The 72,089-nt window shown below is 37.8% G+C and overlaps 4 protein-coding genes across 4 annotated transcripts; 1 reads left to right on the top strand and 3 right to left on the bottom strand.

Moving 5' to 3' along the window:
* The first annotated feature begins 30,649 nt into the window (after positions 1–30,649).
* On the top strand, positions 30,650–31,597 carry LOC122200408 (olfactory receptor 2D2). The gene has a single exon (XM_042905983.1). It carries the CDS (start codon positions 30,650–30,652, stop codon positions 31,595–31,597), a length of 948 nt encoding a protein of 315 aa, XP_042761917.1.
* A 2,362-nt stretch (positions 31,598–33,959) lies between these two features.
* On the bottom strand, positions 33,960–34,907 carry LOC122200239 (olfactory receptor 10A4). The gene has a single exon (XM_042905717.1). The coding sequence runs from the start codon at positions 34,905–34,907 to the stop codon at positions 33,960–33,962; it is 948 nt and encodes a 315-aa protein (XP_042761651.1).
* Positions 34,908–46,191: 11,284 nt separating this feature from the next.
* Positions 46,192–47,154, bottom strand: LOC122201413 (olfactory receptor 10A2-like). The gene has a single exon (XM_042907275.1). It carries the CDS (start codon positions 47,143–47,145, stop codon positions 46,192–46,194), a length of 954 nt encoding a protein of 317 aa, XP_042763209.1. The 5' UTR covers positions 47,146–47,154.
* Positions 47,155–69,106: 21,952 nt separating this feature from the next.
* Positions 69,107–70,069, bottom strand: LOC122201414 (olfactory receptor 10A5). Its single transcript, XM_042907276.1, has one exon. It carries the CDS (start codon positions 70,058–70,060, stop codon positions 69,107–69,109), a length of 954 nt encoding a protein of 317 aa, XP_042763210.1. The 5' UTR covers positions 70,061–70,069.
* Positions 70,070–72,089: the final 2,020 nt, after the last annotated feature.

Raw genomic sequence — 72,089 nt, 5'->3', positions numbered from 1 at the left:
GCCATAAGTGAGAATATAAAAAGCAGGAAGCACAAAAGCAGTAAAAATAAGTATGTCTGTAAAAATCAGTCAAGGGATTCACAAAATAAAAGGTTGTAAACTATGACATCATATACCCAAAACGTGGTGGAGAGAGGACTAAAGAATGAATTCAAACTTAAGCAAACATCAAGTTAATATAAACTGCTCTATGCAGAAGATGTTATATACAAACCAAATTGTAACCACAAAGCAAAAAATAAAGAGAAAGGAATCTGAGTACATCACTAAAGAGAGCAAACAAACCATGAAAGAGAACAAGAGAAGAAATATCAGAGAAAAACTACAAAAACAACCACAAAACAAGTAACAAAGTGACGATAAATACATATCTATTAATAATTACTTTTAATGTAAATGGACTAAATGCTCCAATCAAAAGACATAGGATGACAGAGTAGATAAAAATCCAAGACCCATCTCTATGTTGCCTACAAAAGACTCATTTCAGACCTAAAGACACAGGCAGATTGAAAGTGAATAGATACAGGGTGCCTGGGTGGCTCAGTTGGTTAAGCATCAGCTTAACCTTCAGCTCAGGTCATGATCTCACAGTTGGTGATTTCAAGCCCCGTGTTGGGCTCTGTGCTGACAGCTCAGAGCCTGGAGCCTGGAGCCTGCTAAGAATTTTGTGTCTCCCTCTCTCTCTGCCCCTCCCCTGCTCATGCTCTGTTTCTCTCTCTTTCAAAATGTTTTATTTAAAACATATTGTTTTTTAAGTTTATTTCTTTATTTTGAGAGAGAGAGAGAGAAAGAGAGCAAGTAGTGGAGGGGCAGAGAGAGAGAGAGAGAGAGGGAGAGAGAATCTCAAGAAGGCTCTGACTGTCAGCATAGGCCTGACATGGGGCTCGATTCCAAGACCCTGGGATCATGACTGGAGACAAAATCAAGAGTCAGACACTTAACTGAAAGAGCCACCAAGGTGCCCCAAAAATAAATAAAACATTTTAAAAAAAATTAAAAATAAAAAAGAAAGTGAATAGATGGAAAATCATTTATCATGCAAATTAAAGTACAAAGAAAGACAGAGTAGCAGTATTTGTATCAGACAAAATAGACTTGAAAACAAAGACTTTAACTACAGACCAAGAAAGATAGATCATTGGATAGATGATCCAAACCTAAAATCAACAAGGTAACAGTGGCTTTCAATGTCACAGTGGACCAGATGGATCTAAAAGATATATTCAGAACATTCTATCCTAAAACAGAAGAATACACATCATTTTAAAGTGCATATGAAACATTCTCCAGGATAGGTCACTCACCTATTAGGCTACAAAATAAGTCAATAAATTCAAAAACACTGAAGTCATACTATACATCTTTCCAACCACAATACTTTGAAACTAGAAATAAAATAAAATATTTAGAAAGAGCACAAATACATGGAGGATAAACAGCACATTACTAAACAATGAATGGGTCAACCAAGAAATCAAAGAGGAAATATAAAAAATACATGGAGACAAAAGAAAATGAAAACACAAATGTCGGAAATCTTTGAGATGCAGTAAAAGCTTTTCTAAGAGGGAAGTTTATAGCAATACAGGTCTACCTCAAAAAGCAAGAAAAATATCAAATAAACAACATAATCTTACACCTAAAGGAGCTAGCAAATGAACAATAAATGAGCTTAAAGCCAGCAGAAGAGGTGAAATAATAAAGATTAGAGCAGAAATAAATGACATAGAAACAACAACAACAAGAAAAAAACACCAATAGAACAGATCAATGAAACCAGGAGCTGGTTCTTTGAAAAAATTAATAAAATTGACAAGTATCTAGAAAGACTTATCAAAAAGAAAAAAACAAAGGACTCAAATAAATAAAATAACAAATGAGAGAGGAGAAATAACAAATGACACCACAGAAATACAAACAATTATAAGAGAATGTTATGAAAAATTATATGCCAACAAGTTAGACAACCTAGAAGAAACAGAAAAATTCCTAGAAACATATAACCTCCCAAAACTAAATCAGGAAGAAATAGAAAATTTGAAAAGATTATCAGCAATGAAATTGAATCAATAATCAGAATACTCCCAACCCCATCAACTGATGAATGGATAAAGAAATTGTGGTTTATATACACAATGGAGTACTATGTGGCAATGAGAAAGAATGAAATATGGCCCTCTGTAGCAACATGGATGGAATTGGAGAGTGTTATGCTAAGTGAAATAAGCCATACAGAGAAAGACAGATACCATATGTTTTCACTCTCATATGGATCCTGAGAAACTTAACAGAAACCCATGGGGGAGAGGAAGGAAAAAAAAGAAAAAAAAGAGGTCAGAGTGGGAGAGAGAGCCAAAGCATAAGAGACTGTTAAAAACTAAGAACAAACTGAGGGTTGATGGGGGGGTGGGAGGGAGGGGAGGGTGGGTAATGGGCATTGAAGAGGGCATCTTTTGGGATGAGCACTGGGTGTTGTATGGAAACTAATTTGACAATAAATTTCATATAATAAAAAATAAAAAAATAAAAAATAAATAAAAAAATAAAAACAGCAAAAAAAAAAAAAAAATACTCCCAACAAACAAAAGTCCAGGACCAGACGCTTTCACAGATGAATTCTACACAAATATTTAAAGAAGAGTTAATGCCCATTCTTCTCAAACTATTCTGAAAACTAAAGGAGGAAGGAAAGCTTCCAAATTCATTCTATGAAGGCAACATTACCCTGATACCAAAACCAGATAAAGACACTACAAAGAAAGCAAACTATATAGGGCCAATACATCTGATGCACATAGATGCACAAATCCTCAAAATACTAGAAATTGTATCCAACAATACATTTAAAAAATCTTTCACTACAATCAAATGACATTTATTCCTGGGATGCAAGGATGGTTCAGTATTCACAACTCAACCAACGTGACACATCACATCAACAAGAGAAAGAATAAAAACCATATGACCATTTCAGTAGATGCAGAAAAAGTATTCGACAAAGTACAACATCCATTCATGATAAAATCCCTCAACAAAGTAGGTTTAGAGGGACTCTACCTCAAAATAATAAGGGCCATGTATGAAAAACTCATAGCAAAGATGGCGACATAGGAGGATGCTGGGCTCACCGCGCGTCCTGCTGATCACTTAGATTCCACCTACACCTGCCTAAATAACCCAGAAAACCGCCAGAGGATTAGCAGAACGGAGTCTCCAGAGCCAAGCGCAGACGAGAGGCCCACAGAAGAGGGTAGGAAGGGCGAGGCAGTGCACGCTCCATGGACTGGTGGGAGGGAGCCGGGGCGGAGGGGCAGCCTGCCAGCCAAGCAGAGGCCCCGAGTCTGGCTGGCAAAAGCGGAGGGGCCGGACGGACTGTGTTCCGACAGCAAGCAAGACTTAGCGTCTGGGAGGTCATAAGTTAACAGCTCTGCTCGGAAAGCGGGAAGGCTGGAGGACAAAGGGAGGGAGAGCTGTTGAGCCCCCGGACGACAGAGCTCAGTTTGGTGGGGAACAAAGGCGCTCACCAGCGCCATCTCCCTCGCCCATCCCCCAGCCAAAATCCCAAAGGGAACCGGTTCCTGCCAGGGAGCCTGCTCGCTCCTCCGCGCAAACACCCAACTCTGTGCTTCTGCGGAGCCAAACCTCCCACAGCGGATCTGACTCCCTCCCGCTGCCACAGGGCCCCTCCTGAAGTGGATCACCTAAGGAGAAGCGAGCTAAGCCTGCCCCTCCTGCCCACATGCACCTTGCCTACCCACCCCAGCTAATACGCCAGATCCCCAGCAACACAAGCCTGGCAGTGTGCAAGTAGCCCAGACGGGCCACACCACCCCACAGTGAATCCCGCCCCTAGGAGAGGGTAAGAGAAGGCACACACCAGTCTGACTGTGGCCCCAGCGGTGGGCTGGGGGCACACATCAGGTCTGACTGCAGCCCCGCCCACCAACTCCAGTTATACACCACAGCACAGGGGAAGTCCCTGTGGGGACCCTGCAGGTCCCCACCACTCCAGGGACTATCCAAAATGACCAAACGGAAGAATTCCCCTCAGAAGAATCTCCAGGAAATAACAACAGCTAATGAACTGATCAAAAAGGATTTGAATAATATAACAGAAAGTGAATTTAGAATAATAGTCATAAAATTAATCGCTGGGCTTGAAAACAATATAGAGGACATCAGAGAATCTCTTGCTACAGAGATCAAGGGACTAAGGAACAGTCACGAGGAGTTGAAAAATGCTTTAAACGAAATGCAAAACAAAATGGAAACGATGACGGCTCGGATTGAAGAGGCAGAGGAGAGAATAGGTGAACCAGAAGATAAAGTTATGGAAAAAGAGGAAGCTGAGAAAAAGAGAGATAAAAAAAATCCAGGAGTATGAGGGGAGAATTAGAGAACTAAGTGATACACTAAAAAGAAATAATATATGCATAATTGGTGTCCCAGAGGAGGAAGAGAGAGGGAAAGGTGCTGAAGGGCTACTTGAAGAAGTAATAGCTGAGAACTTCCCTGAACTGGGGAAGGAAAAAGGCATTGAAATTCAAGAGGCACAGAGAACTCCCTTCAGACGTAACTTGAATCGATCTTCTGCACGACATATCATAGTGAAACTGGCAAAATACAAGGATAAAGAGAAAATTCTGAAAGCAGCAAGGGATAAACGTGCCCTCACATATAAAGGGAGACCTATAAGACTTGTGACTGATCTCTCTTTTGAAACTTGGCAGGCCAGAAGGATTGGCACGATATCTTCAGTGTGCTAAACAGAAAAAATATGCAGCCGAGGATCCTTTATCCAGCAAGTCTGTCATTTAGAATAGAAGGAGAGATAAAGGTCTTCCCAAACAAACAAAAACTGAAGGAATTTGTCACCACGAAACCAGCCCTACAAGAGATCCTAAGGGGGATCCTGTGAGACAAAGTACCAGAGACATCACTACAAGCATAAAACATACAGACATCACAATGACTCTAAACCCGTATCTTTCTATAATAACACTGACTGTAAATGGATTAAATGCACCAACCAAAAGACATAGGGTATCAGAATGGATAAAAAAACAAGACCCATGTATTTGTTGTCTACAAGAGACTCATCTTAGATCTGAGGACACCTTTAGATTGAGAGTGAGGGGATGGAGAACTATTTATCATGCTCCTGGAAGCCAAAAGAAAGCTGGAGTAGCCATACTTATATCAGACAAACTAGACTTTAAATTAAAGGCTGTAACAAGAGATGAAGAAGGGCATCATATAATAATTACAGGGTCTATCCATCAGGAAGAGCTAACAGTTATAAATGTCTATGCGCCGAATACCGGAGCCCCAAAAATATATAAAACAATTACTCATAAACATAAGCAACCTTATTGATAAGAATGTGGTCATTGCAGGGGACTTTAACACTCCACTTACAGAAATGGATAGATCATCTAGACACACGGTCAATAAAGAAACAAGGGCCCTGAATGATACATTGGATCAGATGGACTTGACAGATATATTTAGAACTCTGCATCCCAAAGCAACAGAATATACTTTCTTCTCGAGTGCACATGGAACATTCTCCAAGATAGATCATATACTGGGTCACAAAACAGCCCTTCATAAGTTTACAAGAATTGAAATTATACCATGCATACTTTCAGACCACAATGCTATGAAGCTTGAAATCAACCACAGGAAAAAGTCTGGAAAACCTCCAAAAGCATGGAGGTTAAAGAACACCCTACTAAAGAATGAGTGGGTCAACCAGGCAATTAGAGAAGAAATTAAAAAATATATGGAAACAGGGGCGCCTGGGTGGCGCAGTCGGTTAAGCGTCCGACTTCAGCCAGGTCACGATCTCGCGGTCTGTGAGTTCGAGCCCCGCGTCAGGCTCTGGGCTGATGGCTCGGAGCCTGGAGCCTGTTTCAGATTCTGTGTCTCCCTCTCTCTCTGCCCCTCCCCCGTTCATGCTCTGTCTCTCTCTGTCCCAAAAATAAATAAAAAACGTTGAAAAAAAAAATTAAAAAAAAAAATATATGGAAACAAACGAAAATGAAAATACAACAATCCAGACGCTTTGGGATGCAGCGAAGGCAGTCCTGAGAGGAAAATACATCGCAATCCAGGCCTATCTCAAGAAACAAGAAAAATCCCAAATACAAAATCTAACAGCACACCTAAAGGAAATAGAAGCAGAACAGCAAAGGCAGCCTAAACCCAGCAGCAGAAGAGAAATAATAAAGATCAGAGCAGAAATAAACAATATAGAACCTAAAAAAACGGTAGAGCAGATCAACGAAACCAAGAGTTGGTTTTTTGAAAAAATAAACAAAATTGACAAACCTCTAGCCAGGCTTCTCAAAAAGAAAAGGGAGATGACCCAAATAGATACAATCATGAATGAAAATGGAATGATTACAACCAATCCCTCAGAGATACAAACAATTATCAGGGAATACTATGAAAAACTATATGCCAACAAGTTGGACAACCTGGAAGAAATGGACAAATTCCTAAACACCCACACGCTTCCAAAACTCAATCAGGAGGAAATAGAAAGCTTGAACAGACCCATAACCAGCGAAGAAATTGAATCGGTTATCAAAAATCTCCCAACAAATAAGAGTCCAGGGCCAGATGGCTTCCCAGGGGAGTTCTACCAGATGTTTAAAGCAGAGATAATACCTATCCTTCTCAAGCTATTCCAAGAAATAGAAAGGGAAGGAAAACTTCCAGACTCATTCTATGAAGCCAGTATTACTTTGATTCCTAAACCAGACAGAGACCCAGTAAAAAAAGAGAACTACAGGCCAATATCCCTGATGAATATGGATGCAAAAATTCTCAATAAGATACTAGCAAATCGAATTCAACAGCATATAAAAAGAATTATTCACCATGATCAAGTGGGATTCCTTCCTGGGATGCAGGGCTGGTTCAACATTCACAAATCAATCAACATGATACATCACATTAATAAAAGAAAAGATAAGAACCATATGATCCTGTCAATCGATGCAGAAAAGGCCTTTGACAAAATCCAGCACCCTTTCTTAATAAAAACCCTTGAGAAAGTCGGGATAGAAGGAACATACTTAAAGATCATAAAAGCCATTTATGAAAAGCCCACAGCTAACATCATCCTCAATGGGGAAAAACTGAGAGCTTTTTCCCTGAGATCAGGAACACGACAGGGATGCCCACTCTCACCGCTGTTGTTTAACATAGTGCTGGAAGTTCTAGCATCAGCAATCAGACAACAAAAGGAAATCAAAGGCATCAAAATTGGCAAAGATGAAGTCAAGCTTTTGCTTTTTGCAGATGACATGATATTATACATGGAAAATCCGATAGACTCCACCAAAAGTCTGCTAGAACTGATACATGAATTCAGCAAAGTTGCAGGATACAAAATCAATGTACAGAAATCAGTTGCATTCTTATACACTAACAATGAAGCAACAGAAAGACAAATAAAGAAACTGATCCCATTCACAATTGCACCAAGAAGCATAAAATACCTAGGAATAAATCTAACCAAAGATGTAAAAGATCTGTATGCTGAAAACTATAGAAAGCTTATGCAGGTAATTGAAGAAGATATAAAGAAATGGAAAGACATTCCCTGCTCATAGATTGGAAGAATAAATATTGTCAAAATGTCAATACTACCCAAAGCTATCTACACATTCAATGCAATCCCAATCAAAATTGCACCAGCATTCTTCTTGAAACTAGAACAAGCAATCCTAAAATTCATATGGAACCACAAAAGGCCCCGAATAACCAAAGTAATTTTGAAGAAGAAGACCAAAGCAGGAGGCATCACAATCCCAGACTTTAGCCTCTACTACAAAGCTGTCATCATCAAGACAGCATGGTATTGGCACAAAAACAGACACATAGACCAATGGAATAGAATAGAAACCCCAGAACTAGACCCACAAACGTATGGCCAACTCATCTTTGACAAAGCAGGAAAGAACATCCAATGGAAAAAAGACAGTCTCTTTAACAAATGGTGCTGGGAGAACTGGGCAGCAACATGCAGAAGGTTGAAACTAGACCACTTTCTCACATCATTCACAAAAATAAACTCAAAATGGATAAAGGACCTGAATGTGAGACAGGAAACCATCAAAACCCTAGAGGAGAAAGCAGGAAAAGACCTCTCTGACCTCAGCCGTAGCAATCTCTTACTCGACACATCCCCAAAGGCAAGGGAATTAAAAGCAAAAGTGAATTACTGGGACCTTATGAAGATAAAAAGCTCCTGCACAGCAAAGGAAACAACCAACAAAACTAAAAGGCAACCAACGGAATGGGAAAAGATATTTGCAAATGACACATCGGACAAAGGGCTAGTAGCCAAAATCTATAAAGAGCTCACCAAACTGCACACCCGAAAAACAAATAACCCAGTGAAGAAATGGGCAGAAAACATGAATAGACACTTCTCTAAAGAAGACATCCGGATGGCCAACAGGCACATGAAAAGATGCTCAACGTTGCTCCTTATCAGGGAAATACAAATCAAAACCACACTCAGATATCACCTCACGCCAGTCAGAGTGGCCAAAATGAACAAATCAGGAGACTATAGGTGCTGGAGAGGATGTGGAGAAACGGGAACCCTCTTGCACTGTTGGTGGGAATGCAAATTGGTGCAGCCGCTCTGGAAAACAGTATGCAGGTTCCTCAAAAAATTAAAAATAGACCTACCCTATGACCCAGCAATAGCACTGCTAGGAATTTGTCCAAGGGATACAGGAGTACTGATGCATAGGGGCAATTATACCCCAATGTTTATAGCAGCACTCTCAACAATAGCCAAATTATGGAAAGAGCCTAAATGTCCATCAACTGATGAATGGATAAAGAAATTGTGGTTTATATACACAATGGAATACTACGTGGCAATGAGAAAGAATGAAATATGGCCTTTTGTAGCAACGTGGATGGAACTGGAGAGTGTGATGCTAAGTGAAATGAGCCATACAGAGAAAGACAGATATCATATGGTTTCACTCTTATGTGGATCCTGAGAAACTTAACAGAAACCCATGGGGGAGGGGAAGGAAAAAAAAAAAAAAGAGGTTAGAGTGGGAGAGAGCCAAAGCATAAGAGACTATTAAAAACTGAGAACAAACTGAGGGTTGATGGGGGTGGGAAGGAGGGGAGGGTGGGTGATGGGTATTGAGGAGGGCACCTTTTGGGATGAGCACTGGGTGTTGTATGGAAACCAGTTTGACAATAAACTTCATATATTGAAAAAAAAAATAAAAATAAATAAATAAATAAATAAATAAATAAATAAATAAATAAATAAAAAAGAAAAACTCATAGCTAAGATCGTACTCAATGGAGAAAAACTGACTTTCCCCCCAAGATCTCTTGACAAGGATGTCCACTCTCACCACTTTTATTCAACATAGTATTGAAAGTCTTAGACACAGTAATCAGACAATGTAAAGAAATAAAAGGCATCCGAATTGGTAAGGAAATAAAACTTTCACTAATTGCAGATGACATAATACTAAGTATAGAAAACCTTAAACACTCCACCAAAAAAATATTAGAACTGATGAATGAATTCAGTGATGTCAAAGGATACAAAATCAATATACAGAAATCTTTTGCATTTCTATACACTAATAATTGAAGCAGCACAAAGAGAAATTAAGAAAACAATCCCATTTACAATCGGAACAAAAAGAATAACATATCTAGGAATAAACTTAACTATGCAGGTAAAAGACATGTACTCTGAAAACTATAAAATACTGATGTAAGAAATTGAAGACTACACAAATGGAAAGATATTCTATCCTTATGGATTGGAAGAACAAATATTGTTGAAATATCCATATTACCCAAAGCAATCTACAGGTTTAATGCAATCCCTATCAAAATACCAACAGCATTTTTCACAGAAGTAGAATAAATAATCCTGAAATTCACTGGAACCACAAAATAACCCAAATAGCCAAAGCAATCCTGAGAAAACTGTAGATACCACAATCCTAGATTTCTAGATATATCGCAAAGCTGTAGTAATCAAAACAATACGGTACTGGCACAACAATAGACACATAAATGTATGGAAAAGAACAGAAAGCCCAGAAACAAACCCATGATTATATGGTAGATTAATCCTCAACAAAGGAGGCAAAATATGAATGAGAAACACACATTCCTTTCTCAAATGGTGTTGGGAAAATTGAACAACTATATCCAAAAGAATGAAACCAGAACACTTTCTCATGCCATACACAAAACTAAACTCAAAATGGGTTAAGGACCTAAATGTGATACCTGAAAACCATAAAAATCTTAGAAAAGAGCACAGGCAGTAAGTTTTCTGACAGTGGTCATAGCAACATCTTTCTAGATATGTCTTCTGAGGCAAGGGAAACAAAAGCAAAAATAAACTGTTGGGACTACTTCAGAATAAAAATCTTCTGCACAGCAAAGGAAACAATCAACAAAACTAAAGGGCAACCTACTGAATGGGAGAAGATATTTACAAATGACATATCCAATAAAGGATTAGTATCCAAACATATAAAGAATTTATGCAACTCAACACTGTAAAACCAAATAATACAATAAAAATGAACAGAAAACATAAACAGTCATTTTTCCAAAGAAGACATCCAGATGGCGAACAGACACAATAAAAGATTCTCAACATCACTCATCATTAGGAAAATACAAATCAAAACCATGATGAGATACCACTTCACACCTGCCGGAATAGCTAAAATAAAAAACACAAGAAACAAATGTTGGCAAGGATGTGGGGAAAAAGAAACCCTTGCACACCGTTGGTGGGAATGCAAACTGGTGTAACCATTGTGGAAAATAGTATGTAAGTTTTTCAAAAAATTAAAAATAGAACTACCAGGGGCACCTGGGTGGCTCAGTCAGCTAAGTGCCCAATTTGGCTCAGGTCATGATCTCACAGCTCCTGAGTTTGAGCCCTACATTGGACTCTCTGCTGTCAGTGTGGAGCCCACTTTGATTACTGTCTCCCTCTGTCTCTGCCCCTCTCCCGCTCATACTTTCTCTCTGTCTCAAAAATAAGGAAAAATATTTTAAAAATTAAAAAGAAAGAATTACCATATGATCCAGTAATTCCACTACCAGGTATTTACCCAAAGAATACAAAAAGACTAACTTGGAAAGATATATGCACCACTAAGTTTATTGCGCAACATTATTTACAATAGCCAAATCTTGGAAGCATCCTAAATGCCCATCAATAGATGAATGGATAAATAAGAAGTGGAATATATATACTCAAACATTAATCATCCATGAAAAAGAATGAACACTTGCCATTTGCAACAACCCAGATGGGCCTAAAGAGTATAATACTAAGTGAAATAAATCAGAGAAAGACAAATACCATGTAATGTTACTCATCAGTGGAATTTAAGAAACAAAATAAAGGGACAAAGAAAAAAAGAAACCGAAAAATAGACTCGTAACTACAGAGAACAAACTGATGGTTACCAGAGGGTAGGTGTGTAGGGGGATGGGTGACATAGGTGAAGGGATTAACAGTACACTTACTGGATCACTATATTGTATACCTGAAGCCAAATCACATTGTATGTTAACTATACTGGAATTAAAATTAAAAATAAATAAATGCGTATAAGGTACCACAGTATTCCAAAAGAATAAAGCATCATGAACAAGTGACTTTTTTCCATGAATGCTCAGATAGACCAAAAATATTTCTTCATGCTAACAGATAAAAATGAGAATAAAAAAATCTCAGTACATGGTACAAAAGACGTTTGATAAAGTTCATCTTTCATTTCAAATGAGTATTTTTAGTAAAATAGGAACTTAGGTATACTTCATTTTAGAAGGAATTCAAGTATACTTCTTTTAATGATAATACGTATTATTTGAAATCAAAAGCTAGCACCATGCTCAACAAGGAAATATTAGAAACTTTCACATTAATTTCTGGGTTTGGAAAAGGTGTCTGTTTGCAATAGTTATTGCAAATAACTATTATGCAATAGTTATTGTATAACTATTAGTTACTGCAATAGAAATTAGAAATAGAAACTAGAATTAAGATGTATAATTATTGGGGGCACCTGGGTGGCTCAGTCGGTTAAGCCTCCGACTTCAGCTCAGGTCATGATCTCACAGTTTGTGAGTTCAAGGCCCACATTGGCTCTGTGCTGGAGCCTGTTTCAGATTCTGTGTCTCTGCCCCTCCCCCCGCTCATGCTCTGTCTCTCTCTCCTTCAAAAATAAATAAACATTTAAAAAAAATTTTTAAGATGTATAATTATTTGAAAGGAAATAGTAAATCTATCATCATTTGTAAATGAATTTTATTTTCTGTCTAAAATCTTAATAAAATCTACTGAAAACTGATTAGAAACATAAGAAATCTGCAAACTAGTTATATATATATATATATATATATACATATACATATACATATATATATATACACACATATATACATATATATATGTGTGTATATATATATATATATACATGTGTGTGTGTATATATATGCTTTTCTTATATATTAATATATATGTGTGTGTATATATGCTTTTCTTATATATTAGTGAGAATTAGAAAATTAATTAAATGTAGATACAATTCATAACAGCAATGTCTCCCAAACATTCAACTGTAAATTTAACAGAAGATGATCAAAACCAATACAAGGGGAAAATTCTTTATACTCTAGTGAGGAACACAGACATCAACATGAATAAATGGAAAAATACACCTAATTCCTAGGTGGGAAATTTAAATATTATAAGGGTATCATTTCTTCCTAAATCATTGATCCGCATATATTGATATTCCTAATAAATCTTTCTGTGAGAGTTTGTCAAAAATAAATATTTCTGAGCTTTGGAGATTTTCAGTAAGTTTGTGGTTGAACAAAGAAATCTGCCTTTTTAACAAGTATTTTTGGTGCTTTTGATATGATTATTCTATGGACCATATTTTGAGAAACCCTGCCTAGAAATAGTCTAAAAATCACATGCAATTATAATCAAAATCCATAAGCAATTTCTGATGGAATATTTCACAAGATAATTCTGAAGTTTATCCAGAAGAATGCATGTGAAAATATTTGGGGAAAACATCTGAAAAGATGAAAATGAAAAGAGCTGTGGTGTTGGGGAGAGTAGGAGATTTAATCTGATATTAAGACATACTATTAAATTTTATTATATATATTGTATTAGTTCAGAAATCAACATCTCAATGAATAAAGGGGACAATTAACAATCAAATTCAAGAATATAAGGGAAAAGGTGTGCCTAGGTGGTTCAGTCGGTTAAGCATCCAACTCTTGATTTTGGCTCAGGTCATGATCTCAAGGGTCATGAGATTGAGCCCCACATCTGTGCTGTCACTGCAGAGCCTGCTTGGGATTCTCTGTCTCCCTTGTCTCTCTGCCCCTCTTCCCCCTCAAAAAAAAAAAAAATACAAAAAAAGGAATATAAGAGAATGAATGATAAAAGATAAATTAATACAGAAAGGCATATTATTTAAAAATAGTGTTAAGCTATCTGGCTATCTGTTTGGACAAAACATTTTCACATCAATTCTTATTCTCCCTCAAATCCAGGTGGATTAAAATTCTCAACGTAAAACAGAACAAAACAAAAAGACACCATAACATTACTAGAACCAAATGTAGGTGAATACTTTCTGTCATCTTTCTTTGAGAAAGGACCCTCTAAGAGTGCCGTGAAAACCACAGCCATTGTTATATTTTATTATAAAACAATTTTAAAATAATTGGTTAACTAAAGAACATATATGTTTAAAATATAAGCAACAAATAGGAAACTATGACATCCGAGAGCTTTAAAGAATCAAGAATAAGATGAATTCCAATGAAAATAATGCAAATGGGATGTTAAATAGGCAATTCACAGAAAAAATGCAAATGCCCAAAAACTGACTTAGAGAAATATAAAAAAAAATAATAGTTATTGTTTCTCTCACATTAGATTAGCAAAGGTGGAATAGATTGAATAAAATAAATAAACTGTATTTTTGAGATTGGGGCAAACAGATATGAAAAATGTAGGCATGTACATTTATAAAATCTCTCTGGAAAGCAATATGAAAATATTAAAAATTTACAAAATGGACTTGATTTTTTTTCTGAACAATGTTATTTTTAGGACTTTATATTTTGGAAATAATTACAGGTATGCATAAAACTTTGTTTCAAAGAATATTCACATATAGGATTGCTTCCAGAATAAAACAACTTGCAGTCGAACAATAGGTGGTGTGTTAAATAAATCATTGTTTTCTGGGGCACCTGGGTGTCTCAGTCAGTTAAACATCCAACTCATGATTTCCACTCAGGTCATGATCCCATGGTTTTGTGAGTTCGAGCCTCGCATCAGACTCTGTGCTGACCACATGGAGCCTGCTTGGGATTCTCCCTCTCTCCTGTCCTTCCCCCAACTTGTTCTCTCTGTCTCTCTCAAAATAAATAAATAAACTTTAAAAAGTATTGTTTTCCTATATAATACAATACTGTAGAGAGAAATGGGTAACAGTAAAGATGTGTGAATCATACAGACAGGTTAAATACTTGTTCCCCAATTTTTAGCTCTGTGGCCTTGACCAATTGATTTAGTTCCTTTATGCCTCAGTTTCCTAATGTGAAATGGATATAACACCACAAATTCATAGTATGGATGTAAAGATTAACTTGAGAGCTTAATGGAAAGTAGTTTACACAATGTCTGACAACTACATTTTAAAAAATGACTTCTATGATGATGATGCCTTAACCTTAAGCCATTAAAAGGTAAGTAGATCTTTATTTTCCATAGAAAGATGTTGCTCACACTGTTGAGTTAAAAAAGTGGGCTGTGAAATAACATAGATGGGTATGATTCATACATATGGAGTGTGTGTGTGTGTGTGTGTGTGTGTGTGTGTGTTGTGTATCTTTCTATCTCTCTAGAGATAATTCTATTAAATAATACCCTTACCTCATTGATAAACTCTTAACACACAACAAAAACTTAGCATCCAGGTAGAGACTGTAGAGTATATTTAAAGAATGATGATCTCTCTATCCTTAAAGGCAGGATTTGTACATTTATGTACATATGTGTATATGTGTATTGGAGAAGGTATAGTTCTACCTCCAAATAGGAGAGTAATAAATGAATAAAAAAAAAAGAGGTAAATAAGATGAAATGTAGTGTTGTTTATATTCCAAAGAAGGCCAGGGATAAATATTCTTTTACATTCTAAATATTTCAAATAACTTTGTAAACTTTACTAATTAATTAAACAATAATGTCTCATTATCTAATTTGGAGAAAAAATGAAGAAGAAAAGCTCAGAGTACGAAAATACAATAAAGAGAATAGAAGTTAGAAGAAATCAGGGAATGAAAGCTGAACATAGAGGACAGGAATCTAGAGATGTGGAGGAAAAGCAAAAGAAGGAAGAAATACAAGAAGAGATCTCTAATTCTGGCTGTGTCCCCAAGTCAAAGGGACAGGCAATGCATCTTTTATCCTCTGAGACCCTAATAACATTGTAACTAATACGGCCTTTCCAGATACCTTCTCTTAGTGACTGTATCTCACACATACACAGTTGTGTACATGGCATTACTCCTTGTCATATATACACACCACATGCTACATGTACTTGCTCACTCTCAGCTTCACAATATCTTACATAAACACACAGACATCCACACACTGCAGATATAGTCACTGAAGTATTTAATATTCTTATTTATGTACTCTCATGGCCACCAAATCTTTGACAGTAACAAAAGATGTCACAGAGTAGGTACTGAGCCAACTGGATACTGACCAAGGCTGGATCTTTTGGGAACCCACCATGCATGACTTGTATGTGAAGGATACCGCAGTATGGAGTGTATGTGTGATGGCACCAGCAGTGGGAGCTAGTATCCTCTTCAGGACTAGAAGAAGCACAACACTGATTGTAATTGGCCCCACTCTCCACCTTCTTGCCCTAACTCACCAGCAGGTTGGAGGCAGCACTTGCTGGCATTCCTAGAACAGTGTGCCATATGCTCCTGATTCCTTCACATCTCCTAGACCCACAGAACACTTTAGAGCAAGGAGCTCTTGATGAGATACCTCAAAGCAAGATTCTTGTTTTCCTTCCAGACCCTTGCCTATTCAGTGGGGGATGGTGGAACAAAAGCAAGCTGAGAGAAACAATGAAGACTGACAAATGAAGACCAACAAATGAACAATGAAGGCTGACAAAGGAGGGAAAGAGAGAATCAGGCAGTTACTTTTCAACAGCAAGAGGCACAGCCTCTGTGATATCTTTGGAAAGAGCCCCATCCCTGAAGAAGAAAGTCTGGAAAAAGATTTGGAAGCTGGGATTCTGGAGAACAGTGAGAATAGAATTGTTGTCTCTGGGAGTCTAGCAAGGAAGAACATTGATGTGTAAGACAGTAAATGACAAAATTTACCTTTCTCATCACCATGCCGACCTCCCAATCCCCAGTTGGTACTGAATCTTCCTACAGACTGAGGCCCATCAGCAGCTTTCCCACTCTCACCTTAGGGCAGAAAGGAGGCAGCAACTGGGCTGCAGGGTCATGGGTGAAGGAATCACGGGTCAAATGTGGGAGGGAATGATTTCTGTAGCCTGAAGGTCCAGTCTTGAAGGACAGCACCAGTTGTGGGTTCGCTCCTTAGCAGTGCCTCCCAAAACCTGCACTAGAATCATCCTAAGAGTGTGACTCCACCCCAAGCCTTTCTGCCTTACTTAATTCAAGCCACAAACTCCAATTCTCCTAGGTCCTAGTTCTGAACAGAGCATTTTTTCTTCAAGGAAATATTTAAAGGTGAGGTCCTGAGAGTATGTAAACAAGGCATTCCCTGGAGCTTTAAAAGCCCTCAAATTTATTACCTTTCCATCCTCTGAGACATTGTAGGGCACTTGGTGTTTTATTTGAAGTCACAGACTAAAGTCTCCAACTCATACTAACACCCCTCTTTCAAACCTTATACCACTATCATTCCAAATGCCATCAGCAGATACATCCTCAGGGGCTCACAAGTTATCAACCTTGTGTTTTCATTTATATGGTCATTAAATAGAAATGAAAACGAGCAGATACTGGATTGTCTGGATGCCAACTTTCTGAGTACTACAACTTGATTGTGGGGATTGCACTTTGATTTTGGTTATGGTTGTTTTGATGCCATATGATCACCGTAAGTGGTGGAGTTGAATTTGGTTAGCATGGTCTTCATATCAATGTGATAATAGGAGTTCTGAGTCAGCTGTTATATCGAAGTTGTTAAATTTACTGGACATCAAGTCAAAGCTTTTCTTTTGTTGCAATAATTCACAAAGGACAATCTTATAGAATGAGACTTTTAAACTATTAAATTCAGACTTTGGTTTGGCCACATAAAAATTGAACTATTTCTATAATTCTCTCAAGCCAATGAAAACCTTTGTTAAAAGGTAAACTTTAGATCCAAATGATGCATTCATATTATCTGAGGGTCAAAAGATGTAAGAGAAGAAGGTAGAAGAATCAAATGGTAGTACGGCCATGTAGGATTAAAGGAAATGCCCTGAAGCTGTTAATTCTCCCAATCATATTTCAAGTGGCAATTTAGTTTCAGCAAAACATCATTTATGACATTAAGGAAATGCTAGTAATTTGAATTTTGTTGTTTTATTGGCTTTGTGGCTTGACTTACACATTATTTATAGTTTAGTTTTGATTTCACAGCACATAGAAATCTAACTCATTGAAAACAAATGCATTATGTTCCATGGTATAAATATGCCATAATTTATTTAATCATATCCATATTAATGGACATATGGATTATTTACAATCTTTAGACATTAAAATAGCACCACAGTGAACCTCTGTGAACATATATCTTTGTGTCCTTGTCAAATATATTTGAAGGATAATTTCCTGAGGTTTATCTGCAGGATCTTTAAAATGTCAATAGATATTATCAATTGCCCTATAAAAAGTTGTATTAATTTACACTCATCAAACTTATATGAAAGTTCCTAGTTATACCTTTACTAATTAATTTGGTATTGTGAAACTCTTCAATTTTGTTAATCCATTAGGTTAAAAAATGGTGTTTCATTGCTAATTTATTATATGATACTTTATACTTGAAAATGAATATAATTTATTATGTTTATTGATCATTTTCATTCCCTTTTTTCTGTGAAGTGACTATTTCCTTTGCTAGTTTTCTTTTATTGGGCTATTCAACTTTTACCGCTGCGTAAAACCCTTGAATATTATGAAAAATTGGCTATTTGATTTTGTCTTAAAAATAAGTCTTTTTCTACTTTGCCTTTTCTGTTTTGTAGATTTTTGTATCACATGTTTATAATCTAATCTAGGCAAATCAATCAGTCTTCTCTCTTATGACTTGATTTTTGTGTTGATATTTGAAAGGTCTCTGTTGTTAAAAGGTTATGTTTTTTAAAAATCATCCCTTTTTTCTTCTAAGATTTTCATAATTTTGCTTACATACACGGCTTCATTAAATATTTATATATCTAGAATTTATTTTGACATGAAGAATGCTGTAGAGATCCTGCTTTTTTCCTCACAATGGTCACCTAGCACCATTTATGGGAAAATTCTCATCAATTCTAAGTGTCTTTTATATGAGATACTAAACTCTTGCTAATTTTTTTTTTTTTTACACTTGGTAGTCTGTTCCTTTACTGACTTTGTATTTCTGTACAAGTACCATGCAATCTTAATTTCTCCTGTTTTTTGTTTGCTTGTTCTCCAGTGTGGAGAACTGAGTTAATTCTATTTTTCAGTATATGACATGTTGTATGGTTAGTGATTTAAAAGGCCCTCTCTCATTTATTTATGCATTCACTTTATTGTTTGCTTAATATACACCCATACCTCACTCCCATTGACCTCGGAAGTACTCTAACGTAAGCAGTGCTTTTATTATGTCCTCAAAAATCATTTTTTACTTGTGCATATATTTTTAATTTATGTAAATGATATTGTTACATGCTTCTTTGTTTACCTTTTTCACTTGGCTCTGAGTCTTTAAGATCATTCGCAATGCCATATGTTCATCTAGACTTGCTCCCTACTGCTGTGCAATATCCTTGGTGCACATCTCTTGCATTTTCATTCATTTCCTTTCCTAGTGAAAGATGCCCAAATTACACAACACCTTATCAACACAAATAACAGAACCACAAATATTACAGGAGTATACCATATGACTATATCATTCTCTAAGAGTTTTTGGCTCCATATTTAGCAACAATTGTTACATCATAGAATACGTACAGGCATAGGTGACCAAGTAATACTAGATTCCTTCCCAGAATGGCTGAACCTTTCTACATTTCCCAAATGTAAATGAGTATTCCTTTATCTTCTACTTTTTGCCAACACTTTAAAGTATCTGACTTTCTAATTTCTGCATGCCTAATAGGGGTAAATAGATACCCCTTTGTTGCTTTAATTTGTATACTTTTCAATACTAATGAAGTTGAATATTGCTTTATATTCTTGTAGCCCTTTGAAGTTAATTTTTGTGAATTCCCTTTTTATATCTATTTTTTTTCCATTGGGGGTTTCTTCCTTTTCTTCTTGATTTTTAGAATTTATCATGAATTCCTGATATTAAGTTCTTATGTCTTATTTGTTTTACATAATGCAAATATCTCACCCATTTTCTCATTTATCTTTTAACTTTGTTCATAATGTTCTTCGTTGAAGACAAATCCCAGATTTTGAGGAAATCAAATTCATGAAATTTCTCATTATGGTCTGTGCTTTGGAGGTTCCTCACTCTAGGTCATAAAGATGTTCTTTTATATTTTCTTCTACAATGTCATTGCTCTATTTTAACTTTTAGATATTTAGTCCATTTATTTTCTTTTATTTTTTAAAGGGGAAGATAATAACTTATTATCTATCTATGTATCTATCTATCTATCTATTTATTTATTTATCTTTGAGAGAGAGAGAGCATGTGAGAGTTGTCAAGGGTCAGAGGGAGAGGGAGAGGTAGAGAGAACACTAAGCAAGTTCTAGACCCTGCGCAGAGCCCTTAACAAGAAGCTCAATCCCATGACCTTGAGGTCATGACATGAGCAGAAGAGTCAAATGCCTAACTGGCTAAGCCACCCAGGTGCCCCCGTATTTAATCCATTAAGAATCTACATTGTTCTGTCATGTTAGGTAGAAATCCAGTTTTATTTTTCTCTAGGTAGTAAACTAGTATTTACTAATACTATGTAGTATTTAGTGGTAAACTAGTATTTACCAATACTCTTTACTAAACTATTTGTCCTCTTCCTAATGATTTTTGGAATTAACTTTGCTTTGTACATTAAATTTTCACATAGGTCTATCTATGAGCTCTCAATTCTTTTCCACTTATTATCCTCCCACCGCTATTTTTTTTCACCAGTGTGACCTGGCTTTTATTTTTGTGGCTTTGCAATGTTGCCAATAGAAAAGGAAGAGATTCTATTTCTAACTGTGGTTTTAATTTGCAATTCTCAAATGCCTTGTGATGTGCAACATCTTTTCATGTTCTTGTCAGCCATTTATTTGTATATCTTCTTTGGAGATATACCTTTCAAGTCTCTGTCCATTTTTAAATTGGTTATTTATCTTTCTTGTTATTGAGTTGCATGAGTTCTTTACATTTTCTAGATACTAGACCCTCCTCAGATATATGATTTGCAAATGTTTTCTCTCATTCTGTGACACATCATTTCACTTTCATGGTGGGAGTAAGTTAAACAACACAAACATGGTTTCAGTTGTCTTTTTCTTGGTTAAGCACTCAATCAGTTGCTGTAAACTTCTGTTTTCCAGAATCCAGATAAAGTTTGTTCTGATGGCATTTGTCATATTTTCTTGTATAACTTTGGAGGGAGGGCCCCTTGGATTCCCTGCTTTACTATTTTCCCTCTTTAAAATAATTTTTGATAAAGTTTTGGCTATCTTAATAATCTTTATAAAGAAAAATTAGGGATTTTATTAATCTTCTCATATTCAGATTTTGTTTTCTATTTCATTGATTTCTTCTTTTATTATTTACCTGTTTGTGCCTTTGGATTTGCCCTGCTATTTCACACCTCTGTCCTCAGAAGTTTGAATTAAATACTTAATTTCATTTTTTCTCTTCTCTCTTCCCCTCTCTCTAAATGAGGTATTACTTACATACAAAATATGCACCAATCTTCAGTATACTCAAGAAAATTTTATGTATGTATATATCTGTGTAACTATTATATAGATCAGAATGTAGAACACTCACAGCCATCAAAAGGCTCCCAGTCAACTCCAAATCAATACTCTCTTAAAGGTAGCTGTTATTTAGAGATCTAAAAATATAAATTAGTTTTGCTTGTTCTTGAGCTTCAAAGAGATGGAATCCTATAGAATATATTTCTTATGTGTCTGACTTCTTTTACTAAACATCTTTCTGTCTATGTGGTTGCATATAGTAGTAGTTCATTTTTGAAAAAATATTCATAGTATCCCAGTGCATGACTGTATCACAATTTATCCTTTCTATTGTCCGTGGAAATATATATTATTTCCACTTCTTTTTTTAAAAATTTTTTTTAAGTTTATTTATTTTTGGGACAGAGAGAGACAGAGCATGAATGGGGGAGGGTCAGAGAGAGAAGGAGACACAGAATCTGAAACAGGCTCCAGGCTCCGAGCTGTCAGCACAGAGCCTGACGTGGGGCTCGAACTCACGGACCGCGAGATCATGACCTGAGCCGAAGTCGGACGCTCAACCGATTGAGCCACCCAGGCGCCCCTATTTCCACTTCTAAGTATTATGAATAGGGCTGTTATAAAAATCCTTGTACATACTTGGGGTGGATATAAATACTCATCCCTATAAGGTATATATACCACAGAGGAGTGAAACTACTGGATTATAGAAGGAAGACATATTTTCAAGGATAGTTTTCAAGGATATTTCCAAATGGACTTTTTGAATTGATTGTACCAATTTATGATCTCATCAACAATGTAAATTGCTCCACATCCTCAAACATTTTAATCCATTTTTTTCTTCCTTTTTTTAAATTTTTTTTTAATGTTTATTTATTTTTGAGACAGAGAGAGACAGAGCATGAATGGGGGAGGGTCAGAGAGAGAGGGAGACACAGAATCTGAAGCAGGCTCCAGGCTCTGAGCTGTCAGCACAGAGCCTGACGTGGGGCTCGAACTCACGGACTGTGAGATCATGACCTGAGCCGAAGTCAGATGCTTAACCGACTGAGCCACCCAGGCGCCCCTTTTTTAATCCATTTTTATGAAGCTTAGTGGTATTTCACTGTGGTTTTAATTTATATATTCTGGTGGCTAATTATGTTGTGTGCCTTTTCATATGCTTATTAGCTACTGGAGTTTTCTGACTTTTCTTATTTGTGGGAGTTCCTTATATATTCTGGACATTAAGTCTAAAATTTAGCATCAGGTTATTAAAATAAAATAGTTAAAATGTTAATCATTGAAGAATTCATTATTATCTGGGACACATCATATTCACATTCTACAAATGAAGTTCCTCAAAATCATACATACATTATGTAATAGAACAGGGTTGCAACCTACAGCCTAGAAACCAAATACTTAATTGCAACAATAAAACACTTCCCAAAAGAGAATACAAGTAAGAAGAACTGGTTGGTAATGGGGCTCATAAAGAGAGATGTGAGTGCTAACTGCATGTTATTTTCTGTTCTCCTTATAACCATTTGGGAACCTCTGAGAGGAAACATAACTCAAGATCCACTGTAATGATCCAGAATTCTCCCGAGCCCTTCAGTCACTCCAGAGACTGCTCATAGTATCCTTCTGTTGACCTCCTTTAAATGGAACTATGCACAGTATGCCTGGTAGACAGAACACATTTTCCATGTGGGGATTTCCCTTTCTGCCTTGTCCTTGATCTTGACTTGGAGATTTTACTGAGCTCTTTGACTCAGATGACTTATGACAAGATGCCCACTGTCTTGTAGTCTCCACTCTGCCCCTCCTGCAGCCAACACACCTGCAGCAGTTTCCCCCTCAACAGTGAGATGTTTTTACTGACTTTGACATGCTAATTTGATCTTTTTTCCTCCACCTGATGAGAAAATGTTGGTAAGATTATTGAAGGGATGGAAAGAGAAGGTGCAAGTTGAAAAAAGTAATAACCTAGTATATTTTGGGAGTGGGTTGGTTTCAATCTCTTCATAAATTTGATTTTTAAAATTCAACTAATTTTGTCCAATCAGATTCTTAGGGCTAAGTCTTCTGTAATAAATCTAGCCAAGGTTTTTCCCACAGTGGATCTACCTTATCAAACCACAACCACAATGTCAAATTCCCTGTGAAGAAGAATCATGGTCCTCATCCAGGGGAGACATAACCCGAACTTCCATGGAGTCAGTATTGATCCTTTGAGTGGGAATTCTTATGCCTCTGTTGAGCTGGGCTTGGAAGACTATAAATGGATATGGAGGGTAGGGAATAAGTGATTTTGAGCACAAAAGATCTTGGAAACAAAACTGAAACTTAGTATTTTTTCTTGGTTCCTATGGATTCGCTCAGAATCTTCTTCCTAAAAATAATTTCAGATTAGACAACACATGGCTCTGTGACCCTACCATATTGTTTGATTCATAATATATGTCACTTTTAGAGAAATGAACTTAAAAGTTGATGTCAAATCTAGGGAAAAGGCAGAATAAAGGAGAGGAAGTTTGACAATATAAATATGATTTTCTTTCAGAAGCTTTCTGACCCTGGGGGCAGATTCACAGTCACCTGGGGGAACATTTTCTCCTCCACATTTGCATTAGAGCATAATATGCTTTTAAAAACAAATCAAGAGAGGTCAGGGGTGTAGGCTTCTACTATGGTGCCAGGATCAGTGAAAGCTCCTATCTGACAGATCACAAGTCACACTCATCTCTGACTCACACTGACCTCTCTGTCTCCTGGTATTTTGGCTCAGGTCAAATTAGCTCAAAAGACATGTATTGTACACTTACTCTGTACCAGCATTTATCCTATTTTCTGTGAATAAAGATGAGTCAGATGTGGTCCCTGCCCTTGAATATCTTACCACCACAGAGAAAGAAAGTAATTTCAATGTAACGTTATTAGCTATGATGGAAGTAAATATATGATGGTGAAGGTACACTTATATATTTAGTTTGTGAATGTGTTTAGTTGTATATGCCTATACCTATATGTGTTCAGAGTGAGTGGGAGTGGGGAATGGGAAAAATGTGTGGATCAGAAAGGAAAGTATTCCCGGATAATATTTTTCTTGAATGTAATCTGTAAAAACATGTAGGTATAAGCCAGATGAAGCTATAGAAATCAGCAATATTCTGTAGCTGCCCTTTCATTAAGTCAACCACTGATTACAGGCATCACTTAAAGCTTTGTGACAGATGTTTAGTTTTATGCTATTTTCATCAAAACTGAGAATATTTGCTTACCATTTAATTTTCCCTGAGATTTAGAGACATGCATTAATTTCTTCCCTGGGAAGTGTGTGAACTGTGGTAGAGAGAGAAGCAAAGTCCAAAGGTCCTGGGGGAGACTCTAAGAACTAATCAGGTTAATACCTTCCACTAGATGGAGGTAATTCTGAAGTTACGTATCTTAAAATAGTGTGTGGTCTCAAAATGTATTTTTTTTTAAGTTTATTTACTCATTTTTGAGAGGCAGAGAGAGAGGGAGAGAGAGAGAAGCCCAAGCGGGTTCCACATTGTCAGCGCAGAGCCCAACATGGGGCTCGAACTCACAAACCATGAAATCATGACCTGAGCGGAAATCAAGAATAAGATGCTTAACTGACTGGGTCACCCAGGTGCCCCTCAAAATGTATTTTTATGTCAGCTATTTTGGCAATGGACTACATTTTTCTTTAGAAACAATTCTATATTAGTTTGATTTAAGTAATTGTTAGATAATGCAGACTCACTTGGCCCAGTACATTCATTCAGTAAACTATTATTTTCTGTGAATCTACGATGTCCCTGAGACCATATTGTCACTGAGGATAAAACATGACTATAGTTTGATTCCTCCTATCTGAGATTCTTCGGCCTTAGGAGCTTGGTTTGTTTGTTTGTTTTCCCCAGTATCAAACATGTGTTTGGCCAATAACGTTTGATCAACAAATAAGCTGACTGAACATTCAAAGTGTGATGAATGTTCAAGGAAAGTGATGCTAACTTGAGTAGTGGGCACACATTTGAATAAGGGGATGATGCCCTACAAAAATCAGTGGGGTATAAAAACACAGTGTGTCCTACTTATGTGGTGAGAAAAGTGGCTGGAAATGTGGCCTATGGTCAGATAAGGGAACCATAAATGTGATTGTTTATATTAAGGATTTATTTATTCATTTATTCTTTCAGTGATGAATTGGAACCTTTCATCACTGACTCACAGACCTATCCAGATACCTAAGACTCCATTATCAAATTACATAGAATGTAATACTATCTTTTTGAGAAAACTGGGAATTTCTTTAGCCTAGGAGTTCTTAACTTAAACTTCAGAGTGTTCTTCAATTTAGATGTGAATGCTACTTCTTTATTTCTATTTTACTCTAACAGAAATTCAAATTTTCTTTCTTGTTTGAAGGTTGGTAATTAAGCCAAACTATCAGTAGCAATATCTATGACTTTATCACCAACAGAAATTAGAGTTGTTAAAGATACCTCAAAATATCCTTTAAGTTCATTATTTTGAAATTAAGGTGGTTATTAGACCTGTCACAACATTTTGAATTTTAATGTGTTAATAGGGAAGCACATGTGTTATTGTATATTTGCTTTCTAAAACGATTTTAATAACTGTACTTTAGTGTACTTTAATGTCAGCATAATCAAGGTCCATCCATGTTGTTGCATATGGTATCATTTCCTTGTTTTTTATGACTGAATAATATTCCATTGTATATATATCACAACTTCTTTAGCTATTTATACATTACTGGACACTTAGGTTGTTTCCATGTCTTGGCTATTGTTTTTGTTTTTTTTGTTTGTTTTGTTTGTTTTCAAGTAGGCTCCATGCCCAGCACAGAGCCCAAGACTGGGCCCAGTCAGGGGCTTGAACTCATGACCCTGAGATCAAGACCTGAGCTGAGACTGAGTCGGACACTTAACAGACTGAGCCACTCAGGCATCCCCATGTCTTGGCTATTGTAAATAATGCTACTATGAACATGGGGGTACAGATATCTTTTCAAGTTAGTGTTTTTATTTCCTTTAGATATATTCCCAGAAGGGAATTGCTGGATCATATGGTAGTTCTATTTTATTTTTTGAGGGTCCTTTATACTGTTTTCCAGAGTGGCTGTACCAATTTACAATCTTACCAACAGTGGATAAGGGTACCCTTTTCTCCACATCCATGCCACCATTTGTTATCTCTTGTCTGCTTTTGATGGCCTTTTTAACAGGCATGTGGTGATATGTGTCCCTGTGGTTTTAATTTGCATTTACCTAATGACTAATGGTTGTATGAGTTCTTTATATATTCTGTATATAAACCCCTTGTCAGATATACAGTTTGCAAATATTTGTTCCCATTTCATAGGTTGGTTTTCACTTTGTAGGTGGTTTCTTTTGCTGTGCAGAAGCTTTTTAGTTAGATGTAGTCCCACTTGTTCATTCTTTTTTTGTTGATTATGCTTTAGGTGTCATATCCAAAAATTCATTACTAAGACCTATGTCAAAGAGCTTTATTCTTGTGTTTTCTTCTAGGGGTTTCATGATTTCAGGACTTACATTTAAGTCTGATCCATTTGGAGTTAATTTTTATGAGTGGTATAAGATATGAGTCTATTACATATGAATATCAATTATCTCACTGCCATTTACTGCAAACACTGTCTTTCCTTCAATGAGCATTCTTTATTCCCTTGTCAAATATTAGTTGTCCATATACATTTGGGTTTAATTCTGGGTTCTCAATTCTGTCCCATTGGTTTATTTGTCTGTATTTATACCAGTACCATACTGGAATTGATGACTATAGCTTTTGATGACTATAGCTTTATCATATAGCTTTTTAGCTTGAAATCAGGAAGTGTGATGCCTTTTGCTTTGTTCTTCTTTCTCAGGATTACTTTGGCTATTTTGGGTCTTTTGTGGTTCCATATAAATTTTAGGAGTGTTTTATATACTTCTGTAAAAAATGCCATTGGGACTCTCCATAAGGATTGAATCTATAGATAGCTTTTTGTAGTATTGACATTTTAATAGTATTAATGCTTCCAATCATGAACATGGGATAGCCATTTATTTGTGTTTTTGATGTCTTTCATCAATGTCTTGTAGTTTTCATAATAGAGAATTTTCACCTACTTAGTTCAATTTATTCCTAAGTATCTTATTGTTCCTGATGCTATTGTAAGTGGGATTGATTTATTTGTTTTCTGGAAAATTTGTTAATTGTGTATAGAAATGCTACTGATCTTGTATATTAATTTTGTATCCTGCAACTTTACCTAAATTCACTGATTAGATCTAACTTTATTTTTAATCGAGTCTTTAAGATTTTCTATATGTAAAATCATATCATCTGCAAATATAGACAGTTTTACTTCTTCCTTTCCAATTGTGATACCTTTTATTTTTTTTGCCTGATTTCTCTGGCTAGGATTTCTAGTACTATGTTGAATAGGAGTGGGCACCTTTGTTTTGTTCCTACAAGAAAAGTTTTCAATCTTTCACCTGAGTATGATCATCTGAGTATGATGTTAACTGTGAACTTGGTCATACATGGCCTTTATTATATCGAGATATGTTCCTTCCATGCATAACACGTTAAGAATTTTTATAACAGTGTCTCTTCCATATGGTTGTTCCTGAGTTATATCCTTTCATAATAAAATGGTGATCTAAGAAATAAAAAAAAAAGTTTTTTTTAATCACAAATGGATGTTGAATTTTGTCAAATGCTTTTTTCTGTATATATTGAGATGATCATATGATTCTTTTCTTTCATTCTATTAACATAATGGGAAATGTTCCACTGTCTGAGAATAGTTGGGTATGACTGCTTTCTCAGTTCCCTACCCAAGTGAGGGTGTAGGCTGGGCTCTGTGGTTGCCTGGATTCTCTGGTCAGGCTTACTAGATGATCAGGTCTGGGTATTATATTCAGTAATAGTATATGAAATAACTTCCCTGCACTGGCAGGGCAGTAGGACAGAACCCACTGTAAAACTCATTGTTTAAGGACCCCAATCAATCCAGAGTGTGCACTGAATTCCCTGGTCAAGTGAGGTCATCAGTTTTGCCCTGCAGATGAAAGAAGGCATAGCTGTGCTCTGCTGAAGTGCCACTGCATGTAGGGCTGTTGTATGGGCTATGCAGCTTTCAGTGTGCTCTGGTTAGCTTCTTTGGTTGGACAAGCTGAAAGCTATATTCAGTGATAAATGGGGTCACAGATTAGATTTCTTGCCTGAGCACAGTGAGAGAGCAGCTCTAAAGATGATTAAGTCTTTTGTTTGTTGTCTTTACATACCCTAAGTTTCCGGATGGAACAGAGCCACCAGCCTCTGCTCTACAAACTCCCAGTTCTGCCCACCTGCCTCTTAGCTTGAGTGCCCCTGGACTGGACTGCTTCTAGGAGTTGTCACCAGCCCTTTCAGTCAGATGGTGCCAGAAGAGACTCTTGACAGTGGGTGGGCTATGTTCTAGCTCTCCAGTCTGGGTGGGAGGGGAATGGCCCACTCAGGCTACTCTTAATTTCTCAGACAGTCTCTTTAGTTGGGAAGGGCTGGAATTTACCTTCAGCCCAAGCTATGAATTAATGCCGCTGCCTATATGTAGCACAAGAATGTTCCACTGGTATTGGCTTTGCTCTGGATGCAATCAGTTGTGCCTGCCCTCTTCTCAGCTTGAGTGCTGCTGGACTGTGCCACTTTCAGGAGTTGTCATCAGCCCTTCTGGTCAGGTGGAGCCAGAGTCTCTCTTCACAGCAGGTAGGGTTGTGATTGAGCTCCCTTTCTGGGCATGAGCAAACTAGGCTCTAGGGCCATCAAAACTCCTTTGAGGATCTGAAACAAGCAGATCTGCACCCCACCTTGTTCTCTGGTCAGAGTGTTCCCCTTATGTGGTTCTACAGATGAGCAAAACTGCTGGTTGGGATTAGTCTTTGGGGAGTGTAGGTATGAATTTGATCTGCCAAGATCTGTGTGCTGATTGTTGTGAGTCCCTCCTTCCTTCTCTATCACAATCAGATTCCCAATAGTTGAGCCCCACCGATTCCTCTGTAGTCCCTGTGGTGTGAGATCAGAGTAGGGTCTCCCTTATAAAGCAACCCACAATGTTGGGGTGGTGCAGACAGTCTCCCCTGGGTTTCCTACTAGAGGAATAGGAGGCTCAGGGGAGACCTCTTCACATGGTGCTGTGCTGGCCTGGGGGAAGGACAATGCAGTCAACAGGAAGCTGCTTCTCTTACCTTTCTAATGCCATCTTTCTTGGTCTCTGTGGTGCAAGGGTTGCTTCAGCCTCACCACTGTGTTCTAGGTTTCTCTCAGTGGTGTCTTATTCTTGAATAGTTGTTGGTTGTTCTTATTGTGAGGGGAACAAAGTCAGGAACAATCTATGTTGTCGTCTTAATGACATGAGAATCTGGTAGGCTTTTTAAACAACTCTACCAAACCATATGATCAGATTATTTTTATGTACTTTAATTAATAATAATTGATCAAATAAATCCCTATGCTATGTCTTAAAAAGGGCACAAAAATGAAAAAGGTATAGTTTTCAAAGGACTTTTTAATCTCTGGGAGGAATACACAGATAATGCAAGGCAATGAGAGAAGGTGGATTAGTGCTATTTAGTCTGAACACAGAAAACTAGCCAACCTGGTGGCTTCAAATGGAAATGTTGTGATGGTTTGTCTGCTATTTTGGAAGTTTACTGATGTTTAAGATCTATATTTGGGAGTTCCAGCCAAAGCTTGGGATGGGATTGCCAAAGAGATTATGGCACACCACCCAGTTACTCCCTGGTTTCCTGAGTTTCAAAAACAGCTTATTTTCTCCAAGAAAAATGTCATTTCTGCAAGGCACTTTGGCTCTTTTTGATTTCTTATACCTTAGTGACTGTCTTGTCAGGGAAGAGACAACAGGAAAAGTTGTACACCCAAAGAATTAAAAAAAACAACAACAATCTATACCATCATAAGACGGGAGAGGTGTGTCAATAGCCACATAAGACTCAAGGGCTTTAGTTGATAATGAAGTGAAATTAAATGCCGTCACTTTATATATTAATTGAATCTTTTTTTATTATTAGAATTTTGATATTCAGAATAAAGAAGATGATTATTTTGATCTACTCTACATTTGCAGATGACACTAAAAATGAATGCACCATCTTGGAAGCATTAAGTTTTGCAACACTGAAAATGTTCCAACTAAAACAGCGTGATTATCTATATAAAGGGGATGCTTGGAATGGCTGGTAGTGATTGAGGGCAATTCTGTAGCCCTTCAAATCTGAATTATATAGTTTTATAATAGTTATAAAACTACATGCTGAAAAAAGAGACTTCTTACTGAAAAAAGAGACAAACCATGAGAGAAACAAATCAGACACAGGTGACAGAATTCCTCCTTCTGGGACTTTCTGATGACCCACACACCCAGAAGTTGCTATTCATTTTATTCCTGGGTGTCTACCTCATCACTGTGCTTGTAAATCTACTTCTCATGTACCTTGTTCAGGTTGACTCCCAGCTTCACACACCCATGTATTTTTTCCTCTGCAACTTATCTCTGGCTGACTTCTGTTTTTCTACCAACATCGTTCCCCAGGCCCTAGCCCACCTGCTATCCCAGAAGAAGATCATTTCATTCACACGTTGTGCAGCTCAGCTTCTATTCTTCCTCATTTTTGGGTGCACCCAGTGTGCCTTTCTGGCAGTGATGTCCTATGATCGGTACGTGGCCATCTGCAACCCTTTGCATTACCCTAGCATCATGACTTGGAGGGTGTGTGTCCAGCTGGCTGCAGGATCATGGACCAGCGGCATTCTGGTGTCTGTGGTAGATACCGCTTTTACACTAAGTTTACCCTACCAAGGCAGCAATAGTATTGCTCATTTCTTTTGTGAGGCCCCTGCACTGTTGATCCTGGCATCCACAGACACTCATACTTCAGAGATGGTCATTTTCCTCATGGGTGTTGTGATTCTCCTCATACCTGTTTCCCTAATTCTGGTATCCTATAGTCACATCATAGTGACTGTGGTCAGGATGAAGTCAGCTGTGGGGAGGCTCAAGGCATTCTCTACCTGTGGCTCCCACCTCATGGTGGTCATCCTTTTTTATGGGTCAGGAATTGTCACTTACATGGCTCCAAAGTCTTCCAAAGAACAGGAAAAACTGGTGTCTGTGTTTTATGCAGTGGTGACACCTATGCTTAATCCCCTCATCTATAGCTTGAGAAACAAGGACGTGAAGGGAGCTCTGAGAAAAGTAGCCACAAGGAATTTCTCATGCAGGCTTGAAATCTTCCACTGACAGTGAGACCCTCTTGGCTCCCTACTTATAAGACTTGCTGAGTAGTTCCCTTAGCAAAACTGGAATATTGTAAGATCCTGGGGGCTTGTTGTGGACCCACCCTCCATCCTTCATCTAGCACTTCCTTTATAGAAGAGGAAGGACAATAATTCATGGAGCAATACAATGAGGGTCTGCTCCCTTCTTGTTTTTTTTTTTGTTTTTGTTTTTGTTTTTGTTTTTTTGTTTTTTTGGCATCTAAGAGTTAGGAAACCCTGCAAGAAACAGTCACATTTTATAAACTCTGGAACCTGTAAAAATCTGTCTTTTTTTAAATCATGTTTTATATTAGCAGCAATCTATCCCAGATCCTACTCCATCTCTTTTATCTTTTGAATCTCTCTGCATCATCAAATAATCAATAAATTAACAAACGTTAAGTGTTTAATTAAGTACTTAATCACTTACTATGAGCTAGGTGCTAAGTATATATGTGCCTGCACATGAGTCTGTATGTGTGTTTGAAGTGGGTAGTGAAGAGCATGGGTACAATGAAGCAGAATATATGAGTTCTGCTGTCCTTTTCACACTCTGCTCACACCCTTAATAAGGGACATGAATATTTTATCTATAAGATAAAGGTAAAGACAGAGTTTTGGAAGCTAACAGGAGATAGTGACATCCCAGGGCTAGAAAGAGTAAGAAAGAAGCTGGTACCAACCCTGGGCCTGAAGGACAATTAGAACTTGGAAAGGGTAGCTGTCTGAAAGCCACCAGACAGGAGCTGTGGGCTTAGATGTATGGAAGTGAGAAAGCCACAAGAATAAATATTTTGAGTTCATTCTCTATCTTCCAATTTCCTGTTACTGTATTAAAAAAATCCAGGATAACCCCTCCATCTGAAGATACTTACTTTAATTCTGTCTACAAAGTCCTTTTTCCTATGTGAGGTAACATATTTATAAGTCCTAGGGATTAGGACATGGACATCTTTGGGGGACCATTGTTCTGCCTACTATACAAGGACAAATAAAATAAATGTAAAGGAGCAGTTAAAGTTTGGCTAAAATTGGAGATTATAAATGTATAGTGGTGTCAATCTACTTAGCTGTGTGATTGCTATTATCCAAACAGAACCCCATGATCTATATTTTCACTTGTAAATTCTTGTAGTAATAATTTAGAATGTGCTGCCTTTCTAGATCCCTTGCTACAAGAGACCCCTTGATACCTGTTACCTCCACAGCACACAGAGTTAGAGTTATTTATAGAGTTTGTGGAGAGGATATGTCTATGCACTGAATACTATTTTACTCTGTTAATTTCACTAATTAACACAAAGCTGTGGTACACACATCCCAAGGCTGCTATTTTCCTGGAATCCAGAGTTGGACTATGTTCACTGGACAAAACCATAAAGACAGGCTGCTATACTGGTTGAGTGATACGCAAGCTTAAAAAGCACAGTTGATTTCACCCAATCACAAGATTACATACAAAATTTAGTAAACAAAGAATCTTTGGGTTATTCTCAGAAGTTTCATAGAATTATGTCCATTTATACTCAACTTGGGATTCCTTTACACACTTTTTGTCAAGCAATTCTCATATCCAAGTTGAATAATTTGAGATTGAGGCAGTGTCCATGTGGAGCAGTCTTTCTCCAGATACTGTACAGACCAATTATTGTAGTAGAGGAAGAAGTCCTAATTTGCTATTCCTCTGAACACGGGTACTTTCTAAGCCAGTAGAATTTTTTAAGTATTGCTTTGTTATTTCTCTTTCCCACTAGAACATAAATTCCATAAGATAAGAAATTTGTCTATTTTATTCAGCAATCTGTATTCAGAGCCTAAACAGAGTCTGACACATGCTGAATGATGAGTAAAAATGCATTGAAATTTTGAGTTCAAACTCAAAGTTTGCTGAAAAAAGTAAGTGAAAGAATGAAACAAAACTCTATTATTTATTATCATCACTATCATAAATTTACCTTATAAGCAAAAAAGATCCTTGAGAGTTGCAGGTAGAGTTTTTGGACAAATAGAAAAATGTAAAGCTGAAGATTATAAAAAGACATGGGTGAAGAAGTTCAAGGAAAGTTAAAACAAATAATGAATGGCAAATTGTAGCGATGTTATCAACCTCCGGATAGGCTCCTAATCTGTGTAAACTGGCGGCATCCTCAGATGCATTGGTACCACAATCCCACAGAATCCAAAGAATCATGATCTTTCATTGAGAAACGGATCCTAGTAGAGTCCAAAATTCTAGTGGGTAGAGCATTGCTCTTAGACTGAGGAGAGACCAGAACCCATTTGAGGAATTATTTTCTCTCTCCTTTGTCCTTGCCTTCCACCCCTTCAGTTTCCATGTCAGTCAATCATAGTTTCTGAGGGCCCAGGGTCCTGAGGATGACTCGCCTCAGTGCAGACTTCACTTCACTGTTCCTTAGGCTGTAGATGATGGGGTTCAACAGGGGAGTCACTACTGTGTAGGAGAGCGACAACAGCTTCTTGCTCTCAGGAGAGGTGCTGGACCGGGGTCGGAAGTATGTGAGGATGGCAGTGCTGTAGAAGAGGGACACAACCAGAAGGTGGGAGGAACAGGTGGAGAAGGCCTTGCGTTTCCCCTCAGCTGAGGGCATCCTGAAGATAGTGGAAAGAATGCGGACATAGGATCCCAGGATCAGCAAGAAAGGAAAGAGGATGAATAAGACAGTGGCTGTCAGAGCCTCCAGTTCAAACAGAGAGGTATCAGCACAGACCAGTGCAATGACAGGGGGGCTGTCACAAAAGAAGTGGTTCACTCTGTTGGGGCCACAAAAAGGGAAGCTGAAAATCCATGTGGTTTGCACGGTGGCCACTGGAAACCCTGAGAACCAAGAGGCAGCTGCTAGCTGGGCACAGGCCTTACGGCTCATAATGATTGGGTAGCGCAAAGGGTCACAGATGGCCACATAGCGGTCATATGCCATTGTGGCCAGGAGGCAACACTCAGCAGCCCCAAAGAAGAAAAAGAAATACATCTGAGAGGCACAGCCAAGGAAAGATATGGTTGTGTCTTGGATGATCAGAGTCCCCAGCATCTTGGGCACAATGACCAAGTTGAAGCCTATCTCCAGGAAGGACAAGTTCCTGAGGAAGAAGTACATAGGATTTTGTAGAGCAGAGTCAGCTGTAGTGACCAGGATGATGAGAATATTGCCCATTAGAGTAACCAGGTAAACAGTCAAAAAAAGGAGAAATAGGAGAGCTTGTAGCTCAGAGGATAAGGTTGAAAAACTCACAAGGACAAACTCACTGACAATTGTCCAGTTTCCCCACATCATTCTTCTGTCCAGGATTTCATTGACATTCATGCTCCAGGAAGGTAGAAGTCTCCATATGTTATTTAGACTTCTATTATACCCTTAGAAAGCCTCCCATGGCCCCATTCTCTACCTTTCTTGTTATAGTTGTTGCAAATCAAAAGGTGTACTTTCCAAAATGTAAAAAAATAAGCCTGTCTATGGGATTCATAATTTTTGGAAGAATACTAACCTTTTTTCAGATTGAACTGAGGCACACCATATACCTATATATCTCCTGACTTTGCTCTATAGAGATCAAAATCACAGCTTCATGTTGGGGCTCCTACCTTATCTTTCTTCAACATTCAGTGGTACTAAAAAAGCAGCCAGGCCAAGCATTTCTCCTCAATGCACAATGAAACTCCTTTAATGCACAATGAAAGCTGATGAGGTGAGCCAGGGTATGTCTTCTGCAAAATTGAAGGGTAGGAAAGAGAAAATCAAGGAAAGTTACCAATGATCCTGAGGAAGAGAACTGAATGCATCCTAATCTCAAGCAGCCAACCCTCAGGATGATTTCAGTATATTGGAGGAATACTCAATATATTCTACATTCAATGTAAATATATTCATTTCTAAACTCAGAATATTGCATTTATACAAGGAGACATGAAATATAGAGACTGTGGTTTATTTTGATCCCTGGGATAAATATTCTCTGTATAGCTATATGTGATCAGAAAAGGGAACACAAACTCAAGACAGGGTCAGACCATAGAAAGAATCTAGATGTATCGCACATAAACCCTTTCATCAGTTTCTGTTGGTTGACTTGCATCTTGATTTTCAAGAAATATCACTTCAAGTTTTACATGTTAATAAATAAAGACCAACTCAAATATGTAGACTAATATCAAATCCTGTAATAAATAAGTAGAATGTTTCATCATGGCATCAAGAACTAAACTTCAAAACTGAGACCTGAAATTGTGATAAATATAAACTTAAATGAAGGAATAAATCTAAAGCACTTGCACGTAACTGGTACATAACACATGCTAACCATTGTAGTCATGATGAGATAATGCTAGATTTGTCTTCCCAAATCTACTTCTTATCTCCTTATCTACTGCCCAAACTCACTGAAGTCCCTACTTTTTAATCCTTAAGAGAAAAGAATAGTCTATTCAATGAATACTGATTATCTTCTCTGTGCCAGACACTGTTTTAGATACTAAAGATAATACATCAGTAAACATAACAAAAAAAAATCTCTGCCCTCATATAACTCACTTTCTAGTAGAAAAGACAGACTGTAAACAAGTCATGTAAATAGGATGTATAGTATGTTAGGTGGCTGTAAGAACAATGGAGAAGAATAAAACAGTGGAGAAGGACATAGGCATTTGGGGTGTGGGGAGTGTCAGAGAAGGCTTCCCTGAACAGATAATGTTTGAGTAAAGTACTGAGCAGGTGCAAGACATGGTCAGGGTGGTGAAGGAAGGAGGGAAGTAAACAGCCAAAGCAGCAAGAGGGGCATCTGGGTGGTTCAATCACTTAAGTGTCCCACTCTTGTTTTCAACTGAGGTCATTCAGCTCACGTCATGATTTCACGGTTCATGAGTTCAAGCCTCATGTCAGGCTCTATGCTCACAGCCTGGATCCTACTTGGGATTCTCTGTCTCCGCCTCTCTCTGCCCTTCTCCTTATTCGCTCTCTCTCAAAAATAAACATTCAGAAAAAAATAACAGTGAGAAAGTGCTATTTAAAATTTTTTGCTGATTCATATTCATGTTTTTTTTAAGTTCATTTATTTTGAGAGACAGAGAAAAAGAGAGAGAGATAGAAAGAGTGAGAGTGAGAGTGAGAGCAAGAGTAAGGGAGGGGCATAGAGAGGGAGAGAGAGAATCCTAAGCAGGTTTTGTGCTGTCAGCATGGAGCCTGATGTGGGTGTTGTCAGTGTGGAGCCCCATGTGGGTCTCGATCCTATAGTTAGTGAGATCATGACCTGAGCCAAAACCAAGAGTCAGGCACTTAACCAAATGAGCCACCCAGGTCCCCACATGTTTTCTTTGAAAATTTTGATACTTTGTCAATTTCCAAGTAAGAGTTAACACTTAATGAGCACCAGGTAAGTGCCAGACACTATTCTAAGTGGTTTCCATGCATTATGTTAAATCTTGCAACAAACTAAAGATATACGGGTTATTAGTAGGTCCACTTTACAGCTGAGGAGGCACAGAGAGGTTGAATAATTTTTCCAAGTTACACAGCCAGCAAATGTTGGCATCAGGATATGCCTCCTGGGCAGTTTGTCTCTGAGTCATGGCTTTACCCATTAGGTGACTCACCCACTCTGAGAATGGAAATGAGTCTAGGCTAATAGGTGAGAGCAAACAGGAGTTTTTGGCATAAGACGGTAGTAATAGAGCAAAAAGCAAAACAAATTATAAAGAAGATCAGAAAGTTTCAAGGTATTAGCAACACCCACTTTCATGGACCTAATATTAGAATAATTGTTAACTTATGTCTCCATCTCATATTTTAGATGGTATACTACTTGAAAGTAGAAACTGTGTAGAAAATTTAATTTTTTATCTCAATTCCTAGCAAGGTAGATGTCCATTAAATTGTTACTCAATAAGTGAATGAAGAATGAACAAAATACAAAAAATAATCATGGAAATATCTGTATAGACAGAGCGTAGGCACAGTGATCCCCATTCAGAAGGAATTTAGATGCAAAGACTACACACATCAATGATACAGCCTCATATAATTTACACAGATTTAAAGAGTGATAAGGGTTATAAATTACACCCATCATCTTCCACTACCCCAAGCCTCTTCCTTTTATCTAACTCATTTCAGAAAATGACACCACCCAGGCTTCATGATGCAGGAGTTGGGACAAAAATCCTTTCATTTAACCCCAAAATTTATTATTTTTCCAAAAACACTGATTCAGTGTCACCTTCTACATCACTACTCTTATCTTCTCTGGCCTGGAATATTGCAGAAACTTGATTCTAGTTCATTCTCTACAAACCATCCTTGACTTGTGTGTGATCTGATAGCAACCCCAATTAAGTTACTCATCTGTTTAATGTCTTTCAGTCACTACCTATTATCCCTGGGAAAAAGTACAATACCTTTAACAAGGTCTTTTTCTCTGGTATCTGCTTATTTGTCCAGGTCCAAATCCCCTACACAGTTGATGCTCTGGTTACACAAAAATACTCTCTGTTCTGTGCATACCTCATATTCTCTTACCCCTTCTTGTACTTGTGCATGTTACTCTCTACTTTTGGAAACCTCCTCCTGCAATTATGTATAATTTCTTCTGGTCTTGCAAGTCTCAGCTGAAACATCATTTTGTTTGTGAAGTTTCCCTTCACTCCCTTGGCCTAATTAAGGGATTATTCTTTAAGTCTCTTATAACACTTTGTGTAAAACTCTACTAGAGCACTATACAATTGTGTATGTGTACATATATTTATATCATCTAATAGTTAATGCCAGGAGGGAAATCTATTCATCATTGTATCTTTTGCACCTGGCAGAGTGCTTAACTCCAAGTGCTTGATAAATAATGTAGTCTAAGGTTTAATCATTTTTATAGCAGTTTGATGATGATATTGGGTCTCTAGTTGAGTCTACAGTTAAGACTTCTGAATGTGTGTGTGTGTTTTATAGGTTGTACATTTGGTTTTGTTTTCCAATATACATTTATTTAAAAATGTATTGCTATGTTCTGAGAAGATATTTTAAAAGCATTATTATAACAGCTTTATATCACTCACTGTGCCACAGATGTCCACTCCCCTGAAATATTTAATCAAAATGTTTCCTAGGACAGAGCCATGACTCTGGGGCACACCACTTAAGCCATATCCTAAAATGAGTTGGCACCAATTTTTTAATCTCTGCTTTTTGGGCTATTCAGCAAAACTATTTTTTTTTCTATAAGTAACTTCAAATAATTTCAGACATGAGTTGGGTATAAATAAACAGTTATATGTACTGTTACCTGGACTATATCTGTTTAATGTAGTAACAAAGATCTCATGAAAAAGTTCATCAAATGCCTTAGTGAAATTCAGATAAACCATATCAAATACTCATTCTTTAATCTAAGATCTAATGTCAGCTTCTTTGTGAAGCTTTTTCTGACAATCTCCTTCCCCAAATGGATAAATTACTATCTCTGTTGTGTTCCTCAGAGCATTTTAAAATACCCTTATTATATCAATGGTGTTATATTATAATTATTTTTATATTTGTCCTCTCCAGCTAATTGTGTACTCCTTGACATAAACCAAATGATATGCATCATTGTATACACATTACAATGCCTGGTACCTACAAAGTAATGATCAACATTTATTGAATCACTAAGTAACATTTATCTTAATGGCATTAGTTAATAGGTTTAACATGCTGATATTTATCTTTAAAAGTTAACTACGTTTTTAGTCATGAAATTCTTAGTGAATCCATGATGGAGCAAAGTAATCACTATTATAAGTATTTGTAAAAATATTTTTCTTTTTTTAAAATTTTTTTTAACGTTTATTTATTTTTGAGACAGAGACAGAGCATGAATGGGGGAGGGGCAGAGAGAGAGGCAGACACAGAATCGGAAGCAGGCTCCAGGCTCTGAGCCATCAGCCCAGAGCCCGACCCGGGGCTCGAACTCACGGACGGTGAGAACGTGACCTGAGCTGAAATCGGACGCTTGACCGACTGAGCCACCCAGGCGCCCCTGTAAAAATATTTTAAACAATGTTTTAAATTATTGTTTGGTAAGAGATGCGGAAATAAATGTACAATTATAAAACACTACACAAATTTGCATTCTCGCCATCACCACCACCACCATCATTGTTATTATCGATATTATTATAGTCTTTATAGTTTCAAAAAGACTAAACCAAATCTTTTGGTAAAGCAGTTAGATAGAAAAGAATCCAATAAAGTGTAGCTTTGATAGTTGAAACTGGAGAAAAACGGCAACATAACATAGTTTGAGAATTTCCTAAGGATACAACCAGATGATGCTACTTAGACACTGGCCAATGTGTAACAAAAGGCAAGGACGGAAAATGGTCTCAGGTCAGAAGTTCAGATGTTATCAAAGAAAATCTCAGTTAACTGGGGCGCCTGGGTGGCTCAGATGGTTATCTGACTTCCTGGGTCATAATCTCACAGTTAGTGAATTCGAGCTCCAAGGCAGGCTCTGTGCTGACAACTCAGAAACTGAAGCCCCCTTCAGAGTCTGTGTCTCCCTCTCTCTCTGGCCCTCCCCTGCTCGTGCTCTATCTCTGTCTCTCCAAAATAAATAAACATTAAAAAAAACTTAAAAAAAAGAAAATCTCAGTTAAGGAAGCTGAGAGAAATGCATATTCATAGCACTAGTTTTTATGACTTTTAAAGCAGAGATGACCTTCCCTTTTCTTTCAAACCACATCCTACAGAGAATCTCAACACTTAAGTCCAATGAGGATGAGTAAGGGCAGAGGCAGGGGCTCAGAGCCCCACTTGCTTGACTTTCACTTTTCTCTTCCCCTGAAAGAGCCCCCTAATGCTGCTTCTTAGGGCCCTAGGGGTGCACAAAACAATATGAAAATGTGATTCAAAACCTTGCATCTGCCTCCCTCCCACAGTTGTAACTCCATATTTTCCTTCATTTGTTTTGATCCTTCTCTAACCATCCCTTTACATTGCCTTCTTTTGATGTAGCCTTTCCTCTCTTTCTCTTCCATCTCTTTCACCTTTCTCTTCATTTTTTAAATTTCTGTTTTCCCCTACTAAGCAGGGGAGAGATGGTGGAAGGGAGTTTGCTGGGATGATATTCTAAAGAACGGATCTTCCTGTAGCTCCATTAATGCAGTTGAGGTTGTCAGGATGTTATTGATGAGGTATAATTCAGCTACTGTTTTACTAATGGTCTTGCAAGCACAGAGCCTTGGATAAATGTAGTTGTGTTTGCAGCCATCAGAAGGGGAAAGAACTCTAGGGAAGGGAAAGTATGCAGAAACCTAGCTGAGGTGGACTGGCCAGCTACACCTCTATCCAGAGTGTCTCCTTTCTGTGGTAACGTATTGAAGATTCCATGCACTGTTTCAACAAGAAAGAACAAGATAGCATACTTAAGAAAACTTGTGAAAATCCCACCTAAATGATAGTTTGAGGCCACATAGTTACAATAGCAAGGACTTTAGAGTAAGAAATTCAGAGTTAAAGTTCTAGTTATTATTTTTATCTGTGAGTCACAGAGCTACTGACATGACATTTTCTGAGTTAGGGTTTTCTCAACTGTAAAATGACTATTATTACAGATGCCCTATCCATCTGAAGGGTGGCTATGGGTGTGAAATGAGATAATATATACTCAAGTGCTTTGAACATTCTAAAGCCTAATACATAATCATTGTTTTCCATCCTTTCCCAGATTACCTAATTTGTCAAAAACTTCTGGTTATTTACTTGAGACCTCTGATCTCCTTTCTTGTTTCCTAGAAATGTGTCAAAGGAGACACATTTTCTTTGTAATAAGCCATCATCCTCTTCACAAAAGAGTTCAAGTCTGTGCTCTGTCCACTTTGCTCTTTACTTACCTCCTGCGAATGAAATTTGCATCACATTCCAGAGAACCCCCGGTCTGTGTCAGCTACCCTAGGCTTAGACTAGACTATGTTTGAACAAGTGACTCCAGGGGAGTCCTAAAATATAGCTATATCTGTGCAAGTCACTTCAGAAAAGCCCTGGGCTGTGTCTGTGCCAATCATCCCAAAGGTACTCTGGGTGTATCTCAGTCCTCATTGCTGGTGAACTCTGGGGTTCTGCCTTGTCACATTCTCAAAGAAGCTTTGTCCAGGGGTGTGCCAGACACCCCAAGTAAATCCTGTCAGTCCCTATAAAGAAGTTCTGAGTTGTGCAGCATTAGTCACTTCAGAGAAGCTCTGGGCTTGGCCTGTGTCAGTCACTCTAGAGGATTCCAGGCTGGGTCTCAGGACTATTTTAGTCCCTGGTGTTTACTGGAAGGGAGTGATTCCCCCAATGCTTCCTCATCCTCAGGTAAAGTCATAGGTTCAGTTTCTGACAGGTATGAGTTTTGAGGAATTCCCAGACATGCAAAAATTCATGAAGATTCTGCAATCCCATAATTGGAGGAAGTGCTTTGCTGCAACTCTAACTTTTCCTGCACTCATGAGGCTACAAGAGCAAGGGAAAAAATAGTGGTCTGTCTATTCTCCAAGGTTTGCACCAGAGAGAGAGATCAGAAGAGCATGCCAGTATTCCTTTTTCCCTCAGCTTTATTGAGATAAAATTTACATATAATGTTGTGTAAGTTTAAGATATATAATGTGATGATTTGATACATGGATATATATATTGAAATGATTACCACAATAGAGTTAGTTAACATGTCCATTACTTCACATAATTATCGTTTTGTTTATGTGTGTGGTGAAAATATTTAAGATATACTCTCTTAGCAAGTTTTAAGTACAGAATACAGTATTGTTAATGATAGTCACTATGTTGTATGTTTTGATCCCCAGAACTTATTCATCTTAAGTTTGTACCCTTTGACCAATGTCACCATACCCCCGTCTCTGATAACCACTATTCTACTTTCCTTCTCTCTGAGTTTGGTTTTTTTAGATTCCACATATAGATGAGATCATACAGTATTTGTCTTTCTCTGTCTGACTTATTTTACTTAGCATAATGCCCTTGAGTCTCATCCATGTTGTTGAAATAGCCAGATTTCCTTCTTGGTTATGGCTGATTAATATCCCATTGTATATATGTATACATATGCCATATTTTCTTTATCCACTCATCTGTAAATGGACACTTAGATTTTTCCCATGTCTTGGCTATGGTGAACAATGCTACAATGAACATGGTAGTGCAGGTATCTCTTTAAGACAGTGATTTTATTTGTATCATTCCAGTATTCTTTTACATCTTCCTTCACTTTTGACTCTCATTGGGCTAATTCTTTGGGAGTGTTTCCGATCTGGATTCGGAAGTTTTCATGCATGGAGAGGATAACTCATTAATCACTGTCTAAGCCAAGTGGAGAAGCAGTTGGCAGGGGATACTGTTGGCTGGGGAGGCTAGTAACTCCTGGATAAGATGAAAACAAGAAAGTCTGAATAACAGTCTGAAAATCCTAACACTTCTTGAATAAGAAATGAAGTTGAGGGAGTAAGATGATGTCCATGCTTTGTGACAAAATTTTCCCAAGGTGATTAGGGCTTCATCCGAAGACTCTAATGCATGTCTGAACATTTTTTATAGTGTTTCTGAAACAGACATTTGACCACATGTTTCTTACTAAAGACAGTAACCATACCTGACTTCTTCATTATTGTTTGCTTAATATTTAGCGAAGTGCCTGCAAATATGTGCTTGCATTTTTCTACAAGCCATATTTAAAATACTGACCTTCTGCATCATACTTCACCTATATGACCTGAGATTTCCATTTTAATTAATTAGGATGGCACATTCATCTTGCAGTTTGTTGTAGGGAAGTATACCACATTTCCAACAAAAGTTGGAATAAATAATAAAGGTGACTCACTGGATAAAAAAGAATAGCTATTTATTCTTCCCCTTCAGTGGTCCCTGGGAGTTTTAATTCTCCCTATTTCCTACTCTACAGTCTGCCAGTAGCCAGTGGATGACTGAAATGGGAGTACAAAAGCCTACTTCTTTGGCATGAAGAAGAACAAACTAAGCTTTATTTATTCCCTGGAGTTCCCCGCGGGAACTGCTGAGTCTGGAATTGCACCCAAAATTATATTTTTGCTCAGCTTCTTCTCCATTCCTACTCTACTACATTTAATGGTTTCTCCTTAATAATTCACTTGCACTTGAGTCCTTGGCTCCATATCTGGTGCTGGGATAACCCAACGAAATCAACTGATCCTGAGGCAAGATCAATTACTGTAAGTTTGGAGAAGATGTTTCTAAAAGGTGAGAAGAGATTCATAGCAGGGATATGAAGGAAAAGGTTTAACCTTTCTGGGAATAAAACCTCTTTCATGCCTCTTTAATGGATCTTCTCCAGACTTTCAGAATATCTATACTTTATTGCAGGAACTTGAGCACTGTATTTCTTCACATGCAATCCACCATCAAATCCTACCAATTCTTCCTCCAAAAATTATTTAGAATTAATTTGTATTGATACTATTCTATTCCAAGTCACCACCACTTCTCAACTGGATTACCCATTCGTTTGTTCATCTTCATACACTATTGAAAAACTATAGAATAATTTCATTGTAATGTAAAGTTTGCATTGGGCAAAGCAAACCAAAATATAACCTTCAACACTGAATGTCACAAGGCCTTGCCATCAGGAGCTCTCTTACCTGTTTTAAAGAAAATTTTAGAAGTATGACTATAATTGAAGCTCCTTTCACAAAGAGAAGCATCTCTTGTTTTGTGCAGCTTCTGACTTCTGGAAAGTGGCACCGATTCCCATGACCATATAAGAAGCTGCCCCACTGGTTCAGAGCATCATATCAACTGCATTATCTCAGTACCAAATACTCTTTTACTAAATAAACCATCATTGACATTTTCATTCTATTGTTATAATGCTTGTTAAATATCTACTGTGGCAACCTTCAACATCACTGAACTGCATTATCTGAGCAGTCTATGTTGTCTCTCCAGGTACCAGCTGTTGTTTCTGTTAATGCTCTGGCTTCAAACTTGCATATATTTTGAGTGGTATTCCCTAGCCCTATTTTTCCATAGTATTTTAAAAGCAGAGTTTTCCAGAACATATGGTTTTCAGGAATTCTCATGTCATGTTAAAACAAAAATAATTGTGCAGCTTTAATTTTTAAAGACTTACAGGTACACTGGGAAAAGACAAACATGTAAAAACCAGTACAGCATAGTATATGCAAAATTTAACTTATCTGTTGATAAAATTGGAATAGATGCATATAGCAGAGAATAATTTATGCTGCTTGAGGGATCACACTAGGGCCTTGAAAGATGAGATGGATCCGGCTAATGTACAGATGGAAAGAACTTTTCAAACAGAGAAAATGGAGTACCGGACATCACCAGCTACTAATCATCTAAACTACTAACACAGAAGTATGAATGAAATTCACTATATTCTCTAATTTACTCAATCATTTCTTCCATAATCTTCAAAATTTATTTCCTTCAAATTAAAATTTTAGTTATTTTTTACCTATTATGTAAGCAAAATTTCAAACGTTTGATGACAAATGTTATTGATGGGACAATAGGGAAAGAAGAACCCTTGTAAATTTCTGGTGGGAAGGTAAAATGGTATAATCAATTTGGAGGGAAATTTGCCAATATATAACAACATGGTACATGTATTCACCCTTTGCCCAATTTCTAGATTTCCATCTGTCAGATACACTGGTAAAAATATGAAAATGCTTGTGTATAAAGCTATTTTTTACAGCATGATTTATAATTGTAAAAGACTCATTAAATAAACTATGGTATATCTAAAAAATAGAGTACTATGAAATCATAAGAAGAATGAGAAATATTTTTGTGGTTAAGGAAGAGCTATGTTGCAGTTAGCTAGATTCATTTTAAACTTTGATGAAAACAGTATCACAATAGAAATTTATACTACTACTTCAACAAGGCTTAAGAACCTGAGTATGGGATAGAAAGCCTGTGAAAGCTCAGCTCATTCTTCCTGGGAAAACAGTAAGGACTAAAATGATTGTGGGGTTATAAAGGTGTAAGTATGGGCATTATCAATCCATGTTTCTATATTTATATCACATACCAGTGAGATTAGAAGAACTAACATGCTTCAAGGGCATGCAAACTGAAATAAGACAGTGATGACAGTTATGCATTGGTAAGGATTACAGGGTTTTCTCTCTGATGAATGGAGTCAGATCTGCCCGATGGAAAAGAAAGTGACATGATGATTTTTCACTGGTCTTGTCCTCTGTTATTATGTATCCCCACAATAGGATTATAAGCAGTTTCATGCTGTTCACAATGTGGACATAGTAATGTGAATATCTGGAATTATATGGCACAGAATTATTGAAACACCAATAAGAAAAAATAACGTAAGCCTACAATGAACAGAGGAGTTTTCCAGGAGGTAGAAACAGGGCCAACCTACTTCTCTGCTCTTTTCCCTCTTCTGAGCTTCCCAATAGTCATTTCAGCAGCTGGGTTTCATCCCAACAGAGATGGCAAGGGAGACAGAGGAATCCCAAGTATGAAACTGATTGCTCCACATTGAGTACACTTTACTCTCATTTCTTAATGTCTATGGGATGCAAATTCTAAGGCCTAAAGCCTTGCGGAAAGTCCGGCCAAGGGCATTCTTCACCTCATTATTTCTCAGGCTATAGATGATGGGGTTCAACATGGGAGTCACAACAGTGTAGGACAATGACAGCAGCTTTTTGCTCTCAGGTGAATTATTGGATTTAGGCCGGAAGTAGGTGAGGCTTGAAGATACATAGAAAAGGGAGACAACAAGGAGGTGGGAGGAGCAGGTAGAGAAGGCTTTATGCTTCCCTTTAGCTGATGGAATCTTAAGGATGGCAACAGCAATGCGAATGTAGGAACACAGGATCAGCAAGCAGGGTATCATGACGACCAGCACAGTTCCAACAATCGCATAGATCTCAAACATTGCTGTGTCTGCACACACCAGTCTCAGCACAGGTGGGCTGTCACAGAAGAAGTGGTTCACCTTGTTGGTGCCACAGAATGGAAAGCTGAAGAGCCAAGTGGTCTGCACAGTAGCTACGGGAAAGCCTGGAAACCAGGATGCAACAGCCAATTTGGCACGTGTCCTCTGGTTCATGATGACTGGGTAGTACAAGGGATTGCAGATGGCTACATAGCGGTCATATGCCATGGTGGCCAGGAGGACGCATTCAGCAACTCCAAAGAAGAAGAAGAAATACATCTGCATGGCACAGCCAAGGAAGGAGACGGTTGTGTCCCAGGCAAGCAGGGTCCCCAGCATCTTGGGCACGATGACTAGGTTGAAGCCAATCTCCAAGAGGGACAAGTTCCTGAGGAAGAAGTACATGGGGCTGTGCAGCATGGGGTCAGTCAAGGTAACAAGAATGATGAGGCTGTTTCCCAATAGTGTGACCAGGTAGATGATTAGAAATATCAGGAAGAGTAGTGACTGTATTTCAGTAGGCAGGGAAGAGAAGCTCATGAGGATAAACTCCCCAACTCTTGTCCGGTTTCCTTCAGCCATCAATACAGAAATGAATCTCCAGCTTCAGTCATGAAGAGAGATTCTTGATTGGAGGAATCAGAATCTTGGTTTGTTTATCAGACTCCTTTTTAGTGTCAGGAAAAGAGGCTGGGTCGGGATCTCAGTTGGAAAAGGAAGGGCCTTGAGCTGTCTAAGAATAAGACACAAGGAAGAATGGCCAGACCTTAAGTTCTGAGATGGGCCTGGGCCAGCTTCTGGAAGAGTTGATATTTCCTTATTTGTACATTAACATGTACAGAATGGTCATACCAAATCAGAACCATAAGTCCCTGAAGGAGCCATTAAGGGGCACATTTTGGAAGAAATTATATTCCTGAAAACACCTCAACTTTTGAGATACAAGCCCAAAGTTCATGATTTCATTAAAAACACATACATGTGAATTTATAAAAACTTTAGAAATATATTTAAAATGCAGAATTTATATATTCAATGCAGAATACTGCATCTAATAAGTTTTCTACTCTTCATGAATCTTTCTTGCTGGCTGTAATTTGGGAGGTGAGTGAGGAGCATGTATTGAGGACAATTAACACATGCCTGTGTTTTGTCCTTTTATATATGCATTTTAGTATATGTGCTGCCGAAGCGAGCACTATATATGCATTTTATAGGGGAGGCAACTTATCCCAGAGAAGTTAAGGAATAGCAGTGAAAGTGGTAGGTGTCGAATCCAAACCACATCTGTTGAATTCCAGAGTTCTCAGACTTCCACTGGACTGTGATTCATTGCACTATTCTACCTTGATCTGAAGACTAACTCATTAATGCTTAAGAAAATAAAATGGGAATTTCTGCAAAATCACATTTTGTATGATTTCTTTCTAATTTTCAACTTATTATCATATTCCCTTCTTTTCTCATTATTTTGGTAATCTAGAACATTGAATTCTAATGGAGGAATTATGAGATGAAGTTGGAAAACAAGTAATAAAGGAATTGGATGTGGTTAGGAAACTATTATACAAAAAATACAAGCTTAAAAACAGAAATAAAAACATTATTAAGAGCACTAGAAACCAGAATTGAAACAAAGTAAAAGAGAAACAAGCTTGTGGTCCTTGTTTTGAATATGTTACAATAGACTTTTATTGTATGCTAAGGAATTTGGACCTTATTCTATAGATAAAGAGAGCCGCCTGAGGGGCGCCTGGGTGGCGCAGTCGGTTAAGCGTCCGACTTCAACCAGGTCACGATCTCGCGGTCCGTGAGTTCGAGCCCCGCGTCGGGCTCTGGGCTGATGGCTCGGAGCCTGGAGCCTGTTTCCGATTCTGTGTCTCCCTCTCTCTCTCTGCCCCTCCCCCGTTCATGCTCTGTCTCTCTCTGTCCCAAAAATAAATAAAAAACGTTGAAAAAAAAAATTAAAAAAAAAAAAAAAAAAGAGAGCCGCCTGAATATATGAAGCATGAGAGTGACATTGTTATATATGCCACATAGAACACATAGAAACATCACTCTGACATTGAAAATGAATGATATAAGGTGAATTAGGGGAGGGATGAAATCTGTATACCTGGGATCAAGAAAATCAGGTGGTATACTCATCCTCCGATTTCATATACAATCCATTTTTAAGCAATAGACAAACTACTGAAGCTCAATATTAGTCAGGTAATAGTAATTTGAATTTGAAGGTTGTATTTAAAACTCCAAAACATCCATGAAGGAAGAGAAAGTCATTCTTGCCAAAGAATAATGATCAGACTGATCTAAGATTTCTCTGAAGCACTAAAAATTAAATGAAGCAATGTCTACAGTTTTGAGATCAACTTCAGAAAAACCAAATACAAGTTTCAAAAATTAATAATAATAAAAAGATCATTGATGCCACAAACAAAGAATCTTAATTAGAGACTCCTACTGTCATTCAGTACAACCCAGCCCTGTGCTTTTCAGAATAAGTAGAGAAAGTCATGAGAGGTATGAAGACACAATTCAAATTAGTGGAATAAATCCGAGACATGAGAACAGTTGTTCCCTTTCTCAAGAAAGAGTCTGAACGAAACTAAAGACATGTTGATTGTTTTCAATATGTACTCTCAACAAAGCCCCATAAAATATTGAATATTGAATAAGCAGTCATTAAAAATAACAGCCTTAGGTCAGAAAAGACCATGGTGGTTGGGGCAGAGTGGGGATGAGAATGGCAAACCATGATTATCAAATTAAAAGGTTGTGGAGTGGAGTGCTAGAAACTTAAGAAAACTGAAGTGATGAATTAGAATATAAGTTTGAGAAATCATGCCCACATCACTGAGAAAAATTTTGAAAATATGAAAATAATGAGAGTAATAATAAAGGAAAATACAGGAAATACAATCAACTTGCTAGGCATTTCAGAATGGCATGACAAAAAGGAAAGAGAGATAATACTCAGAGAAGTACCAGGGGAAGAATAAATATCTCTGAGCTAAAGGAAGGCATGACTTTGAACTGAAAGAACCCCTAAGCACAAAACAAAATAAATTTTAAAAGATTTACACAAACATTTCTTTATATTAGTGAAAGTTTTTTTTTTTTTTAATTTGAAGATAGGGGAAAATTCTGTTAAGTAACTGACTAGAAAATGATAAAAATAAAGCAAAATGAATTTTAAAGACCCCTATAAATCACAACCAAACAAAAATGTTAGCACAACTGCAAAGGAAAAAAATAAATCAGAGAACTCTTTCTAGGAAGAGAGGGGAGATATATTTTTCCTTATTCTTTCCACTAAGTGTCACTAAAACCCCTAGACGTTATATGAGAAAGAAACAAAAGAAGATTCTGAAAGATGGAGAGAAGTTGGACCAGCTAGATATCTCAGAACCCAAGGAAGGTCATGGTAGTTAAGTTCCCCAGGGTTTCATTTTTCCTCTATAACCCAAACTACTTTCTCAATACAATCTGGATATCTATGTAGAAATAATAGACAACACTACACTTACAAGTAAAACATTAGAGCAGAGATTCTTAAATTTGGAGGATGATGCAACCTTTTGAGATTCTGACAAAAACTATGGAATCTCTGTCCTTCAAAAAATATATAATATTGAATGTATTTTGGAGGAAGCCTCAGATCTCCCGAAGTCCTTCTGAAGATTCCCAGCTTGGTTTCACAATAAGTTTTGGAATTTGGGCCAATGCAATAAGACTAGGAAAATAAATAAGAAATAAATATTGGAAAGAAAAAGATAACATTATTATAGAGGAAGATGAAAAACTATCAATATTAAAAATTCAGCTGGTTGACTAGTCATAGTACTAATATATCAAATAAGTGGTTTTCCAGTATTCATGAAAACAAATGCTAACTAAAAAAAAGTTTCAGTGTATCATTAAAATTCAAAGTACATTAGAATAAGCATTTTAAAAATAGACATGCTCTTATGGAATGTAATGAACTGATATAATTGGAAAAATGTCTTGGACAAATTGAATGCCATATTGTCTTTATGAAGAAACAAGTAGTATTATAAAGATGTCAATCACCAACAAATTAATAGTAAATTTAATGTGGTTCCAAAAACATTAAGTAGAGCAAGAATATATATACCATTAGATATTAAAACACATGTTAATACTATCTCACAATATTTTGTTGTATTCTCTCATAATTTTAAAATACTTTAATATGTTTACTTGTGCATGCTTCGAAGAATTGTACGTTAGGCAAATAATTGAAACAAAATGAATCCTAGGAGCAGTGCATATATAAAAGGAATTCAGTGAACAGCTCTGGGGCAACTTGAGGGGAAAATAAATGTTACATTCTCACCTTAAACAATACAACAAAATACATCCAGTATGGATGATTTAAATGTAAATACAAAGTTATAGTTGAATTTGAAAAAAAATGTATGTTAATATTTACTTTAGCTTTCTGAAGGTCTTTCTCAGCATAAACTCTAAAACAGAATCTAAAAAAGGTAAGATCCACTGATTTGAAAATATAAAATTAAATGTTTGAACATTAAAAGCCTAACTGAGAAATTAAAGACAAATACCAAATGAAGACAATATCTAGAAGACAAATTTCAAGAGATTGTTGCAGATTATCTAAGAGAAAATTAAGTAAAGTTATAATCATTCAATTCACATCACCAGAAATCAAATGCCAAAAAACCCGTAAAGAAGGTTCAAAGTCATCAGAAATCAAATACAATTAAAAAAGAAGAGATTATTTTTCTTAAATATTTAAAATATTATATATTTATTTTGGGTAAAAGTGAAAGAATATAAACATTTGAACACTGTAGGTCCAGATGATAAGCGGATTTCACTGTATGTTTATAGTCTCTTTGAACTGGCAATTCCATGTCTACAATTTTAGATTAAGATTATGTGCAAATTTTATCTATCAGAATGCTCCTCTCAGTTTTATTTACAATAGAGAACTTAAAACAAAGAAACAGTAAAGAGTATTCTAGATATATAAAAATAGATCAGTGAAATAAATTGTATTACATCTATACTACAGAATGCTATGAAGTAATTTAAAAGTATGTTATAAGAATATCAAATGGCATGTGAAAATATTCAATATGTTTTGCTAAGTTGATAAATTAGGCTACAAAATAGCATACTCAATGTAAGACATTTATTTCAAAATGTATATATATATACACACACACATACATAATACAAATATACATGCATATATATCCATATAGAAACCTTCAGTTCTATTCCTTTGTTAATATGTTAGTGGTGCAATTACAAGCGCTTTAAATTTCTTCTTTGTATTTTATATTTTTTATCCTATCTACAGTGAAATATATTGGTTTTTATTTAAGAACATTTGAATATAATAAAGAATAAAATACATATAACACAAAACAACCCATAAAAAAGGGAAAGATGAAAAATGGGAAAATATTTGCAATAACAGCAACAAATAATAAAAAGCATTTGTCTAATTGATAAATAATTAGCCATATAAGTAAATTTTTAAAAGACATGATCTCCCCAAAAGAGAAATAGAAGACACAAAAATTTATTTCACCAAAAAGTGCCAATGGCCAGTAAGCATATAAAAATTGCTCTATTTTGCTAGTAATAAAATTGAAAATTAACATATAAATTCAATTTCTTCATCATCTTTGAAATATTTAAAAACATGATATTCAGTGCTAGTCAGGGGTGGTGTAGTAAACCATATCTTATTTTGTTTAGGGCTTTATAATTAGTATAATCTCTCTAAAAATCAATTTGGCATACTTGTGTGAGGATCTTTTACTGCTCATACACTTTGATGCAAGAACTCCTCTGGTAGAAGAGATGGAGGCAACGATTTTACATGTAAGTTTGTGCAGGGCCAACCATCATGAAAAAATAAGATGCTAACACTGCACACATATGATAAATTTCTAATTTTGGAAATATATTCTTGTAGAAAGGCTGAAAGGGTACATGCAAAATTAAAAACTGGTCCACTTCAAATGGTAAAAGTGGGGATTTATTTTATTTTTATTTTCCTGGATTTCTAAATCTTCTACAGTAGGCTAGCTACATTTGCTATATAATAGCAATAAAAATATTACAAGTGAAAGTGTTGATAATCATACTCATGATGAGGCTGGAAATACCGACTGAATATATAAGAGATTTATGCTTTGTGCTTTATATTCATTCTCTCATTTTCTTCTTACAGCTATGATTTCAAGGCCATCATTATCGTTCCTATTTATTTATTTATTTATTTATCTATTACTTATTGTCAATTTGGCTAACATACAGTGTGTAAAATGTGCTCTTGGTTTTGGGGGTAGATTCCCGTGGTTCACCGCTTACACACAACACCCAGTGCTCATCCCTACAAATGCCCTTTTCAATGCCCATCACCCATTGTCCCCTCTCCCCCACACCCCAGCCACCCTCAGTTTATTCTCTGTATTTAAGAGTCTCTTATGGTTTGCCTCGCTCCCTCTCTGTTTGTAACTATTTTTTCCCCTTCCCTTCCCCCCATGATCTTCTGTTAAATTTCTCAAGATCCACATATGAGTGAAAACATGATACTAGTCATCTTCTCTCTTTCCTATATCTTTAAAAATATTTCAATTGTTCAGATATTATAATTACCTCTTTGCATCTTGATCTGTAAACTCCTTCAAAAAATTAACTGCCTCGGTCATCATTACAGGAGGAAGCCCAGGGTTTAGCCAGATATGTGATTTGAGATGACTGGATGAATGAAAATACGAATTTGACAAAGTTTATTCTCTCTGGAGTTTCCATTCATCATTGAAATTCCTACTTTTCTCAGTGACTGCCCTCCCTTTAGTCAGAACTCCACTTTCATTAGAAGCTCCATTTCAGGACAAAGTATAATGTTTGGTGCTGGTGAGAAGGATTAGAAAGGAAGAGGGAGGAGAGATGAAAGGGCCCACTGGGTTCCCACAGAACTTCTGGAAAGTACCAGGGAAGAAGAGATGACAACCTGGCCTAAGACTGAGAGACATCACACAATCTGGTGGTCACGGCTGGCCTACAGGCTCCTTCCAAGTCCCTCCAGAACTTCTGCAGGATCATCCTTCTGCTAATCATTAGCCTGACTATCCCAGGAGTAGGAGCCCACTCTTCAAGGCCTTTTGCACCCATAAAATTGCCCTAAAGAAGTAGCATGCTCTGATGTGCTCTGCCTCATGAATGTCCCACTGAGGCAAGTCTTCCCCAAGTAATCAGAGGAAAGTCAAACTTGGAGGAAGTTTATGTCCTGTGGAGGCTGCAAGGCTGGGTCAGAAAGCTTTAGAGGATAGAACTGGGAAAAAAACTAGTAATCTCAATCTTTTTGTGGTCTCAGATCTCATGACATAGAAAGAGAGGAACTTATGAGATCTTCCCAGTGTGGACACAAGAATAAAATGAGGTGTCCCCCCAAATCCTGCCAAACCTGGTCCAGTTGAGCACCTGAACTTGGAGAAGAGTCCCGGGCTAATCTGACCATTGGTAGAAGCCTTACCTGTGCCTAATAGGGATATCTGCCTTGTTCAGCTCTGCCTGACACCCATGCTTGCTTCATGCCTGCCCTAGAGTATTGGAAAAACTCTGGCTCTGTTGTCAGAAGAGCCAAAAGAGGCACCAGGGAAGTCTTACTTTCTATTCTGGATGAGCCATTACTGTCTGGACTCAAAGTCAGGTCCCTGCTGCCTTCAGGCATGAGTGAACATATCTGTGAGCAAACATGGGTTGGCCATGCATTCGGTCCTGACAGGAGAGTTATTCCCAGCTATGTCTCTTTTATACTCAGGACCAGGTGAAGGGCTGGCACTTGCATATTCCCCCCAGGAATTATTGGGCTCACCTTAGCTGCTCTTTCTACCCTCCCACAAGGGTGCCTGACCTTTCTTAAATCTATTGTCCTTTGAGACCATGATGAATTTCAGATGCCTACAGGAAAACTTTCAAGAAAACAAAACAAAACAAAACAAACACACAAAAGCATCCTGGCTAGGGGACGTAGGATTTTGTAGAATAAAGCACTAAATTTGAAGTCAGAGTAACTTAAATTTAATCCTAGCACTAGATCTCTCCAGTTTGTTACACTCAGCAATTTTTATTTTTAAAGATTTTATTTTTATCCAATCTTTACACCCAATTGTGAGGCTCAAACCCACAACTCCAAGATCAAGAGTTGAGGCTCCACCAACTGAACCAGCCAGACTGCCGATGTTTTGCAATTTTTTAAAGTATCAATGTAAAAAACATCATATACATATCGTACAACTGCATATATTTTATAAAAGAAAATCTCAACGGGCACCTGGATGGCTCAGTCAGTTAAGCGTCCTATTTCGGCTCAGGTCATAATCTCACCATTCCCAAGTTCCCAAGTTTGAGTCCCGCATCAGGCTCTGTGCTGATAACTCAGAGCCTGCAGCCTGTTTCAGATTGTGTCTCCCTCTCTCTCTCTCTCTGCCCCTCTCCCACTCACGCTCTGTCTCTCTCTCTCTCTCTCTCTCAAAAATAAACACTAAAAGAATAAAAAAAGAAAATCTCAAATATGTAAATAAAATTTATTATTAGAAATTTTCTGTAAAGATATATAGAAAATTGATGAGTTACCTCTGGGCAGGGAAATAGGGTACCAGAGGTCAGTATTGAGACAGATATCTACTTTTGATTGTATATAATTTTATATTGGTTGAATTTTTGACTTAAAACATTTTTAATTTTGAAATAATTTTAGATTTATAAAAGAGTTGCCAAGATAGTAAGAATTCCTTTTTACACTCCATGCAGGTTTCCCTAGTTTTAATATCTTACATGACCCTGGTTCATTGCTCAGAACTTAAAAAATTAACATTGCTACAATACTATTAAGTAGACTACAGGCCTTATTTGAATTTGATCAGTTTTCCCACAAATGTTTCTCTTCTTTACCAGGATTCATTCCATGCAACTGAATTGCATTTAGTTGTTATATATCCTCACTTTTCTCTAATCTGTGATGTTCTTAGATCTTGTGTTTTCATGATTACATGGGATTTTTGGTTTCGTTTCGTTTGGTTTGGAGAGGCGGAAATAATACCAGAGAGTGAAGTGCCTTTCTCATCACATCATATCAGGATGTACAGGATATAAACATGACTTTTCACTATCCCCTTTCCACATTCTATTCCTTCAATGTGGGTTGCTAAGTCCAACCCACATACAAGGAAGAGAAATTTATCTCCACCTCCAAAAGGAAGGAATATGCTTGAATTTTTATCACGTGAAAGTATTTGGGGTTTTTTTTTAATAGAAAAGAGATATTTGAAACAAATATCTAAACAAAACTAACATTCTGGTTTCTTTCACTGCTTCCTAACCTTGTGACCTGGAAAAAATTATTCTGCGTGTCATTTTCATATGCATGAGATGCCCAGTACCTGTTGTAAGAAGAAAATGAGATAAAGTGTAGAAAACATGCTAAGCCATGACAAATGTCGTATATGGCAATGTTCCATTAAGATGCTATTTGACCTGGGCCTTGAAGGTTGCCATCAAAGAAGGGAAGGAGTATGCCACTTGACTACATGATGACTAACATTACTACTAATACTGCTACCAACACCATTTCTGCAGTTACTGACTTAGATCTTTGTATATACAAATCCTTTTGATTTGTATATTATTCCTCTTTATAACTAACTCCTACACACTCTTCTGATACCACTTTAAATATCACTCCCTCGAGAAGAAGGAAATCTTGCCATGTGCAACAACATGGATGGAGGTAGAGAGTATTCTTCTAATCAAAAACCTAATCCACTAACCACTAACCACTAACAGCTAACCACTAACCCTTAACCCTAATCCTTCATCCTAACCATAACCTCGCCTTAAATTTATCCCTCTGGAGATGTCTCTAAGCTGCAGGATAATAGGTCCATACCCTCATACTGGCACTAATCTTAACCCCAATCCTTATCCTAGCCCTAAAGCAAACCCTTATCCTAGATATGAGGGAAAAATATATATATAAAATACACATATATACATATATACATATGTACATTTATGTACATACAATGGAAAAATACTCAGCTATAAAAAAGAATGAAATCTTGCCATTTGCAATGACATGGATTGAGCTAGAGAGTATGATTCTAAGCAGAATAGGTCTGTCAGAGAAAGCCAAAGAGCACGATTTCATTCATATGTGGAATTTAAGAGATAAATGAGCAAAGGGAAAAAAAGGGAGAGGCCAACCAAGAAACAGACTCCTAACTATAGAGAACATATTGACGGCTACCAGGGGGAGGTGGAGGGGGGATGGGTTAAATAGGTGATGAGGATTAAGGAGTGCATTTGTGATGAGCACTGGGTGTTGTATGGAAGTGTCAAATTACTATATTGTACACCAGAATGTAATTTTACACTATATGTTAACTGTCTGGAATTAAAATAAAAACTTTAGAAAACATGTCACTTCCTTGATGAGGTCTTCTCTAGTCCAAATGCAAATTAAGACTCCTTCCTTTTATTCTTTCTCAGAGCACTAGGTTCTTTTCCTTCATAGCAATGATATCAACTTGTAATTACATATTTATTTGTGCAGTTCTTTGTTTAATATCTCTCCTGTCCAGGGGTGCCTGGGTGGCTCAGTCAGTTGGGCATCCGACTTCATCTCAGGTCATGATCTCACAGTCCGTGAGTTCGAGGCCCGCGTCAGGCTCTGTGCTGACAGCTCAAAGCCTGGAGCCTGTTTAAGATTCTGTGTCTCCCTCTCTCTCTGCCCCTCCCCTGCTCATGCTCTGTCTCTGTCTCAAAAATAAGTAAAAACATTAAAAAATATATCTCTCCTGTCCATTGGACTATAATGACCCCAAGGGCAAAGACTGTCTTTTGCTCATCCCTGTAAATCCTGTACTTAGCAGTGAGGTTAAGGAGGATTGGGAAGGGAGCATGGAAGAAATGAGATCAGTGAGGAGGCTCTTATAATAATAGTTTAGAAATAAGAGCCTGGCTTGTGGTATGTAATGACAGGGACAATGAACATAGCAGTTGAGCCAAGGTTTAAGTAAGAATTTTGCCAAGAAAGAATGAGCAGGATTAGGAGACGGGTTGAATATTTCCATGACAGTGTTTATCAAAGTGCAGAATTATGACATAGTGCAGCACTTTGTACGGCACTTTTTGTTCTACAACTTTTTGTGTACTTGTCTACTTAAAAAAAATTTTTTTTAGTATTTATTTATTTTTGAGAGACAGCTTTTTCTCCTAACTTTTTTATAGTTTCTGCCTTTATATTTTGGAGAAGGCACATGCTATACTGACAAGAACATGACATTTTGGGTTCAGGTAGACCTGGATTCAAACATAAGCTCTGACACTTATTGGTTTTTTGTTGTTGTTGTTCTAGTCTGTACTTCCTGATAATACCTGTGAAGAGTAAATGATACTTAATTTATAAATAGGTAACTCATATTTGACAGTTATTACATGCTAATTCCTTTCTTTACCCCGCTCTCTGGGAAATGGAGAGAACCTAATGATTTCCCTGTGTTACAATTAGTAGCAAACTAATTGAGAATGCTGCATAACTGACAATCTTACTTCAAACTGCAAGAAATAATAAAGAATAGACTCACAAAGTTTTACAAGTGGAAGTGGCTATTTGCTTGGTGCCTCTGCTGCCAGAGCATGATTAGTTTTAACACTTTCATGGCAGGTTTCATTGTTCAAATTTTCATCTTATCAATTCCATGAGTTGGGTATTATCACCTCATTCAAAGACAAGGAAACTGAGGGCTAGAGATAGAGAATAATTTGCATAAACATACATAGCTGGTAAACAGCAGACACAAAATTTGAACCCAGGTTTTTCAAAATGCTAATTGTTGAGGGGAATAAAAAAGACTAACTTTAGAGAAAGTGGAAATGCATGGTGTACGGGGAAAGAAAATAGTTCAGGAGGGCAAGAGTTGACTATTCATTCAACGATATGGTTGAAGTATGGTAATAACTGAAATTGGAAAAATAAAGCCAGAGCTGATGTATAAAGGGGCTCATATTATAGAAGAACATTCATTTTATTTTGAAGATGAGGGTGGATTATAAGGATTTTAAGCACGAAAATGACAGATTTTCACAAGCACACTTAGAAAGAACTCTAGAGACGAGACGGTAAGGAGGAGGGATTAGAATGAGGTGCATATGTAAGTCTGCAGTATCACTGGAGGCTGGGAGATCAGCTAGGAGGCTCTAGGAATAATCCTGGTGGGAGATAGAAGCCAATACCCAAATTTAATCTCCACAAGGAGGCTTCATCTCCACAGGATTTGTTGAAACCCTGGCAATGGATGGGATCTCTGAGATAGTACACAAGGAAGACGGAAGAAGAGGGCCAACCTCTGAACTCCCAGGACAAGTAGAGTTCAAAAGGACTTGAGAAATAATACAAAAGAATCTGCACTTGGACGTGTGTGTGGAGAATAGCATGGAAATTCGTGGTTATGGAAAGCAAGACAACAAAAATTCCAAGGGCAATATTCCATTTACGCAAGCATCAAAGAGAACCTGAAAAGCATTTGATTTCCTCAAGAATCTCTGGCCCAAGTCTGAGATCACTGGACTCTGTTGTAATTCCTCCCCTCTCAGGCCTTGGCCCCTCCTGACTTCTAGCTGCAGAATCAGTCTCGGAGAGCTCCAAGAGACCCTGGAGGCCTGAGAGTGAAAGCCTAGGAGTCTCTGCTCTGAGGCAGCTCTAATGCAGGCTGAGCTCTGTTCTCACTGGCTTCTATCCTCAGACTCCTCCACCCTGGGGTTGTAGGCTAACCAGCCTATTAATGAGCAGTCATAGCCTGTGACCTCATTAAAAAGTTGTTAATGAGGCACACTGCTGTTTAGGGAGCAGTTGACTGAGGCACCCACTGGTCTGTCCCAGGGGCCAGAGGGAAAGCTTATGTGAATAGGTAGGATCAGATCTGGGGAGAGGGCTAATGAACTCAGGCTGCACAGCCACACCTCCTAACGAACTCATCTTGGAAAGCAGGCCAGCTTTGAAGCTCAAATCCCTGCTGGCCTGCATGCTTACAGGAGTAGATGCAGTCCAGACCAGGAATGAATTTACTCTGATCTGTCAGCTCTGCTGAATGCCTGCTCTGCTGACCCATTTTGATGGAGGACTTCAAATTCTGAGATTAAGAAGTGGTTTTCCTTGCACTGAATTTTGGTCTTATAATCTTTTAACTGCCCAATTACAAAGGTCTTTTGACTGGTGTCTATCTTATAGATTGTGTCCCTTTACCACCCACTTTTCTCATCACTGCCAAGTAATATTTCTAAAATACAGACTTGATTTTGTCCTTATGCTGAAAACCATTCAACTGACCTCTCTTGTGCACAAAATAGTGTTCAAGCTCTTTGGCATGGAAGGCCTTTCAAGATTTGACTCCTACCAACTCCTCCCCTTCATCTCCCTCCAGTTTTCCCTCCCATGTCATAATTTCTATTATTCTCACTATCATCATCACTTCCCCCACCCAATAATCAGATCTTTATAATGGCTAACATTTCTATACAAACTACTATGTGTCCAACATTGTTCCTTAATGATTCACATATATTAACTCATTTAATCCTCTCAACCATGATGAAAAAGGGGAAGAAATAGGTGTTATTATTATCTTCACTTTACAGAAGAGGAATCTGAAGAAGAGGGGTGCAAAATAACTTGTCCTATATCACCAAGCTGTCAAGTGGCAGAACCAGGATAAAACCTAGGCATTTTAACTTCAGAGTTCATGCTTTTACCCAGATGTTGGCAAACTATAGCCTACAGCAAATCCCACCGTCCACTGGTCTTTATTATATATAGTTCATGGGTTAAGAATGGTTTTTACATTTTTAAATGGCTAGAAAAAATCAGAAGAAGAATATTCCTTGATGTACGAACAGTATATGAAAATCAAATTCTAGTATCCAGAAATGTTTTATTGAAACGCAGCCATGGGCGCGCGACCGCACGACGGAACTCACAAAGCATTCCAAGTCGCGCGCTCCAGAGCGCGCCACGTCACGCGGCCGCGCCGCCCCGCCCGTCAGCTCTCGCTCCCGCATCGGGGCACTGCGGGTCTCTGTCTTCTAAGAAGGGTCTAAAGAATAAGTTACTCTAGGGGGTTCCGGAAGATGGCGGCGTAGGAGGACGCGGGGCTCACAGCGCGTCCTGCCGATCACTTAGATTCCACCTACACCTGCCTAAAGAACCCAGAAAACCGCCAGAGGATTAGCAGAAGGGAGTCTCCGGCCCACGGAAGAGGGTAGGAAGGGCGGCGAGGCGGTGCGCGCTCCACGGACTGGCGGGAGGGAGCCGGGGCGGAGGGGCGGCTCGCCGGCCAAGCAGAGCCCCCGAGTCTGGCTGGCAAAAGCGGAGGGGCCGGACGGACTGTGTTCCGACAGCAAGCGCGACTTAGCGTCTGGGAGGTCATAAGTTAACAGCTCTGCTCGGAAAGCGGGAAGGCTGGAGGACAAAGGGAGGGAGAGCTGCTGAGCCCCCGGACGGCAGAGCTCAGCTTGGCGGGGAACAAAGGCGCCAGCGCCATCTCCCCCGCCCATCCCCCAGCCAAAATCCCAAAGGGAACCAGTTCCTGCCAGAGAACTTGCTCGCTCCGCGCAAACACCCAACTCTGTGCTTCTGCGGAGCCAAACCTCCGGCAGCGGATCTGACTCCCTCCCGCTGCCACAGGGCTCCTCCTGAAGTGGATCACCTAAGGAGAAGCGAGCTAAGCCTGCCCCTCCAGCCCCCGTGCACCTTGCCTACCCACCCCAGCTAATACGCCAGATCCCCAGCAACACAAGCCTGGCAGTGTGCAAGTAGCCCAGACGGGACACGCCACCCCACAGTGAATCCCGCCCCTAGGAGAGGGGAAGAGAAGGCACACACCAGTCTGACTGTGGCCCCAGCAGTGGGCTGGGGGCAGACATCGGGTCGGACTGCGGCCCCGCCCACTAACTCCAGTTATACACTACAGCACAGGGGAAGTGCACTGCAGGTCCTCACCACGCCAGGGACTCTCCAAAATGACCAAACGGAAGAATTCCCCTCAGAAGAATCTCCAGGAAATAACAACAGCTAATGAACTGATCAAAAAGGATTTAAATAATATAACAGAAAGTGAATTTAGAATAATAGTCATAAAATTAATCGCTGGGCTTGAAAACAGTATACAGGACAGCAGAGAATCTCTTGCCACAAAGATCGAGGGACTAAGGAACAGTCACGAGGAGTTGAAAAACGCTTTAAACGAATTGCAAAACAAAATGGAATCCACGATGGCTCGGCTTGAAGAGGCAGAGGAGAGAATAGGTGAACTAGAAGATAAAGTTATGGAGAAAGAGGAAGCTGAAAGAAAGAGAGATAAAAAAATCCAGGAGTATGAGGGGAAAATTAGAGAACTAAGTGATACACTAAAAAGAAATAATATACGCATAATTGGTATCCCAGAGGAGGAAGAGAGAGGGAAGGGTGCTGAAGGGGTACTTGAACAAATTACAGCTGAGAACTTCCCTGAACTGGGGAAGGAAAAAGGCATTGAAATCCAAGAGGCACAGAGAACTCCCTTCAGACGTGACTTGAATCGATCTTCTGCACGACATATCATAGTGAAACTGGCAAAATACAAGGATAAAGAGAAAATTCTGAAAGCAGCAAGGGATAAACGTGCCCTCACATATAAAGGGAGACCTATAAGACTCGTGACTGATCTCTCCTTTGAAACTTGGCAGGCCAGAAAGGCTTGGCACGATATCTACAGTGTGCTAAACAGAAAAAATATGCAGCCGAGAATCCTTTATCCAGCAAGTCTGTCATTTAGAATAGAAGGAGAGATAAAGGTCTTCCCAAACAAACAAAAACTGAAGGAATTTGTCACCACGAAACCAGCCCTACAAGAGATCCTAAGGGGGATCCTGTGAGACAAAGTACCAGAGACATCACTACAAGCATAAAACATACAGACATCACAATGACTCTAAACCCATATCTTTCTATAATAACACTGAATGTAAATGGATTAAATGCGCCAACTAAAAGACATAGGGTATCAGAATGGATAAAAAAACAAGACCCATCTATTTGCTGTCTACAAGAGACTCATTTTAGATCTGAGGACACCTTTAGATTGAGAGTGAGGGGATGGAGAACTATTTATCATGCTCCTGGAAGCCAAAAGAAAGCTGGAGTAGCCATACTTATATCAGACAAACTAGACTTTAAATTAAAGGCTGTAACAAGAGATGAAGAAGGGCATTATATAATAATCACAGGGTCTATCCACCAGGAAGAGCTAACCATTATAAATGTCTATGCGCCAAATACCCGAGCCCCTAGATATATAAAACAATTACTCATAAACATAAGCAACCTTATTGATAAGAATGTGGTCATTGCAGGGGACTTTAACACCCCACTTACAGAAATGGATAGATCATCTAGACACACAGTCAATAAAGAAACAAGGGCCCTGAATGATACATTGGATCAGATGGACTTGACAGATATATTTAGAACTCTGCATCCCAAAGCAACAGAATATACTTTCTTCTCGAGTGCACATGGAACATTCTCCAAGATAGATCATATACTGGGTCACAAAACAGCCCTTCATAAGTTTACAAGAATTGAAATTATACCATGCATACTTTCAGACCACAATGCTATGAAGCTTGAAATCAACCACAGGAAAAAGTCTGGAAAACCTCCAAAAGCATGGAGGTTAAAGAACACCCTACTAACGAATGAGTGGGTCAACCAGGCAATTAGAGAAGAAATTAAAACATATATGGAAACAAACGAAAATGAAAATACAACAATCCAAACGCTTTGGGATGCAGCGAAGGCAGTCCTGAGAGGAAAATACATTGCAATCCAGGCCTATCTCAAGAAACAAGAAAAATCCCAAATACAAAATCTAACAGCACACCTAAAGGAAATAGAAGCAGAACAGCAAAGGCAGCCTAAACCCAGCAGAAGAAGAGAAATCATAAAGATCAGAGCAGAAATAAACAATATAGAATCTAAAAAAACTGTAGAGCAGATCAACGAAACCAAGAGTTGGTTTTTTGAAAAAATAAACAAAATTGACAAACCTCTAGCCAGGCTTCTCAAAAAGAAAAGGGAGATGACCCAAATAGATAAAATCATGAATGAAAATGGAATTATTACAACCAATCCCTCAGAGATACAAACAATTATCAGGGAATACTATGAAAAATTATATGCCAGCAAATTGGACAACCTGGAAGAAATGGACAAATTTCTAAACACCCACACGCTTCCAAAACTCAATCAGGAGGAAATAGAAAGCTTGAACAGACCCATAACCAGTGAAGAAATTGAATCGGTTATCAAAAATCTCCCAACAAATAAGAGTCCAGGACCAGATGGCTTCCCAGGGGAGTTCTACCAGACATTTAAAGCAGAGATAATACCTATCCTTCTCAAGCTATTCCAAGAAATAGAAAGGGAAGGAAAACTTCCAGACTCATTCTATGAAGCCAGTATTACTTTGATTCCTAAACCAGACAGAGACCCAGTAAAAAAAGAGAACTACAGGCCAATATCCCTGATGAATATGGATGCAAAAATTCTTAATAAGATACTAGCAAATCGAATTCAACAGCATATAAAAAGAATTATTCACCATGATCAAGTGGGATTCATTCCTGGGATGCAGGGCTGGTTCAACATTCGCAAATCGATCAACGTGATACATCACATTAACAAAAAAAAAGAGAAGAACCATATGATCCTGTCAATCGATGCAGAAAAGGCCTTTGACAAAATCCAGCACCCTTTCTTAATAAAAACCCTTGAGAAAGTCGGGATAGAAGGAACATACTTAAAGATCATAAAGGCCATTTATGAAAAGCCCACAGCTAACATCATCCTCAACGGGGAAAAACTGAGAGCTTTTTCCCTGAGATCAGGAACACGACAGGGATGCCCACTGTCACCGCTGGTGTTTAATATAGTGCTGGAAGTTCTAGCATCAGCAATCAGACAACAAAAGGAAATCAAAGGCATCAAAATTGGCAAAGATGAAGTCAAGCTTTCGCTTTTTGCAGATGACATGATATTATACATGGAAAATCCGATAGACTCCACCAAAAGTCTGCTAGAACTGATACATGAATTCAGCAAAGTTGCAGGATACAAAATCAATGTGCAGAAGTCAGTTGCATTCTTATACACTAACAATGAAGCAACAGAAAGACAAATGAAGAAACTGATCCCATTCACAATTGCACCAAGAAGCATAAAATACCTAGGAATAAATCTAACCAAAGATGTAAAAGATCTGTATGCTGAAAACTATAGAAAGCTTATGCAGGTAATTGAAGAAGATATAAAGAAATGGAAAGACATTCCCTGCTCATGGATTGGAAGAATAAATATTGTCAAAATGTCAATACTACCCAAAGCTATCTACACATTCAATGCAATCCCAATCAAAATTGCACCAGCATTCTTCTCGAAACTAGAACAAGCAATCCTAAAATTCATATGGAACCACAAAAGGCCCCGAATAGCCAAAGTAATTTTGAAGAAGAAGACCAAAGCAGGAGGCATCACAATCCCAGACTTTAGCCTCTACTACAAAGCTGTCATCATCAAGACAGCATGGTATTGGCATAAAAACAGACACATAGACCAATGGAATAGAACAGAAACCCCAGAACTAGACCCACAAACGTATGGCCAACTCATCTTTGACAAAGCAGGAAAGAACATCCAATGGAAAAAAGACAGTCTCTTTCACAAATGGTGCTGGGAGAACTGGACAGCAACATGCAGAAGGTTGAAACTAGACCACTTTCTCACACCATTCACAAAAATAAACTCAAAATGGATAAAGGACCTGAATGTGAGACAGGAAACCATCAAAACCTTAGAGGAGAAAGCAGGAAAAGACCTCTCTGACCTCAGCCGTAGCAATCTCTTACTCGGCACATCCCCAAAGGCAAGGGAATTAGAAGCAAAAGTGAATTACTGGGACCTTATGAAGATAAAAAGCTTCTGCACAGCAAAGGAAACAACCAACAAAACTAAAAGGCAACCAACGGAATGGGAAAAGATATTTGCAAATGACACATCGGACAAAGGGCTAGTATCCAAAATCTATAAAGAGCTCATCAAACTCCACACCAGAAAAACAAATAACCCAGTGAAGAAATGGGCAGAAAACATGAATAGACACTTCTCTAAAGAAGACATCCGGATGGCCAACAGGCACATGAAAAGATGTTCAACGTCGCTCCTTATCAGGGAAATACAAATCAAAACCACACTCAGACATCACCTCACGCCAGTCAGAGTGGCCAAAATGAAGAAATCAGGAGACTATAGATGCTGGAGAGGATGTGGAGAAACAGGAACCCTCTTGCACTGTTGGTGGGAATGCAAATTGGTGCAGCCGCTCTGGAAAGCAGTGTGGAGGTTCCTCAGAAAATTAAAAATAGACCTACCCTATGACCCAGCAATAGCACTGCTAGGAATTTATCCAAGGGATACAGGAGTACTGATGCATAGGGGCACCTGTACCCCAATGTTTATAGCGGCACTCTCAACAATAGCCAAATTATGGAAAGAGCCTAAATGTCCATCAACTGATGAATGGATAAAGAAATTGTGGTTTATATACACAATGGAATACTACGTGGCAATGAGAAAAAATGAAATATGGCCTTTTGTAGCAACGTGGATGGAACTGGAGAGTGTGATGCTAAGTGAAATAAGCCATACAGAGAAAGACAGATACCATATGGTTTCACTCTTATGTGGATCCTGAGAAACATAACAGAAACCCATGGGGGAGGGGAAGGAAAAAAAAAAAAAAAAAAAAAAGAGGTTAGAGTGGGAGAGAGCCAAAGCATTAGAGACTGTTAAAAACTGAGAACAAACTGAGGGTTGATGGGGGGTGGGAGGGAGGGCAGGGTGGGTGATGGGTATTGAGGAGGGCACCTTTTGGGATGAGCACTGGGTGTTGTATGGAAACCAATTTGACAGTAAATTTCATATATTAAAAAATAAAAAATAAATAAATAAATAAATAAATAAATAAATAAATAAATAAATAAAGAAAAACGTAAAAAAAAAAAAAAAAAAAGAAACGCAGCCATGCTTGTTCATTTATATATTATGGCTGTTTTCATCCTACAACAGTATAGCTGAGCAGCTATGTAGAACTCATACATTAGTGGTGCCTTCATCTGCAGCTAGGGGTATTAAATTTTTTTAAGTTTATTTATTTATTTTGAGAAAGGCAGAGAGCATGAGTGAGCAACGGAGAGGCAGAGAGAGAGGGAGAGAAAGAATCCCAAGCAGTCTCCATTACAACATGGAGCCAGGTGTGGGACTCAATCTCATGAACCATGACATCATGACCTTTGCCAAAATCAAGAGTCAGACACTTAACCAACTGAACCATCCAGATGCCCCCTATTTAGGGTGTTAAAAACCACAGTGATGCACAAGAAAAAAATATTTAACTACGTGAGGTGATGGATGGTAACTGAACTTTGGTAATTATTTTGCAAAGATACATATGTAAAGTCATTATGTTGTACATCTGAAACTTCCATAATACTATGTGCCAATTATATCTCAATGAAAATGAAAAAAAATTTTCCAGGAATCAGGGCAGGTGAACATAGGAGAGAAATGGTTACAATTTAATTAGTCAGTCTTGTTGTAGCTCTTGTCAAATTATAAGAGTGTGAACATGGCCTGGTCTGCTGCTAAGAGTAAACGACTCTTGCAAAAAGTAAGTATTAATAAGTTAAAAATTATACAGTGATGCAGTTATTACTTGACAGCATTTTGAGTGCCACAGGTGTCTCTATACTTCAATACTTTATTTACTTATATTATTATCAGTGCAAGCCCACGATGTCAAAATGAGAAAAGGAACTAAACTTCAAATGCCACATTTTAAAGTACAGTAGAGTGTTACTGGCACTTAAAGAATACAAAAATGCTAATTCAAAGGGATACATGCACCCTACCTGTGTATAGCTGCATTATTTACAATAGCCAAACTATGGAAGCAGCCTGAGTGTTGACTCATAGATGAATAGATAAAGAAGATGTGGTACATATATACAATGGGATATTACTCAGCCATAAAAAATAATGAAATCTTGCCATTTGCAATGACATGATAGAGCTAGAGAGAATAATGGTAAGTGAAAAAAGTCAGTCAGAAAGACAAATACCATATGATTTCACTCATATGTGGAGTTTAAGAAACAAGCAAATAAAAAATAGCAAAGAGGAAATGGGAGAGAGAGAGAGACAAACTAAGAAACAGACTTTTAGTTATAGAGAACACATTGATGATTAACAGAGGGAGGGAGTCAGGAGGATGGGTAAAATAGGTGATGGGGATTAGGAAGTGCACTTTTTATGATGAGCACTGGGTGATGTATGGAATTGTTGAATATTGTACACCTGAAACTAATATAATACTATATGTTAACTAACTGGAATTAAAACAAAAACTTTAAAAAAGCATGGTGGGATCAGATTATTCTGTTATCAAATTGGATGATAAATCATTGTGTTTATTATGTAATGATACTCTATGTTAAAGAATACAGTATACATAGACATCTCTAGATTAAATACTTATTGAAATTATTACCCACTGACAGAAAGAATCTCTAGATTAAATATTTATTGAAATTATACAACTCACAGAAAGTAACAGACAGATCTGAAAACTGTAAATGGAGTATCTAAAGTAGAATTTCTTCATAAAAATATAAAATGACAATGAGGCTGAAAGTAATTTAAGTTTCCAAAGGCTTATTTGTTAGCCAAACAAGGAAAATGTTTGCTGATGATGAGTTGGTAATATTGAGTATCATTTTTTGTAATGTAATATTACCTGGGAAAAATAGCCTGAGGAATGAATTGAGTAAGGCCCGTGGGATTATAAAGGAATATGCATGGAGAGTACTGTTCCACTTCCTCTATCCACATGAAACACCAACTAACTTAAGAGCCAGTACTGCCTCAGAAGCATACAAAATGAAATGAATAAATTATATAAACCTGGATTATAGGCTTTTTTCCAATGGAATGAAGTTAGACTTGTCCAAAACAAGATAAAGTGCCAAGATGACTTTGTGTCTCCCAAGTTCATACTACAAGCAGTTTCATATTGTCTCCCATGTTTGTCACATTGGCACACATTAACAAAGTCAATACCAGGAATAGGTTAGTCATAGAAGTGTCAAAGTGCCGCTGTACCAATAAGAAAAATAACGTAAACCTACAATGAACAGAGGAGTTTTCCAGGAGGTAGAAACAGGGCCAACCTACTTCTCTGCTCTTTTCCCTCTTCTGAGCTTCCCAATAATCATTTCAGCAGCTGGGTTTCATCCCAACAGAGATGGCAAGGGAGGCAGAGGAATCCCAAATATGAAACTGATTGCTCCACATTGAGTACACTTTACTCTCATTTCTTAATGTCTATGGGATGCAAATTCTAAGGCCGAAAGCCTTGTGGAAGGTCCGGCCAAGGGCATTCTTCACCTCATTATTTCTCAGGCTATAGATGATGGGGTTCAACATGGGAGTCACAACAGTGTAGGACAATGACAGCAGCTTTTTGCTCTCAGGTGAATTATTGGATTTAGGCCGGAAGTAGGTGAGGCTTAATGACACATAGAAAAGGGAGACAACAAGGAGGTGGGAGGAGCAGGTAGAGAAGGCTTTATGCTTCCCTTTAGCTGATGGAATCTTAAGGATGGCAGCAGCAATGCGAATGTAGGAACACAGGATCAGCAAGCAGGGTATCATGACGACCAGCACAGTTCCAACAATCGCATAGATCTCAAACATTGCTGTGTCTGCACACACCAGTCTCAGCACAGGTGGGCTGTCACAGAAGAAGTGGTTCACCTTGTTGGTGCCACAGAATGGAAAGCTGAAGAGCCAAGTGGTCTGCACAGTAGCTACGGGAAAGCCTGGAAACCAGGATGCAACAGCCAATTTGGCACGTGTCCTCTGGTTCATGATGACTGGGTAGTGCAAGGGATTGCAGATGGCTACATAGCGGTCATATGCCATGGTGGCCAGGAGGACGCATTCAGCAACTCCAAAGAAGAAGAAGAAATACATCTGCATGGCACAGCCAAGGAAGGAGACGGTTGTGTCCCAGGCAAGCAGGGTCCCCAGCATCTTGGGCACGATGACTAGGTTGAAGCCAATTTCCAAGAGGGACAAGTTCCTGAGAAAGAAGTACATGGGGCTGTGCAGCATGGGGTCAGTCAAGGTAACAAGAATGATGAGGCTGTTTCCCAATAGTGTGACCAGGTAGATGATTAGAAATATCAGGAAGAGTAGTGACTGTATTTCAGTAGGCAGGGAAGAGAAGCTCATGAGGATAAACTCCCCAACCCTTGTCCAGTTTCCTTCAGCCATCAATACAGAAATGAATCTCCAGCTTCAGTCATGGAGAGAGATTCTTGATTGGAGGAATCAGAATCTCGGTTTGTTTATCAGACTCCTTTCTAGTGTCAGGAAAAGAGGCTGGGTCGGTATCTCAGTTGGAAAAGAAAGGGCCTTGAGCTGTCTAAGAATAAAACACAAGGAAGAATGGAGCCTGAGCTCTGGAAAGAGTTCATCATTTCCTATTGTTACTCTTTTATAATGTATTTTCTGCTTTTTTACCATATTTTCTAAAACAAATCATATCGTATTTACCCATACCCATTTACTGTTACACACTTAATACCTTTGAGATGGTGTTAAGAGATATTTGCTCTCCCATGTTTATTGTGACATTAGTTACCATACCTAAGACATGGAAACAATCTAAATGTCCGTCAGTGGATGAAAGGATAAAGAAAATGTCACACACACATGCATACACACACACATGCACACACACACAGAGGAATATTATTCAGTCATTAAAAAAACAACCTGCCATTTGCAACAAACAGCATGGATGAAACTTGAGGGCATTATGCTAAATAAAATAAGTCAGACAGGGAAAGACAAATAACGTATGATCTCACTTATGTGTGGAATCTAAAAGAACCAAACTCGTAGAAACAGATGGAGGGATATTGGTTAAAGGGTACAAATTTCCAGTTATAGGATAAATAAGGGGATATAATGTACAGTGGTGGTGGTGACTATAGTTAACAATATTGTACTATATACAATACTTGCAAGAGCAGATTTTTAAAAATTTTTAATGTTTATTTATTATTGAGAGACAGTCAGACAGACAAAGTGCGAGCAGGAGAGGAGCAGAGAAAGAGGGAGACAAAGAATCCAAAGCAGGCTCCAAGCTCTGAGCTGACAGCGCAGAGCCTGACACGGGGCTGGAACCCACAAGCCATGAGATCATGACCTGAGGCAAAGTTGGACGCTTAACTGACTGAGCCACCCAAGTGACCCAGATTTTAAATGTTTTTAAATGCATACATACACACAAGGTAATTATGTGAGGTTTTGGATATGTGAACTAACCATAATGTGGTAACCATTTCACAATACATTCATGCATCAAATCATCATACTGTATACCTTACACAATGTTAAATATCAATTATATCTCAATAAAGCCAGAAATAAAGGAATTTGGAAGAACAACGTATTTCTGCTGACAAGAAACATGACAAGACACAGTACATTCAGGTTAAAAAAATTTTGTAGGGGAGAATTAAGACTTATTATTATACCATAAAAATAATTAAAATAAATCAACTTGGTTTTCAAATCATCTAGAAAGCAAAATAGACACAGAAAGGAGGAAATAAAATTAAAAGCAGAAATTAATTTAAACATTGTAAAATTGGTAAATTATATCTAAGTTTATCCTTTGAAAAGTTAAAAATGGAGATAAATTGCTGGAAAATCTAATAAAGAAATAGAGAAAACAAAAATATGCAATAATAGGAATAAGAAATGGAAAATAACCTTAGAAGTAGAATAAAAAATTTTAAATTATAAGAGAATAAAATTATATTAATGTATGATTTTAAAATGAAATTGATGGTTTTCTACTAATAGGTAAGGTTCACTTTGATTTAAAAAATGACAAGGGATTCCTGGGTGGCTCAGTTAATTGAGCATCTCAATTTTGGCTCAGGTCATGGTCTTGCAATTTTGTGAGATCAAGCCCTGTGTCAGGCTGTGCACTAACAGCATGAAACCTGCTTAGGATTCTCTCTCTCTCCCTCTCTCTCTGCCCTTCCCCAACACGCACTCTGTCTCTCTCTCAAAAAAAGTAAATAAAGATTAAAAACTTTTAATGATAAAATATGAGTGGGTTAGAGTAATTTTATCAAAATTTACCAAAAAGGCCATGAGCTGGGATAGTTTAATGGATGTAATTCAGTCCTTCAAGAAGAGATAAATCTTGTGATTCAGAACAAAGAAAAAGATGCAGTGTTTCCCAATTAACATTATGACAATTACATATACCTGTTTTCAGAAG

The sequence above is a fragment of the Panthera leo genome, chromosome D1 (assembly GCF_018350215.1).
Source record: "Panthera leo isolate Ple1 chromosome D1, P.leo_Ple1_pat1.1, whole genome shotgun sequence".
In the NCBI taxonomy this organism is placed as follows: Eukaryota; Metazoa; Chordata; class Mammalia; order Carnivora; family Felidae; genus Panthera; species Panthera leo.
Note: the sequence above shows the minus strand (reverse complement) of the source record. Positions and strands in the feature narration are given on the sequence as shown.

What these genes read in the sequence shown, in the direction of transcription:
- LOC122200408 (XM_042905983.1), top strand. Translation starts at nt 30,650, where the DNA reads ATGAGAGAAACAAATCAGACACAGGTGACAGAATTCCTCCTTCTGGGA.
- LOC122200239 (XM_042905717.1), bottom strand. Translation starts at nt 34,907, where the DNA reads ATGATGTGGGGAAACTGGACAATTGTCAGTGAGTTTGTCCTTGTGAGT.
- LOC122201414 (XM_042907276.1), bottom strand. Translation starts at nt 70,060, where the DNA reads ATGGCTGAAGGAAACTGGACAAGGGTTGGGGAGTTTATCCTCATGAGC.
- LOC122201413 (XM_042907275.1), bottom strand. Translation starts at nt 47,145, where the DNA reads ATGGCTGAAGGAAACCGGACAAGAGTTGGGGAGTTTATCCTCATGAGC.